This window comes from Mytilus edulis, chromosome 1 (assembly GCF_963676685.1).
Source record: "Mytilus edulis chromosome 1, xbMytEdul2.2, whole genome shotgun sequence".
In the NCBI taxonomy this organism is placed as follows: Eukaryota; Metazoa; Mollusca; class Bivalvia; order Mytilida; family Mytilidae; genus Mytilus; species Mytilus edulis.
In genome coordinates this window covers 61,722,102-61,790,505 of record NC_092344.1, presented here as the reverse complement: position 1 = coordinate 61,790,505, position 68,404 = coordinate 61,722,102, and the positions used below count along the sequence as shown (strand labels likewise).

The following is a 68,404-nucleotide window of genomic DNA, read 5'->3' as shown; positions in this document are numbered from 1 at the left end:
CCCCAAACAGTCACACAAACAAGACCACAAGACAGACACACAAAAAAGACCACCAGACAGACACACAAACAAGACTACCAAACAGGCACAGACACACAAGACAATCAGACAGACAGCAATCCAGACAAGACAAGACAACCAGACAGACAGACAGCCAGACCAGACCACCAGATAGACAGAAAAGACCACCAGACCAGACAGATAGACAGATAAGACCACAAGACAGACATACATACCAGATAAACAGACAGACAGATATACAAGACAACTAGACTAGACTACCAAACAAACAGACAGACAGACAAGACCACCACACAGATATACAGAGAAGACCACCAGACAGACAAGACAAAAAATACCACCAGACAGACAGACAAAAAAGACTACAAGACAAACAGACAAACAAATATAATAAAGTCTCCTACAGCTTCACTTCACAGGTCAGGGACTTATATATCTAGTTAACACTAGATGATTAACGATCTATATCAATCAACAAAATGTTTTATAGTCTAATTAGGCACAAGTCCCATACAAATCAATTTAGTTTAATTACCAATTAAACTTAACCAAACTTAAACTAAATCAGCATATCTTTGCGTCTTGGCTTTAAAAGCCATATATGAATATGTAACATAACGTTGCTATGAAATAAAGAGAAGAGCAAATATATTTGCGGGTTTCTACAATGTACATGAAATACTGTTGAGACCGAATATCTACAGATAAGCCTTTTTCAAATGATTTTTACAGTTCGTTCTTATGTTGTACCATAAAACCACTGTTCCAGGTTAGGGGAGGGTTGGGATTCCGCCACATTACGTACATATGTGCCTGCCCCAAGTCTAGAGTCTGTAATTCAGTGGTTGTCGTTTGGTGCCGTGTTACATATTTGTTTCTCGTTCATTTTTTTTGTACATTAATTAGGACGTTACTTTTTCGTTTGAATTGTAAAACGTTTTACAGTTGTCATTTCGGGGCCTTCTATAGCTGACTATACGGTATGGGCTTTGCTCGTTGATGAAGGCTCTACTGTGACCATTTTTATAAATTTCTGTGTCATTTGGTCTCCTGTGAAGAGTTGTCTCATTGGCAATCACACCTCATCTTTTTTTTTTAAATTATTTTAAACGAGAAAAATTTATCAAACATACCAACAAACGACAAGCACTGTTCCTGACTTAAATTCCTGACTTAGGACAGGTGCATATAATATATGCTGCGGGTTTGAACGTTTTAACAGGCGCCAACCTTCATCCTAAAACTGATACAGCAGTATAACATTACAATTGAAAAGACGCACTATAAAATATTAATTGAAAATGGCTTTACTCTTAGACTATAAAAAAATGAATGTAATATGAAATCGTGTACCAGTGTTTGACTGAAATTTTTGCAAATTTACTTTTCATATAGTTGTAATGGCTCTTGCTCTTTCTGCATGAAAGAGAATAAACTTTCAGAAAGCTAAAAAAAACTTATAATTTTGAAACCATCAGCTACATTTTCTTTTATCTGTTTTGACTCCTTATAACTATTAAATCTTGATTTATTTCCTTGCAAAAACTTCTAAGCTTGTTCGATTTCATGTATTATGTGCTCCAACGCATTTAAAAAGATTGGAATTGATGACAGGGGACTCTACAAAGATCCTTTAGTAATCTAAATAAATGTTCATCGGTTGACAAATGACATTGCACATTAACGGAACAACTGTAAAAATACAAATTTCATCTTCACCGAAAACTTAAATAATCAATTTGGAAAAAAAATGTATAACAGATGTCAACTTAAATTAAAAGATACTGATAAATTTCATTTTATCAATAAAAATCGTATTTTTTTAGCTTACTGTCACATATATATATATATCTGTAAAAACAATTACCGACTTAACATCTTACTTATGCAGTCAGTGATTAAGTTCGTAATACATAAGTTTTCACCTTTTTAACGGTCTAAATATTGATTTTGGGAAAAGAAAGACAATCCAAATTAATAATTTTCACTTTCATACGTACAATGTATGTTACAATGACGCTTGAAAGGTATAAATAACATGAAGTTGACGCTTCATACGTACAAATACCATTGTTAAGTTACATTTAATGTATAAAGTAGATACTTATGTCGCTTGTGTTGTTTTCTCTAGTAAGGGATACTAACCCCCCCTTCCCCCCCCCAAAAAAAAAACACAAAAAACAACCAGTTTGTTAAAAAGTGAAACTGGTTCAAAAAAAGGGGGGAAGCTAGATTATTAGTTATTGGTATTTAAAATATAGGAAACTGGAATAGTTATTGAATGTACGTAAAATTGATCTTGCGAATAAACATATAATAGTAGTTAATCTCCCGCCAGGAATGTAAGTGAGTTAAGATCGGACAAAGAAAAAAATCTTAATTAAAAAAAAGGTGCTGACATTCTAAGTTGATGCAAATAACATTGTGTATTCATTATTTCCTATAGTGCTGTCATTTGTAACATACAATCCATTTTAACCTAAAAAAAATTACGTTTAATTTTTCGGCTATATACAATTACATAATAAAGAGCATATATTGTTATTTTTTGGTGATTGTGTCAAATAATAATGTTATACAAACCACCCTTACCTATCAAAACTACTGAACTATTGGTGCGCGTCATTTCTTATATTAAAAAGAGTACATGCGAGGACTCTAAATTGATGCAGAAACAGTTTTGTAGTTAACGTGTTCCAATATGTTGTAATTTTTATTATACAATCCATTCTGTAATAAATTAAAATACTAATTTATCATGCAACCATATAGGTTTACAAAATAAAGTGGAATTATGGTCAGTTTTGATTGATACGGTCATATAATGTTGTTAAACGTGCCACTATAAGGTTAAAACAACCTGTGGCATCAACACTACTTGATGTTTTATATGCATCGATACTATTAATGAAAGAAGGACATGCTTGCATTCTTAACTGATGCGGACAAATTTGTTTAGACATTGTGTTTCATGATTACTGTCATTTGTACATAACAATCAATCCTGACTTATAAGCAATTAGTGATTTAACATGCGGCTATATATATTTTCACTGAGACTACTACTAGTTTAATTAAGAGATAATTCATGGCAGCCGTATATTTGTTTTCATTTAGCCATGGGTTGGGCATTTATATTCGATTATTTTACTTTAAGCTTAAGCGAGGGGTAAAATACGAATATAAATGCCCAACCCATGGTTAAATAACAACAGATTAAATCGTAAACATTTTTTAAAGAGTACATGTATATAGGACTTAAAGGTCTTATTTTTTTTCGAATTATAAATGTATTCAATGCACGTTAGCACTGTAACACATATCGTTTTCAATTGATGAAATAGGTAGATAATGGAGAAATTGGTATGTTTTTCACTTTTATGTTGTTCTGCTTCTGTATCATTGAAGTATGAACAAACAGAAGATGTGATATGATTGCGAACATGACAGCAATCAAACTGATCCCACATGTTGCTGACGTATAAAGGTTACCATACGGGATTCAACTGGTAGCAAAACACAAACTGGGAGGCTGCTACATTTCAATCCTCCCCTTGTCCCAATTATTTATATACACAATGAACGACGCAGCGTAAAGTAAAAATGATTACACTACAACACTAAAATACTAAAACAACATGTTAAAGTCGTCGCGTATTAAAACCAAATGTACTATTAAAGACATTGTTCTTTGTTTATGCTATATTAATAATTTATTGAACACGTTCAACAAAACCGGAACCAGAAGACAAAAGCCGATCTAACACATTGTTAGTTTGTACGTACTTAACTTTAAACTTCCTTCCCATTAGAATAAACATCTCTTTAATCATTCTCATGAAATACAATTTACAGGCAGATTTAAACTTCGACAAAGTATTTATCATCTGTTTTGATCTATTAAGCCACGACCAAACAATGTTTCTCTCATCACCCATGTCATGATTACAGCTACACAATACAAAATGTAATTCATTTGATTGTTTGAAAATAATATACCCTGTTAACGTGATTTGCAACGCAGTCTACATGATAAATACTAGCATGTAAAAATTAAAATGAATCGAATATGTATCGTCTTATCGGCCATTAATCTAAATTAATAGTATTAACGTAGATTTAACTCAACCACTGTTTTGACGACGTTCACCGGTAATTTTATGTTAAAATATATTAATTGTTATTTAGTGGTGTCAAAAGTATTATTCCGGTTTGATGTTTCTCTGTGTAAGGGAGTATAAATTTGCAAGACATGATGTTTTATGTTAGTTCAGTTCAGTGTTTGAATAATCTGACACAATGGAAAACGTGAACATCTCTCATGACTTTTGAATCCGATGTCAATAGTCGTCTCTTAACTTTAACAAAATTGATTTCATAAATAGCTGAGTAAATTAGAACTATGCGTGACCATAATCATCTTTGAGGCATTTGATTTAGGTAAGGTTAATGATCAAGAGTTACTAATTATTTAAAAGAAAAATGCCTAAACAATCGTTATATAGTCAGTTTGACTGTTTTTATTGTGGGTCCGATATTAGTATACTTAAAGTCAGAGTTCATAAAAATCATACATTAACATGCATCAAGAATTTTATATATTTAAAAATTATTTTCTGAAGACTTAAAGGTTACGAAATTACAGAGTTTGGTTTTCACTAGTAATTATACATAATTACGTTCATTAAAATATTAATATGTCCCTAAAAACACGGGCATAGCGAACAAATTGCAAAACATCTTTTTTCACTTCAATCAAAAATTTCAAAAAAAGGTAAGTTTTTGTTTAAATCCCTCAGATAACTATGATTTATAAGGATCTTGGATATTTGAGATCCATTAATTCTGTTTTTTATTCTTTTAACCATTTTCCCTATTCGTTTAATTTTGCTACCATTATACTTTTTTTATACATTTAACACATTATTATTCTTTATTCTTTATGCATTTGCTTTCTTTTGTTTGACCCATTTTTCTATAGTGTAACATGCATAAGTTCATTGATATTTCCGAAACCCCAAATCAGACGCACATGCATGATCGCAAATAGTGATTTATAACATTAATGCAGATTTAAAGGGGTTTTATTAATGTCATTAAAATTGAGTACAACCTGTTGGAAAATTGGAGTTTACCTTAAATAATCAAATAATCATCCTCTGCAGAGTAATACATATTAATAGCATATGAGTGTCAAATTAAATAGGCTCTTTGGTCGAGTTGATTCGACCTTGACATATCCCCGTTTCTAATTTCATGAAATTATGTGGTCCTGTTTACAAAACTTTTAATTTTTCGAAAAACTAAGGATTTTCGTGTCCCAGGAATAGATTACCTTAGCCGTATTTGGCACAATGTTTTGGAATTTTGGATCCTCAATGCTCTGCAACTTTGTACTTGTTTGGCTTTATAACTATTTTGATATGAGCGTCACTGATGAGTCTTATGTAGACGAAACGCGCGTCTGGCGAACTAAATGATAATCCTGGTACTTTTGATAACTATTTACACCACTGGGTCGATGCCACTGCTGGTGGACGTTTCGTCCCCGAGGGTATCACCAGCCCAGTAGTTAACACTTTAGTGTCCCAGGAATAGATTACCTTAGCCCTATTTGGCACAAATTTTTGGAATTTGGATTCTAAATGCTCTTTAACTTTGTACTTGTTTGGTTTTATAACTATTTTGATATGAGCGTCACTGATGAGTCTTATGTAGACGAAACGCGCGTCTGGCGTACTAAATTATGTTATAGATAATGCATATTTTAAGTTTTTTCTTGTTGTAGAACACAATGAGGGGTGTCAGGATTGATCAAATTCTTAGGGCAATCCAGACACCCTGAGGTGTGTTCTACGACAAGAAAAACCTTAAAATATGCATTATCTGACTTATATACCGTCAAAAATATTATTTTTTATAAAGATTTGCAAAATTTAGTATCCTATTTTACCGATCACACTACATTGGGATATTCCTGTTTAATGCGTTAAGGTTTTAATACGGCCTTCGGCTCATTTAGAATGTGAAATAAAACTTACTAATTAATCTAGATATACACCTTACGATCCCTACACAATAAAAATACTACTGTAACTGCATGAGGAAAGAAAGAAATGAATTGTTACTATCCGATAACGGATATATGACAAAAACAAGACACAGTGTAAGTAATTTGTTGTACCAACTTAGTTTGTAATAACATTTCTAATTTTTCAACAATTTTAATTTAATCAAAGAAATATTCAGAAAGATTGTCTTTTGAATGGCAATACATTTTTTAAACAGATAATCAGGATATAGTCATATACCCTCCCCACCGACACTATTGTGAGTTACGTGAAGGATTTTCAATAGAATATAAGAATTTCTTATTAGTTGATCAATTGATAGAGTAAAAGGTAAACATAAATTTAAAAAAGTTAAGAACTGACACGAAGACGAACATAAATACATGTTAGTCACAGTATGATTTCCTATTCAGTTTGAATCGTCCTGAACACGTATGAAATATTTCCCACTGGACGTAAATCACAAGCAACCAACAATCAATCAACCTATCGAGTGTGACTCAATAAGATTTCAAAATCATGCACACGAATATGTTAAATCTGGCTTTCTTTGATGAAAGTCTACGTTAAAATTCATTCCACTCATATGAAAATGTTTCTGTATTGTAGCGACCAATTATCAAAACTTCACGTAATATTTGTTTTTAAAATCAAAATGCAGGCAAAGACGTTCTTAAAGCGGTAACAACAAATTATCAGACGAAGTAAATTATAGATTGCTTTTTATCAAGGAAATAATGACCTCACACAGGTCCTTATTTTATGCCTTCTGGTTCTGAAAAAAATAAATCCATATAGGTATATAAAATCATGGTACTTTTGATAACTATTCAATTCTATTTTCACCTTTTTAACATGATTTTTGTTAAATTGTTAAGTTGATAAAATGTATTTATAGCATTAATAACAAGTTTTTCATATAGAGAGGTTGATTTTTGATTGATTGTAAGTTTGCATTACGTCATATTTGACAAATGTAGTCGTCATCAATCGTTTGATTGGTATAGTTTGATTGTTTGATTGAATAATACATTTATTAGTTGACAATTTCAAAACTTAAAAAATTATAATTTCTGATTGATTTATTGATTGTTATGTATACTTTGACGTCAAGCAAAAGTATTTCACGTGCATTCTTTACTCACTAATTGATATATATCATCTACTCCAAAGAATAAATATAAACAGGATTTGGTAACTAGCAGCAGGTGAGAGGACCTTGTTCATCTTAAGGGCATTCGATACAGTTTCTCGATATAATGTAATTTTTATAATTTTGAAATATGTTGTTGGCCTTGGCGAGTTATAAAATAAAATATGTACATTGAGGCTGAAAATTAGGGATTTGTGCAATTTTGTAAAAATGTTAGGCAACGTTGAAAAAAATTTGGAGCAAATATTCTTCGCCGTAAATTATCAAGATCGGGTTCAATCTGAAGCTGTGATAAGTGACAATAAGGAAAAAAATATATCCCTACACGAATGACTATACAATTATCCAAGCCTTGCTTGACATTGTGGACCAAATGCTCAAAGTGTTTTTTTTTTATACCTATAAATATTAAAATATTTTTTTTTTGAAAATGTAATTTTTATAATTCTATTGCATAAAAGAGGGACAAAAGATACTGAAGGGACAGTCAAACTCATAAATCTAAGATAAACTGACAACGTCATGGCTAAAAATGAAAAAAGACAAACAGACAAACAGACAAACAACAGTACACATGACGAAACATAGAAAACTAAAGAATAAACAACACGAACTGCATTTTGTCAAGCTTTCTCCAAATCTCAAATAAAAAATATGTGTCACCGTGCGCGATTCTATGATTTATCCTAAAAATTGCGTCCCCTTTTTGAATAAAATTAGGAGGCTCCTAAACAGTTTTTAAAGTTCATAGTTTTATATGCGGTATGGGCTTTGCTCATTGTTGAAGACCGTTTGGTAACCTATAGTTGTTAAGTTCTGTGTTATGTTTGTCTCTTGTGGAGAGTTGTCTCATTGTCAAACATACCACATCTTCTGTTTTATGTTGTCAGAAAACAAAAACAAAATCTTATAAAGGAGACTCTTCAATATGCTAAAGGATGCTTTTGCCTAGACAAAGAAACTATACCATAATTTTGCAGTTTTTGATTTGGCAAGACACTTTTATAATCTTGTACTATTGTACTATTATACTATTATATACTGTCTCCTCAGTTTTCAATGCTGTTTTTTTTTCGGGGGGAGGGTAGAGGCAAACAAGTTGCGATTGAAATCCAAAGCCTTCTCTCAAGACCGCGACAGGGTATATAAAATATCGCACGTTCATTCCTCTGTCTGTCCTTCCGGTCCTTCTGGTTAGTTTTCAAGTTGACAATTCTTGCCAAATTTCTATAAAACTGATATAGTAAGGACACGTTCAAAAATCAGTGCATATCAACTATTCTTTAAAAGGGTTATGCCCTTTGTAAATATTAATTATATTAGAAATTGCATTGTATTGACATTTCTCTAATATTATTGTAAAAAAAAAATAAAGAACAAAATAAACAGCTGCGGTACGAGTGCATGATACGCCCGTCGTCTTATGAAAAAAACATATAATATGTTTTTGAAATAAAACGGGGATTGTACATGAAGTCATGATAAGTATACCCTGACACATTCCTACTTTTTGCTCAAAAAGAAGTTTACATTTCACAGCATGTTTTCGATGATACCAAATTGAAGCTCAATAACAATCAAAGAACTAAAAAATGAATTAAAGAATCATCACGAAAAAGTATACAGATCTTAAGAATAATTTACCTTAAACGTATTTAAAATTTTATGCAATAATTATGAATAGTTTCTGAAAAACGGCGCGACATGTAAACACCCCCTTTTTCCATAAACTCAATAACTTAAAAAATGAAATTTGAATTATCCTCAAAAAGTATACAGATCTTCAGATTAATATAACTGAGAAGTGTGTAACGTTTTAAGCAATAATCATAAATCGTTTTTGAGATACAGCGCGAACTGTTAAAAAAAACCCCGCAGAGTCCTGTAACTCAAGAAGTTCACCAAAAAGTATACAGATCGTTTGACCATCATGAAAAAACAACCATAAAATTAGGATAATATGCTGTACCATATTTACGACGGACAGACGGACGCCCGACAATTGTATACCATAATAGGTCCCGTCAAAAAAATTTCGGGAGTATAAAACTATTGTTGGCTTTTGCCTTTTGTTAGATAAAATACGTGCTACGTAAATTGAATAAATTTTTAGTTAGGAAGTTTACTTTTTCGTGTACTTAAAATTTTGTTATTAGTTTTAAAATATCATTGGTTTTCTGTGCTGTAATAAAATGACAGAAAATCGGACCCAGACCAAATCATGGATGATGCATGATACTACAAATTTAAACGCTTAAGGTCGCGCCTAGAGTTAACTCCATTGAAACTGTATCGGATGCCCTTAAAAGACATGTTTAGTGTGATATTAAGGTATATTTCTAGGAATATAATGATTTGAATATACATGAAAATGTTGTACTGATCTTTATCAGTATAACATTTTTATTTATATACAAATCATTATATTCCAAGAAATACACAATAATATAACACTTCTCTCTATTTTTCTATTAGTCCTTTGGTCATCAATGCCCTTCATCTATGACTTTTTTAACTCTTTTTTTCAGGTCTTCTCTGATAATATGAAAAATGAAAAGGTTTACACTGTCAACAATGGGATATTCATGATTCCTTTGTTCTTCTATTGTTATTTATATGTTAAAAATTGTAGTGTTATCGTTATCAAAGGTACCAAGGTCATACTTTGATACCCCAGACGCGCGTTTCGTCTACATAAAACTCATCAGTGACGCTCATATTAAAATACTTAGAAAGCCAAACAAGTATATAGTTGAAGAGCATTGAGGACCACAATTCAAAAAGTTGAGCCAAATACGGCTGACGTATTCTATGCATCGGATTAGAAAATCCTACGTACTTCGAATAATTCATACTTTTGCAAACAGTAAATCTTTAGAAATGACTATATAATTGATATTCATGTCAACACCAAAGTGCTGACTTATGATTAGATTAATTAGAAAAATTCAAGTGTATGGGAAAATGCAAATTCAATTATATTGTGTTAGTTGTTTTCAGATACTTCTCCCTATATACTCCATCAGGGATGTGAACCTCGTTCTGCATATCTTATAGAGGAGAGGAACGTTGAACCTGTTTTTCTTAGTAAAGAATGCTACTAAAATATTTCTCACTGGAAATCACACTAATAATCCATCAATAAATTAATCATTTTTAAATTTGCGTCTATTTAAGTTATGCTAACTTTCAATACACCTATCATGGAATAACTTCGTCAGTTAATATATCAGTCGATAAATCAACTAAAACATCCATCGATAAACCAACTAATCGATATGACGCATTTGATATTATGTGAACATTATATGAACAAACCAACGAACCATCTAACAAAGCAATCAATCTATTAAAAATCATGTTTCATTAACAATTTGTTGCCAAACAATATTCAATATTAAATGGTTGTCATTTTACAAAAGCTAACCAATCGTCGCATGTAAATGTACTTTTAAGATGATCCCTTTTAAAATGATTTGATCTCTAGATTATCGAGTGTAAACTAGATGTATCGTACATGTTTAAATTTTTCTTGTTATCTTCCATGTCTTAATCATTTTTGAGACATAATAAATGAAGGTAACATGAAGAAGCAGCTATCAAATGCCCTACGTAAATGATGATACATTTTAAATACTTCAAAATGGAATAAAAATTAAAGTCCTGATTTATAACGAAACAATAAACGATACACAAATATAAAAGAAAATAAACAATTTCTTTTTGGTTATGACCTTTAAATCGAGTCATTAAGTATTGTTCTGTTAAAAATAAATAGAAGTCTTACCTTCTATCAATAAGCTAACAATGAAAATTGAACTGTACTGAAAACTGTAAAATGTTAAAACTAATACATCTTAATTTTTAACAGTGCCTGAAACTCTTCTTACATATGTTTTCAAATGTAACAGTAACCAATAACACCTTATTGATTGAAAAATTTACAGGAAGTTTTAAATATATTGACGAACCACTTAATGCTGTTATCTTTCAACATGCTATTTATCTTCCAAGATCAATGAATGTATTTTAATTCATGTTCAAAAACATTTAATATAATTTATAGTGCGAAAAATTATGTCATATATTAAAGGTATATTTGTAGTACCTGTGATATACATGTACAAACCTAGTTATATAACGGATTGTATAAAACAGTTAAGCTTATAAAGAAGCGATAAGATACATATAAAAAAATATGTTTTCAATCATTAATGAAAGTGAAATACTAGTAACTAAATTTATTCCATATTGATAAATATTTAGTAGGATTTTCTATATGAATGTGATTTTGAAAAAATAACCACATTCACCTGCGGAAAAGGTATATCCACCGCGCAAAACGTCGCGTGTATTTACGTGCATAATTTTGATAAGAAAAGTTTGATGTACAATTGGTTTTGGTAAATAATTGCCATTACATACATTTCCCTTGGAATATGGAATCAAAAAATATTGTCTTTTGTTTCGTTAAATATTTGGTTTAATTGACGATAGCCACAGTGCATATCAGTTTTTCAAAAGTCAATAAAACAACGTTTACCTCATCAAAAGACAGAAATTGTATAACATTCGCTTTTACCAGCTAGTGCAGTTAAAAATTGAAAAAAAAGGAACATCGATGAAGAATTCGTATTCATGTCACCCTTCAATGTAACACCTCAGCTAGGAATGGGTCCCCATGAATTATACATGTTCAGCTATTAAAAAGCAAAAGAATGTCAACATTGGATGTGAAACAAGGGTACTGATTCAATCCTAAAAACTCGTTCTTGTTAATGTACATGATGTCAAACAGTTATTAGTATATATATTTATATAAATCAAATTGCATGAGCTTGCTATCTATTAAAATCTAATGTATTTGTTTACATCGGTCGGCAATCGGATGATGTCACATGGGTGGTTAATTACATGACGTTTAGACTAAAATTCTCACGAATTGTTGACACATATTATAGAGCCTATTCATTGCAAATTGTTTATTTTAGAACTTTTGGATACAGCTTTTAGCAGGTTAGAAATAAAATTCCGAATTTTAGTCTTTTCATTGAAAACCAATTTAATTGACAGCTAATGCCCTTTAAACGGTTATTAAAATATATAGTATCTCATTTGTTTTTTCACAAAAAAACGGTAATTTTATCGGTGCAACTTGTTATCTTTTGTTAACGAAAAGAAAAAAAGAGGAACAAAATCGGATTGTTTTTGCGGTGTTCTTGATACTACTCTATTGTCGTTCTTATAACAAATATTTATTGTTGACTCTCAATAAATCTATTTTATGTTTGGTAAAGGTGTTTACATCTAATATTAAAAGCTTGTATTTTAGTACTTGCCAAGGGTCATGTTGCAAACAAGACATACATAGTTTTTGTAATTATCTTTCTGAAGAAAATAAGAGTGAATGGTTACCTCTTTTCAGGAGTCGTTTGAGTAGTGCATTACATTTTGAGTTAAAAATAGTAAACTCCTTATTTTTAGATATCACCATAATATAGTTGATAGAATAACTATTGAATATTTAATGAACTCGTACATTATATGTTTGCCAGAATTATAATAAATAAGAATAGTGTAGAAACATCAATTTAATTGCTAGATATTCTGTAATTATCAGAATTTGTAACTGAGTTTACTATTGTTTTATTATAACGCTATCAAGTGTTTTCTTTTAAAAATAACAGCTTATTCTAATGATTTAATTGCTTTTTATTCGAAATAGCAAATAACAGATCGCCTGGTCTCGATTGTGTACTATAAACTTTACTTATAAGAAAGATTATAATTGAAAGAGTACCTATTTTCTGTAATTCCTAGGAACGAACATTTGACGAAATACAATATTTAGAACTAAAGTCATTTGAGACTTCAACATGTTCAATAGACATGATCTTATAAATAATGCTTGAAGTGGATCTGGGGACTTCCTCAATCTTGGAATTTGAGAAAGCAGATCTTTAATGAAATGTGCAAATTTTGAGAGTAGCATGTAGTTCATTTGTATGACTTTTAATGAAAATATAATGTAAATATAGAAAATTTAGTTCTAAAATCATTATTTCTAAAATACACCATATTTGTGATTGGTTCATTTGTTTTTAACCTTGCCAAATAAGGGGATAACCAATATAATAGGGGAGATAACTCAGATAAAGTAATCTTATTATAAAAAGTTTTTTGTGAATTGACCTATTGTAATATGTAGCAAGAAAACAATATCGGTGACCCCATTTTTTTTTTATCTGAAAGTATGTTGTAAGAGTTTTCTTCTCAAATTTTTTCTTATAATTCTAGGGTGTATTTTTCCTTTTTAAATATATAATGTTCAGTCATAATCTGTCACAAATCTGACAATTTTGTACAATCTGTAGCCTAAAAGAAAATAGTCCGGTGACCATTACTTTTAATTTTATTTTTGAAATAAAGCATGATAAAAACTTTATTTTAACAAGTTATTAAAATTGTATATGAAATTTAAAACATTTGACTTTTCTACTCTGTATACTAGTATTTCACATTCCAAACTAAAAGACAAATTAAAAAAGTTGGTATTGCTTTGCTTCGTAAAAAAGAATGTCCAACGTAGATACAAGTATCTTGTCTTAGGGAGGGATAAATCCTACTTTGTAAAGGATCACTCTGATTCGAACAAAAAATTCTCTGAAACTGATATTATCAAGATGCTTGATTTCTTGATTGACAACATATTTGTTACGTTCGGAGTACGTGTTTTTCAACAAACTGTTGGCATTCAAATGTGAACAAACTGTGCCCCTCTACTTGCCGACTTGTTTCTTTATTATTATGAGACTGACTTCATGCAGGAACTTCTTAGGAAGAAAGATAAGAAGTTAGCACTATCCTTTAACTCTACTTTTCGCTATATAGATGATGTTCTTTCACTAAATAATTCAAAATTTGGGGACTATGTGGAACGCATATATCCAATCGAGCTAGAGATAAAGGATACTACAGATACAGTTACGTCGGTCTCATATCTTGACTTACATCTAGTAATTGACAATGAGGGTCGGTTAAAAACAAAACTTTACGACAAAAGAGATGATTTCAGCTTTCCAATTGTGAACTTTCCATTTCTAAGTAGCAACATTCCAGCAACACCTGCATACGGGGTATATATCTCCCAATTGATACGATATTCCCGTGCTTGCATTTCCTATCATGATTTTCTTGATAGAGGGTTGCTGCTCACATGGAAGCTATTAAACCAAGAGTTCCGAATGGTGAAGTTGAAATCATCCCTTCGTAAATATCACGGACGCCATCACGAGTTGGTTGACCGTTATGGAATAACCGTATCACAAATGATATCAGATATGTTCCTTACGTCGTAACTACAATTCCCTTCCCTTTCCTGAATGTGACCTACCGAATTAGACTTTTTACCGGATTTGTTATCACATAAGCAACACGACGGGTGCCGCATGTGGAGCAGGATCTGCTTACCCTTCCGGAGCACCTGAGATCACCCCTAGTTTTTTGGTGGGGTTCGTGTTGTTTATTCTTTAGTTTTCTATGTTGTGTCGTGTGTGCTGTTGTTTGTTTGTCTTTTTCATTTTTAGCCATGGCGTTGTCAGTTTGTTTTAGATTTATGAGTTTGACTGTCCCTTTGGTATCTTTCGTCCCTCTTTTAATTAAGACCCCCCTGTCCAATTTAACTATTCAGATTGTTATTCACTGATTTGAAAATTTGTATTCGATTTATATTTAATTTTTAAGTTTGATTAAAATAATTAATTGTGCGATTCATCTCTCAAATGGACAGAGGCATATGGAGGTACTTCATGTAGAATAAAGGTACAAAACAGTCCTCTTTTGTACATAAAATGTTACTTTGGATACACCGTTTTCTTAAAAATTGTAATCCATGAGGTCATTTTTATATATGATATGCATTTTTCATCATGATTGGACTAAGACATAAAAATCATAAGAAACAACATTGATTCTTCGAACAGCAACCTTGATCATGTTTACTATTTTAACTTTAAACTATTGATAGTCTTCGTTAAATAAAGATATCGCTAAATCATCCGGGAAAAAATGGGTGTAGCAACAGCTAAACGAACATGGCAACGCATTACATATGTTTAATTTGACCATAAGATTGACAATGAAAATTGAAATGTATTTCTTACATCTTTTATCAAACTTATGCATACGACATACGCTATACACTGGCGTCTAACAATTTATAATGGCCATACCACACCTGTTTTACAATCATATGGTTATAATCATTTTATTGTATCTCAATTTTTTTTTCAGTAGAAAAAAACCCAAACAAATCACAATACGAAAACTTCAAATACACAGAACTTTCAAGTTAGATAAAGAAACAGCATAGACTTTTTTTTTTAAATATGATACTATTATAAGTAATTATTTTTTTCTTTTTGACAGGCTTTGAACAAACCTTTTAAATATTCATGGAAAAAGAAGCTTATCATTTGAAAAAAAAAGAAAGAATTCCTGTTGTGACCTGAACAATCACAACTTTTCATATTTTGATTTTTCGTATATCTTTTTCTTTTATAATATTGAAGATCAAAAAGTTTTCTATATCATATGGAGGTTTTGTACTTGTAAGCATAGATATAAAAATAAAATCAAGATCGAAATTGGGAATAAGTCAAAGAGACAACAATCCGACCATAGAGCAGGCAACAGCGGAAGGCCACCAATAGGTCTTCAACGCAGCGAGAAAATCCCGCACTCGTGGTTGGTCCTCAACAGGGACCTAAATACAATTGTTTCTTAGTGCCGTTTTGTTTTTATTGATATTTATTGACCTAAATTATTGTTTTTCGTTTATGTACGTTATTGTCGAATTTCTTTCATCAGAAACCATTCCTAACAATCCAAACGTCTTTGACATGTAAATAACCTTTGTTGTCTTTTTGACGTTTTTTCATGATTTTTTCATATGAGTTGTCTACCTGTAACAAAATATGAACAATTTACTTTGTTTTCACTTGTTACATTATGTGCGCATAGTATTAGGTTACTAGTTTTGCTGATGTCAACTCTTATGTTTTTAGTTGATTCTTTAAAGTTTACATTGATAAGTCTATGTAATTGCCGTCTTGGAATCTATAATCTTTTTCATTGAATGTTTATGTTATCTTTGTATTTTTACACAGTTTTTTTTAGAATAAAAGCTAATCCTCCTGTACATAAAAGTACAAACATATTGAGCATCTTATGTTCTTGACACATACCAACTTTTTATCAAATTCCTAAAATAAAATTCCTAATGCCCATTCGGATATGTTTTGAATAATAATATATTGCAAAATATAAATGCAACAACACTGTTTGGAACGATTTTGAGAACAATTTAACTCTTAAACGAACGATTACAAGCTAAGTTGATATCAAGAAGCTTTACAAAGGAGCATACAGATCTAACTATGAGTGTTTGAAGAAAATTATAGTGTTAACTATTAATAAATAAAATAAAATATAGGTTTGATAATATTCAATTTCGTGTAAATATTGTGTTTGGTACATTTTATGTAAAGCACATTTAGTGTAGTATCCATATATATATAATAGTCAATTTTAGATGGAATAGTATTTTCAGACATACGGGTAGCATAGAATTTATTTGTCATTCACATTGCATTAATGTAATTCTTAACATTTATTCTAAAATCATTGAGAGCAAGATGAATTCGTTTTACCGTTATCGAGATTTGTCGTGCTATCATTATTGTCAAATCGTTCAACTTGGAGTTGACTATCTGGATCGTTTCGTGATATAGGTTCCTCGTATCCATTATATAATATTAGATAATCATGTCTTTGTATATTGCATTGCAATTCGTCATCTTCATTTGTTTCATTGTATGTCATGTCCTGTCTTTGATTTTCGTTTCTTGCTTGTTGAAGCTGATTATATGGATTTGTTGGTGATCGTTGTCCGAGTTCATCGTATCCGTCATGCACGTCAAGATAACTGTTTTCACGTGTATTGTTTTCCTCATCGATATTTACTTCATTATATATTGACTCATCAGGCTCAGTATATTCATTTTCATCTTCGGACCTTACAAAAGGTAATGATAATGATAGGTTAAAATAATAAAAAATATAAATCAATATTTAATGTTTTTTATCATAAATATAGTCATAATTTTTGTTTCAGGTTCGATTTTGTATTTATTATATGTTTTTGCGTATTGTGCTTTTTTAAATGAACTCGAAGTCAAAATTTTTGTTTTGTGAACGGGTACTTTTTTTTTATTCTTTAAGAATTTGAATTGAACTATCGAAATACAGATTTAAATTACACGAACAACACTATGATGACGAACTGTCAAAACTACATGTTTGGAGACAATCTATTATTTGGTACAGGATATATGCATTTAAGAAAGGATAATTTAATTTAGTGATGAACAATATGTTGGTGTTCTTAGGACAATTAGGACGATATTTCATTGTTAAGATCGTATGCCTTCGCCTCCAACAAACTCAAAATTATATAAAAGCGTGATCAAAGCTTATTAAGAAATATACGGACGCCTTCAAGAGTCAGTTTCACAGATGATATCGGATATATTCCCTATGTCGTAATTGCAATCCCGTCCCCTTTTTCACGAATATGACTTACCGAATTAGACAATTTACCGAGTTTGTAATAACATGAGCAACACTACGGATGATACATGTGTAGCTTACACTTCTGGTGCAAATGAGATCACCCACAGTTTCTTTTAGGGTTCGTGTTGCTTAGTCTTTAGTTTTTTGTGTTGTGTCTTATGTACTTTTATTTATCAGTTTGTCTTTTTCTTTTTTCGCCTTGTCGTTGTCAGTTTGTTATCGATCTATGAGTTTTAATGTCCCGCTGGTAACTTTTGACCCCTTCTCAAACGGTTATACCATCCTTTCCAGTCAACCCGCAAGTTTTTAAATGCTTTTTTGTGTTTGTTTTATTAGTTCGTAAGCGCCAATTAATCTGTGTTATGTAAATTGCAACAATAGATAAACATATACACCACTGAAGTTTAGTATGCATAGTAAGTAAAAAGTCATAAATGAAAATATCAAAACTGAACCTTCAAACTGAGAAATAGAAAACCGACCTAAAAATATATTGCAAATGACACAAACCATTCGTAGGTTGCCACACCTGAATATGGAATACAGGTTTGAAAATATATTACAGGAAAGAAGGGAACTAGAAAGTATGCTGGTAAAAATGTCATCTATCATTGTCACTATGATATGGTGTAATGAATATGACACATGTATGACAAAGTCAATTATGAATGGAATGGAAATAGCAAACTTAAGGCTGAACCAAACACTTTGACTAGAATATATTTGGCTCTTTTTATTTTCATTTAATTTTGACAAAGTATTTACTTTGACCCTATGACAAAAAAATATAAATTTCAAAAACCTTGAACCACACATTTATCTGATAAAAAATCTGATTTTCACAGAGTTATCTCACTGTAGTGTTAGGTAACACCTTGAAGAATTATTTCGTGCTGTTAAAAACACACTTCATAAATTGGTATTTCATTAAGTTCGTTGTAATCATTTTTGTCACATTCATTATAACTGCATATTTCTGATTATGAGTTGCTTTAACTAAGATATACAACAACAAAAAACTAATATGTAATGTTGAGGAATATTATCAACACAAGTTATAATCTGCTTAAATAAAGGCAACAGTAGTATACTGTTGTTCGAATGTTATAAATCGATTGAGGGAAAACAAATCCGGGTTACACACTTCATCCGAGGGAAACACATCAACTATAAGAAGAACACAAGGACGATCAAACACACTGAGGTGAAAAAAAGACCGACAATGCAACATGCACACAAACTTACTGTAAGATAACAACTGCCATTGTTATGACATAAGCATACAAACTAAGTATAAAAATGTTGAAAAATATTTAGTGTCTTTTAAAAAGATCTATATATAGTATTAACAGTTTTAAATTTGAACCAAAATAGTTTGATTCTAAAACGTATAATGAAATAAAAACAATAAAATTGAAAGCCTTTTCATATCAGTTAATACATATTTATCGACTTACTTAAGACATGTCAACTTAGCCTCATAAACATTGTGTATGCCAGTATGTTTTATCCATTAAGGATACAGGAATCATATGATCACATGATAACGAATTTTTATTTCAGGCTTGTCATTTTTTCTTTCTTCATACCATTATGGTGATAATGAAATATATAATAGCTACTCATAGCTACTGTTGTGCCTATTATATGTTATTTGGGGTCGATTTTCCAGTAATTATTATTATTTGGAAGGTTGTTCATACATCACAACCATTTCTTCAATAACACTTTTTTTTCTTGTTTTTGTCTATTGTAGAAAAAATAATCAAGTTTTTGTTATGGAGTTTATCATGAATTATGTCGGGAAAGTTTTATAACACAATTCAGTAAGATGGTTTATCTGATTTGTGGAAATAGCACAATACCTTACCTTACGTTCCGTCGCCTTTCAGGCACACCTGAAACATACATTTTGTGACGGCTTATAGTTATACGATTGTAAATCAACGAATTCATATATCAACAAAAATGTTAGATCACTTTTGAAACTTCTAGGTATGTTTTAGAAAAGCGTGTAAATATTGTTACACATGCAGTGAAATCACTTTCTGTTTACCAATAATTTGAAATTCATTCACATTTAATTAGTTGTGCAAAAAAAATGTTCGTCAACATCGTATTTGCTTTTGTAAAAGGAATGCTAGCTTTGCTTTGTTTCAGTATACTACAATCAACTTCACGCAACAACACTATTCTATCCCCAGTATTGGACATGATAAGATAATTCAAATACTGTATAAAACTGATTACCAATACATGTATTTAACATGTCTAAGTTTGAATTTCAATAAAACAGAAAATGTTTGATTTGAATGTCACTAATGAGTCTTGTAACGACGCACATCTGGTGGACCAAGATATAAACTTTGTAGTTTTTGATGATTTAACTTCACTTTAGGAGCACAGGTTCACATATATCCAGGGCTCCTCAATATTTTAAAATCCAAAATGTTAAAAAAATATCAAAACATTTAAAACTTAACTCCCTCTTCTAATTGATTGAACAACTTCAATACCTGGAGAAGAATAGACATATTTCCTACACTTTTATTGAATGTCTTTCGTTTTTGGTTTTGACATTACCAAACAAAATGTATTAAATGGCTTCAGATAATATGTATGCAACGTCCACTTGTATGTTTGTCCATCTGATGAGTTAAGCCTTTTTCAACTGATTTTTATAGTTCGTTCTTATGTTGTACTGTTATACCAATGTCTCAAGTTAGGGGGAGGGTTGGGATCCCGCTAACATGTTTAACCCCGCCACATTATCTATGTATGTGCCTGTCCCAAGTCAGGAGCCTGTAATTCAGTGGTTGCGTTTGTTTATGTGTTACATATTTGTTTTTCGTTCATTTTTTTTTTACATAAATAAGGCCGTTAGTTTTCTCGTTTGAATTGTTTTACATTGTCTTATCGAGGCCTTTTATAGCTGACTATGCGGTATGGGCTTTGCTCATTGTTGAAGGCCGTACGGTGACCTATAGTTGTTAATGTCTGTGTCATTTTGGTCTTTTGTGGATAGTTGTCTCATTGGCAATCATACCACATCATTTTATCAACTTTTTTATAAGTTCCCTTTTGGTTTTAGTTATAGTTATTCATTTTCATCTTTCTTAATTAAAAACATTTACAAATTGAAATCGACAGAGTCGATCTTTTATAGAAGTTGAACATGTTGAATGAAATAAAAGCTTCCTGGAAGTATATATAACAAAATATAATTTGTCGAAATATAATTTGTTAATATTTTTCCTCTTTAATTCAACTGTAAACATACCCTCTGCTGTTGTTTTTCATTTGGTCGGGTTGTTGTCTCTTTGACACATTCCCCATTTCCATTCTCAATTTTATAGCATTTTACATTAAACGAAATTTTGATTGAAAACGATTTATTAAAAAACAAAATATGTTCCTTAATTAAAATAAATGGTTATAAATCTGAGCTTATTACCTTCCCTCCTATATCTTTGTACTATTTCCTTCTTTGCCTTGATTTCAATTTTAAATTCATTTGCAGCCTTAGTCTTCTTTCTCCGTAAAATTGTCACAGCTGACAAGCATATGATCACAAAACCAACCAATCCGGCACCTAATATCCAAACTACTATAGCTAATGTATTTGTTTCTGTTGTGTACTTTATGTCACCAATATATATGTGTTTACCAATAACGTTAACCTAGTATAAAGAAAAAGACAGTTTTGCGATATAATTTTCATGTAATCGTTTATGCGTTGTGATATCGATTAAAGAAAATCGTGTTTATACCTAGGTAAGTCCTTTTTTCGAGATAAATCACTTGCAAATAAATTTGAAAGTCATGTGTATTCTACTCTCATGTCTGTTTGGCAGAGATATTCAAGAGTAACCTCTCAATACAACAGTGTATCATTGTCATTGTAAAACGATATACGCTTCTGCCATATTCAATACAGTTAATTAGCAGTTGTCTATTATAATTGTTAAGATTGGCCATGGATACTCAAAGACAAATGATATCAATACTCATGCAAGTATGTAAGTTTTTCAATTTTTTATAGCAAATCCAATTTTGATGTCGAGATGATGTTCCTTGTCGCTGTCCAAGGGGTTTATCTTAATTTTCCACTTTCTATATTTATAGATACTAATCTATTGATGACGTATAGATCTATATTGCGGGCGTTTTGTAGTCGATTCCGGTTTCTATAAATGTCAACAACATTCAATAATTAAACTAGTGTTCGTGTCAAAATAGTAACAACTCGCTTTGATGAAAAATTTGCCTGGAATCCGTAATTACTTTTTAAGGGAAGTATTAGGATATGCAATCGAAATGATTAATAAAAAACTTGATCTACATAGTAAGGTAATTAAAAAAGTCAATAAAAACTAACACAATCAAACGTTTTCACCACTCGGCACGAGATAGTTTCTATCTTGATACAGGTACATGAATTGGAACGGATAACCCCGTTAAACGCATCAGAAGCACTACATTTGTAGTCTATGATGATTGCTTAATTGTTTAATATGCTAATTTACATCTTCTCAACAACTTTTTTTTTATATTCAATATAAAAGGCATACATAAACATTTAGAGAATAATTGTAAAGAAAACCTTTTACACATATTTTTGTTTTTTAATTAAAATATGCACAACTTAATATTATTGTCGTCTTAATAAACATTACTATAAATTACTTACAATTACATGAACTGTTGAAACATCAGTATTATTTGTCATAGGTACTGATTTTGGTTGTATGCAAGTTATGAGATGCATACATTTTGTACTTATATCTAATATCAAACACGTTCCATCCAATCCAATATCTATATGATAATCTTCACGAAGTGCCATACTTAATATGTGTCTTCCCTATGAAATTTTTTTTTGTAAATATCACACTTGTATTTGTATTTTACATCAAATTTGAAAAACAATGTCAAAACTTATATATAGTGAATGTATGTTCTTGCAGTTGGTCAAATATTCGATACTCTATTTCCGTAAATTTTAGATTGTTTTAAATTTGTCTTGAATAACATTGCAGTTATGAGTTTTGTCTCATTGACAATTATACCACTTCTTCTTTTTCGTACAGGAAAATACAAAACAATTCAAACGAATATATCAAATACCTTAATATTTATAACAAAAAATCAAACGAAATTCGAAAATGTCACACAAAAACCAATTCATGAGTCTTTAGTTATTTGCAAATATTTTTCTGTTTGACCTTTTTAGAGTTTTTATTATAAAAAGTTTTATTATCTGGAACAAAATTTAACGTAACCATGTTAATTAGTATATACCTTCTGCTATTTAACATGTTTAATTATAAAACAATGTATTTTTTTAATGAATTTAAATACATGTTAATTTAAGATTTGATTATCAGTGATAGTTTAGTAGTAATTTTAGTTATGTCTCACTTTATCGTTCGATGAAATCAAATGGCATTATATAATGAAAACAAACTGTGAAGTTTTTCAGTTCTGCAAACCCTACTTTATTTTCGATCCTTACCTGAATTCTAATAGTAGATTCCACATCATACTGAAAGATGCCTTGAAACTTTTCAAACGTAGGTTCGTTCACATATTCTAATGTAACTTGAATAGTTATTCCATCAAAATGAACGTCAATAGTTTGATTGTTAGGCTGATTCTGTAATCTTGGAGGTGTTTCACATACTGCGAAAGTATCATCTGGTATATCACATGGCTTGTCCTGGAAACAGCATTTGAATTAAAACGCTAGTTAAATACAAAAAAAAGGTATGGGTGCACGGTAAGCAATGAAACATACACGTGATTTTGTCAATTCTAATTGTTTGATGCATTAACGTGACTCTGTCTATCTGATACAGGGGGAAATACTTGGTAGCTAAAAAATGCGAATATCTGAAACATACACAATAATCTACACAACAACCGCTTAATAGGAATATTAACAGCAATTCCATAGGTTATTTCTACCTGTAGATGTCTTTGTTTGTAGATATGTTTGTAGTCCTCGGTATTTATTACAGAGTTATGAAATTTTCTATTCTGGCTTAGTTTGAATAGCAACTAACAATTCATTTTGTCCTTTTCTTCTACTTAAAATCAGGCTGTCCTTTCATAAAACAATCGTTAGCTTGCAATATAATAAAACGTTATTGTCAACATAAAACAATCGTACATTGCGATGGTTGTACAGTGCGTATGAATTGTGAACGATATTTACGTGTAGTTAAACCCAGTGCAAAGCGATCGTTACTTAAAATATCGCTGTCACCTTGCATATTTTAAGAAACAACCGACAAACCTTTAGATTAGAAAGGGTTGTCAAGAAAAGGATTTAGTATCATTGATAAATTAAATGACACATATCATATCTTGCCACCGTCCTAATAGACAGAGCATACTTGAATTTGCAAATAAACTTTTACCATGTTTGAAAAGTTTGCAGAATCTCCTTTCGGCCAAGAATTGATCGACAACCTTATGTAGGAGTGTTTCGTTTTCGAGCTAGGAGATATTCACAGCATCGATCAGTAGTTAAATATCCTCCGTTATAGAGTCAATATTGCATCACTCTCCTGACAAGTATAGAAAATGATAGATTTTCAAGCAACGACGAGGATGATTAAAGAAGATGTGTACAGTGCATATATATATTCGTCGTTTTGAATGAAATTAATTGTATTGACCGCATCTTGCTTGCTATACAACACCAGAAGAGGACGAACAGACTTTTGTTTTTTCAGGATACACTTTATGCCATAAATGTGCAAGGCATATGTGATTTAAATAAAGGCAACAGTAGTACACCGATGTTCAGAATTCATAAATCGATTGAGAGAAAACAAATGCGGGCTACAAACTAAAAATGAGGGAAACATATCAACCATAAGTGGAAAAGAAAGAAATAATACAAACACTGAAGTGCAAAAAAAACCAAAAAAACAAAAAACAAAAAAACAAACGACAAGACAACATACATAGAAACTTACTATTAAAGAACAACTGCTATATTTCTGACTTGGTATAGAATATTTTTTAGAAAATATGGTTGGTACATGTATAACCAGAAATTGAGGCTATCCAAACCTCGCGCTTGATGGCAATATTATTAACCAAATAAAAGCTTTTTCAACATAATACCAAAGAAAACATATATATTTACTAGATGAACACAATACTGAAATATTAAGAGTTTTGTACATGTGTTATTTATGGTCTACCATCTAAATTTACTGATTTTGGAATATTAGCACACATTGTTTTTTTCTCCTGAAAAGGTATTTAGCGTCTATTTACTTACAATGCATATGCATATAAATAAATGAGGTGTATTAACTGTCTTCTGATTGGTTAAAAAGCATTACTTTTATGTTCAATGCTGTCAATTTAAATAACTATTTTTTTTGTAGTCTGCTCGACTGTTCTCTCTTCTATTTGATTGTCTATTATTGTTCTTTGTATTCCAATAAGTTCTTCAGAAATGTATTTACTAACGCTTCGAATACCAGATAATTAGTTAACTCGACTGTATAAACTCGTCAACGGGTTGATAAGTAATTATTATATTATAAATATCCTGGGATTAAATTTTATTTTATATTAAGGGTTTGAGCATAGAACTATTCACCTAATGTCAGATTTAAATAAGCAATCATACGAAGTTCCTTTTCCCTATTATAATTTCTACAGATCTCAGAGATGGCCATGGACCGCAAAAAAATTCCTCTATTAATTTTTTTTTTTTTTTACTTTTTGTCTCATTAAAAAAAATGCACCAAGTCTTTTTGTAAAATATGTTTTGCTAAGTACAGTACTAATCCAAAAATATATCCAAAAATATATCCAAAAGATATAAGTTCAAAGGCACTGAGAACTAATAAAAAAAATAATGCATCTTCGTCTATTTCTAGATGAAAACTCCATATCGATTGAAATTATAATATGTTAGTTCATTATGAAAGTCTGTAGTCTTATATCTTTATGCTAAGGTCATATATAAAATAATTTGAAATTAGCATATTACATAGTTTACTATGTACCCTAACCCGTCCGTCATTCGTTATTGTCGGGATCTTTTTTTTACATACCAGTATTGTAGTATGTATGGTATCTTTCACGGATCAGAAAAACTGTCAGTGTCCTTTCGATTATGGTTTACTTTCATACTTTTATATTTCAGTTAACAACAGTTGCTATTTATAGGGAAGGTGGATTTATTTCTGCGCGAAATTAATTTTCAACTGTTTTACGATTTTGACGTGCAAATATTACTTTTCACTTTTGTACACCTTTATTTTCTACATTGTGTTGGGTAAAACATATATTTTCATTCTGTTTGGGCGTGGTTATTTATTTTTAAGTCTTCACTAGACCAGACTATTAATTTTCACAATTCTGCACCTCTCCTTAGAGTATCAACTGATCGTTCCCAAACATACAGAGTCAAAATAACGGTGGTTACAGCAACTATAAGTAATCATACCATTATTAGCAAACCAGATGTCCTGTAGTCAGTCAGAAAGGACCGGACATGACAAAATATGAAACAATTCAAACGAAAAAATCTTGAACTCGATACAAACTTGCCTTCAGAGTTACACGTTGTCCATTAGCAAACAAGATTGGGCAACAAAGAGTAATCAAGTAATTGATGAGCTATATACAACAAACAAACTAATTTCCCGGTATTCGAAGCGTAACTAAATAGATTTCTTCAGAATTCATTTGGGTAAAAAGGATATTAATAGACAATCATGTAGTAGAGAAGACAGTGGAACAGAGTAGTAGTGAGATTTGTCAAGGTTAATGTAAATTGAGTGTATCTGGTTTTATTTCAATAAATCATATCACACAACAGTATAGAGTGTTTTTTTAATTACATTTTAATTCAGTGTTGCAATACTTGTTTCCAAGTGTATAGCATGTATAGTACGTTGTAAAAATCACTCAGATTCAAAAGCAAATTCTCGTGGGTACCAATTGGGTTCCTCTCCTTGTCGATTTGTTCTTTTATTTATATAAAACATTAAATAACTCATCATTTGGCGACTTTGTTGAGCAAATCTATCACATCGAACTTGAGATAAAGTAAACATCAGATAGAGTTAAAAGATATAGGAAGCTGTGGTATGAGTGCCAAGAACGGTCTTCAACACGTAGCCTTAGACAACACTGAACAGCAAGCTATAATGGGCCCCAAAAGTACTAGTGTACATCTTAAACAGGAAAATCAACAGTCTAATTTACATCAATATAAAAGAGGGACGTAAGATACCAAAGTGACAGTCAAACTCATAAATCTAAAACAAACTGACAACGCCATGGCTAAAAATGAAAAAGACAAACAGAAAAACAATAGTACACATGACACAACATAGAAAACTAAAGAATAAACAACACGAACCCCACAAAAAACTAGGGGTGATCTCAGGTGCTCCGGAAGGGTAAGCAGATCCTGCTCCACATGTGGCACCCGTCGTGTTGCTTATGTGATTACAAATCCGGTAAAGAGTCTAATTCGGTAGGTCACATTCATGAAAGGGAAGGGGATTGTAGTTACGACGTAAGGAACATATCCGATATCATTTGTGAAACGGTTATTCCATAACGGTCAACCAACTCGTGATGGCGTCCGTAAAATTTACGAAGGGATGATTTCAATTTCACCATTTGGAACTCTTGGTTTAATAGCTTCCTTGTGAGCAGTAACCCTCTATCAAGAAAATCATGATAGGAAATGCAAGCACGGGAATATCGTATCAATTGGGAGATATATACCCCGTATGCAGGTGCTGCTGGAATGTTGCTACTTAGAAATGGAAAGTTCACAATTGGAAAGTTGAAATCATCTCTTTTGTCGTAAAGTTTTGTTTTCAAATGACCCTCATTGTCAATTTCAAGATGTAAGTCAAGATATGAAGCCGACTTAACTGTATCTGTAGTATCCTTTATCTCCAATTCGATGGGATAGATGCGTTCCACATAGTCACCAAATTTTGAATTGTTTAGTGAAAGAACGTCATCTATATAGCGGAAAGTAGAGTTAAAGGATATTGCTAACTTCTTATCTTTCTTCCTAAGAAGTTCCTGCATGAAGTCAGCCTCATAATAATAAGGAAACAAGTCGGCAAGTAGAGGGGCACAGTTTGTTCCCATTGGGATACCGACAGTCTGTTGAAAAACACGTCCTCCGAACGTTACAAATATGTTGTCAATCAAGAAATCAAGCAAAATAAAGTTTGCCTCATATCTTGACTACAATCTGGAAATTGACAATACGGGTCGGTTGAAAACAAAACTTGCAGGATTGCTGCTCACAAGTAAGCTAATAAACCGAGATCTAGAATTTCGAGCGGTGAAGTTGAACTTAAAAATCAACAGTTGGGTGACTGTTATGTTTCAGTGATCATAACACACATATTTCAATTGTTCCAATTTTGTCGGTCAATCTTAAATTAAAATCCCGCTCAGATTTCACCGAATGTGACCTACCGAATTTGACTTATAACCGAGTTTGTACTAGCAAATATAACACGACGGGTGCTACATGTGGAGCAAAATCGACTTACCCTTCTTTTAAACATTAGGTCACTTCCAGTTGGGATTCAGTTCATAATGCTCCGAATTCAATTTTCTATGTTTTATTTAGCTACTGTTGTTTTTCTATTTCAGCCATGGCTTAGTCAATTTATTTTTAACTCATGAGTTGTATTGTATCTTTCGCCAATCTAGTACATAATTTCAATGAACAGATACCATAAAGCCATATCATCATCAATAGGCGGTACCAAGGTACAAAATGTACATGACACAAGTACAGAGAATTAGTGTCTATAGATAAATACGTTGAACGAAAATGAAACAAATGTATACCCATGAACAATAAATGAAACCATACACATGTATCCAAATCGTTTCGGAAAAGGTAATCTATTTACTCGTTTACTGTTTATTATTTTTTTTGTGCCGTCATATAACACAAAATATTTCATAAAATATCAAACAATTTTTTGATATGCATTATAACAGGTCAACACACCAATCAACACCATCAGAACCATTCAAAAAATGCATATGGCTATTGAATGGTGTATATGTCCTCATAAAACGTGTATGGGTAATTATAATTGGAAAGGAGAAAGGGGAATAGTGTATGGTATATGTATATGGTGTATTGTGTAGGAAAATGTTTATGGCGAGTGATGTAATGTGGTTAGTTGAATCATTCATGGGTTTAAGATGTATATGTTTAGTGTACGTACAACTTACACTAAATACAATGAACTTTAGTCTCTATTAAATAGTCGTCTCATTGGCGATCATCTTCATCTGTTTTATTCATATATAAAACAAAGACACACAATAGCAGTTAAAACATGACTAAAATAGCCGAGCATTGTCGAAATGTAAAAGTAATTTAAACTGATATTATATACATAATTTGAACAATATATATGAAAACTGAAAATGAAAATGAGAATGTGTATAACCATAATACCAATAAAAAACATTGGGAATCAAGTATCACCTTACAATGTATACATGTATCATTAGGAACTGTGAATGATGATGGAAATGAAATTAAAATTCAACAGTAAACAATTGCAGTAAACAGATTTCGGACTGTTAGTTAACAACTTCTTTATTTACACCTTTTTAAGGCAAAAATAGAATAGCTGTATTTCAATGGGGCTCGTACACTACATTTATATGTTCGTAAAGCATGCTTGAATATCAAAGGGAAGAAATTTAGATTTGATTTTTTGGGGGGAGGGGAGGAGGGATTCATAGACTTTAAGACGATAGAATATATTCAGGAAGCAATAGGTTGCACGTTATATAGAGAAACAAGTATGATGATAATTTGCGTATGGATGACATATGTCTCTTGAATAAACGTCATGTGTTACGCTGGAAACAAAGAGTTTATTTAATCATACAGCATTGATAAAATATATATAATGCATATACAACACTCCCAAACGTGTCCATCTACAAAACGTATGCATCCCTTTTGTTATTCGCCAAATCGTGTCTACTGTACGACACCTGAATTTCTCAAATCTTTTAGCCCCATTATGTCATCAGTGACGTTTACTGCAATTTAATTTTAGACGTTATGATAGAAGATGTCAGCTCTTAAGAATATATACATTATATACTGGTATTAAAGGTTTTTTTTGGTTCGATCACCAATAATAAGACATACACAAGATAAATACATTTGCATGTATAGATTAGCATCCCCGCTACTAACCATATAATTCACAATCGTTAATTAACTTAAAGTATCATTCAAATACGGTAAACACATTTTGCGTAAATTTCAAAATGTAAATATAAGTCGTTTTTAATGTGCTTCATCCTTTCGTCTGCCACATTACGTGAAACCAATTGTGAATGAGGTTATAATCGACTAACATAAAGTAACGGATAAACTAATACTTGTTTGTAGCAACAATTTAATGCATATCTAAGACGATAGATTAATTGAGTTTGGTTGCTTGACGATGGGAGGCATATATTTTATGCATATTCAGGACATTATTACAATAAATACATGAGGAAGATATATTTATCTACATTAGATTTCGGACTTATTATCACCATTCTTACCGGATTTAACAATCGGTCAAAAGAAGAACAAATAATCATATTTCTATTCTTATGACACGCTTAAATGTCGGTCAACAGTAAATTAGACGAATGCAACAATAGAAGAACATTACCGAATTCGATATAAGCAAAATTAAATGGACATATCATTGTTGTTTGAAGGCCACAAGTACTGGCTACTTGAATTAGTTAATGAGATATGCATTAATAAATATTTACACGATTGAGCTTTCATAAAACGAAGCCGCACGTAAATGCGTTATATGGACACGTTTGAACTTTCTTTAAACATTACACGTGTTTGCGTCTGTTAGCACCCTGACATGTTTTGCAGTTCAGTGACGTCATATGAACATGTTTGTAGGAATCATACTTCCTTGAAGGGATAGACACGTTTCTGGGTGTTAGATGTATAGTGATAAACATTAATCAGCATCAAACAAAAAAGTTATCAATAATAACTTTATTAAAATTATTTAATCTGCTTGTAGATTGAGAAAAATATCATACTAGATAATATTCCATTTTCTATACATATATCGGTTACATTAATTTGACAGTTTTGTGAAAAACAGATTAAACATTTGTATTTAGATAATGCATTTAAACAACATTACATGAATCGGTATGTTCATGCATTATGCAGATGACGAGTCGCTTACTCTTTGAGGTTTATATAATGTTTGGGAGATGAATCTTTTGTATTTTAATCAAGATTTGACATGTCATGATGATCATTTCTGTTTTCAGCACTTTTCTTTTGAAACTAATTCTGTGGATCGATTCGTGATATTGGTTTTTCGTATCCGCTAAACAAGCTTAGATAATCATTTCTTCGTTTATTGTTTTGCAATTGGTCATCTGCATTCATGTCATTATTCTTGATGTCCCGTTTTTGAATTTCATCCCTTGTTTGTTGAAGCTGATTATATGGATTTGTTGGTGACCGTTGTCCGAGTTCATCGTATCCTTCATTCGCATCAAGATAACTGTTCCCACGTGTATCTTTTTCTTCATCTGCATTTATTTCATCATATACTGACTCATCAGGCTCAGTATATGCATTTCCATCTTCCCTTCTGACAAAAGATCATAATACTAATCATTGATTATTAATTCATTTGAGTTTTTGTCTGTGTATCAATGGCATTTAATTGTTATTCTATGTTTGAGTTGGTAAGAATATAATGTATATTGTAATAAACTTAACACGACGAATTAATAGAATTAATCATGTACACCTGGTACACGATTTTTTTTATATTTCAAAATAAGAATGTTTGAAATATGAAAAATGTTTCTTCATAACAACACGTACGATCAATTAGGATAAGGGAAACATATATATTTATGAACTGTTGAACAACACCCCTTCAAGATACGTTTCTCCACCCCCCTCAGAAATGTATAAGGAGGAGTCATTGCTTTTTCAGATGAGACATACAGGAAACAGTAGTATAACGTTGTTCAATAGAAAAAAACATGGCTTAAGCTAAAACAAATCCGGGTCACCAACCAAAGCCGAGTAAAACACATCAAGTATGAAAAAGAGAAAAAAAAACGAAAACCACAGAAACACTTATTTGCAAAAAAAAACCAAAACGCTATGATACATAAAAACGGAGTACATGTATTTGATAACAACTGCCATATTCCTAACATTTTAAAAAAGAATGTAAGGTTGAACATAGTGGTATGGCTAGCCAAAGCTCCCATGTATATGGCAATGTTATAAATTTTCTTAGAAAAAACAACATTACGTGACAGAAACACATCACTTACAAACAACGAACGATCAGGACAAAGAAACACGTAAATAAACCACACCATATACATTACAACACACACCTCAGGAAAAAACAACGGATACCAGTAATTAATTTACGGCAGAACACCAGGTAACAACAAAAGAATTATAAACTGTGCGTCTTACGGATGTATCAAAGACACAAAAAGTGTGGTACTTTTTGTGACGTTTGTATCAACCAAATCAGGTAAATTTCTTGAAATAGACCAAATTATGTATTGTAGACATGTACAAGAATAACAAACGAGGATTGAGTCAGTAATGATGCTATTGTATGTATTTTATAGCAATGACAAGTATATTTCAATTGAATTATGGTTGTAATGATGTAGTTGTATATGTTTTTTTGTACCATGTCGGCTTTACTCCTAAATTGACATTGTCTTATAATGTTATATACCAACTCATTCTTTTTATATAATTGCCTTAAACTAAAAATCGTATTTGATGAAATAGTTGATGAATTCTCTGCAATTCTACATACATAGAAAAAAAAACTGTTTTATATATATAAGGCGAGATCATGTAAGACCACTTTGTAAACACATTTGGTGAAAAAATCGTAAAAAATAATCACTGTAGACGAACCACAGGTAAATCGACAATACTGTTAACAAAGACATAATTATGTGAAATGTACCAAAAATAGAGAATGCATTAAAATTTGATGCGTAAGTTTGACTGCAGAAAAGTTATTGCAAACGGGATAGCTACTCCTAAATTTTATGGAAACGTTAATAATAGGGTAATTTTATTGATTCTTTTATCAACTTATTCTAAAAGGTTACCAATTCAACATAATATATTCAAATCTTGTTTTGATTGGTATAAATAAAACCAAATGAAGACATTATTATATACAAAAAGTAAAATCACAAAAATACTGAACTTAGAGGAAAATTAATTCGGAAAGTCCATAATCACATGTCAAAATCAAATAACAAAACACATAAAAAACGAATGGAATAGAACTGTCATATTCCTGATTTGGTACAGGCATTTTCAAATGTAGAAAATGGTGGATTAAACCTGGTTTTATCATGCTTATATCGCTAACACTCTCACTTATATTTCCATGATGCGCTAACTAAACAAACACAATAAATAAAATAGTCAAAATATGGGTACATCAGTCATCATCGTGTAACAATTTTAAAAGGAACAATTTAACAGAACACAAAAACATCTATCTACAAACACATTCATTGATTTGCGTGTCTGACGTCAGAAAATTTTATACGTCACAAATGCATGTACTCGGTTCTACAACCTCTCGATACAATTTCTTTAGCATTGCACTAGCAATGTTTTTCTCCAAATGTCTCTTACACTAGATCCATTGAATGTTAGATATGTACTGATTAGTAATTTAGTCTTAGGTGCACGATTTTTCTATTTGTTGTTACTGGCTCTGAACTATTTGTCAGTAACTGCGAATACTATGTTTACTTTGTGTCTTTGTTATTGATAAGATGGATTTACACCATTATATGTCCGGTCTGTGTGTTTGTTTCTAATTGTTTTGCTTTGTATCGATCTGATGAGTGTTTCAAATAAATTTGATAGTTTGTTATATGTCGTACTGTTACACCAGTATCACAGTTCAGAGGGAGGGTTTGAAGCTCGCTAACATGTTAAACACCTCATATTCTGCATGCAGTTTGTAAGTCAGTGGTTGCCATTTATTGCTGAATATATTATTTGTTTACATTTTTGGGCCTTTTATTTGCTGACTATGAAGTAAGGGTTTTTACAGATTGTTGAACACCGAACGGTGACCCATAGTTTCGAAATGCTTATTTTACCTTAAGTTTGCTATCCTTTCACCTGAAATGAACAGTAACATCTATGTATCAGTATTGCAACACAAATGACATTATTCAAAACAAATGTTTTATCTCTAGAAACTATAATTTTGTTTTGTTTTGGTATAATAAATGTTATCAAATATGACATCGATTATCGATAGTTAAATGATGGAACATCGTATATTCTTAATTTGTGAAAGGTAAAACCATCATAAATTAATCACTAATCTAAGAAATAGACAATTGTTGTCTGCATAGTGACCTTATTTTAAAGAAACGTAAATACCTAAATCACACTTACATGCACTAGTATCCAAAATGTATAAATTTAATACACGTTCTCAAGACGAATATATTATAATGAAAATTGATAACATATTTTCAGTTATCAATGTATAACGTAAAATCGTTTCCATTGTCTGACTAGAGTGTCACTGACGCGTCTTATGTGAACGGAGCACCCATCCAAATTCTATCTCAAAATTGCATCTCATAATTGAATGCATTTTCTTTTCCTTTTTTTCTGTAAGAAATCTGCGTTTTATACCTTCTATTCTAGCTTTTTGTATAATTTCTTCTTTTGCCTTTATTTTCATTTTGAATTCATTGGCAGCCTTAGTCTTCCTTCTCCGTAAAACTAATACAGCCGACATGCCTATGATGATAGATACCACTAGTCCTGCGACTAATATTCCGACTATCATCACAAATGTATTGCCATTTTCTGTAATTGTTTCTGTTCTGTACTGCAAGTCACCAATATACGACTTTATCCGTATGACGTTCACCTAGTTATAGGAACAGAACAATACTGAAATGGTTTTTGGATCAAGAAATCTTAACGCTAGCATGCATACATGTAATACAGTTTTGAGTATATATGAATCTTGGAAAAGGCGGTGTACATTGCATTAGCTCTTATTCCGATTTAAGTAATGCGCAGAGTACTTTGAAGATACTGTTCGTTACACAGCAACCAATGTCGTGATATGTAAAACATGTAACTATGTTACTTTAAAACACTTCGAGTCAAATGCAGCTTTATGCATGTTATATGACGATAAGGGACTTAAAATGTATTATTTATTCATTTTTTTTAAACACGGGAATACAAATTGTGAAATATCGTTATAACATTCATATCGAATTATCACATCACATCACATGTTGTCAAAGACAATTTTCAAAAGAGGAAGTGAGTTTCAAATGGTCTGCATATTGTCTTTACAAAAGTCATACGCTTATAAAACGTAAAAATTCATTAATTTGCAGTTGAGTATTACTATTTTTTATCAGAACACTGGAACCTAAACGAAGGTATAGATTTTGGATGCTTAATCTTTTTAACTTTTGGTGATTTGTTTTCTTTTTCATATTTACATATAACTCATGACTCAAACATTCAATTGATAAGAATTAGAAGCAGTATATGTAATAATATCTGTATTACCGAAGATGATGTCTTGTCATGTCAGTTTTACTGACAAATAAGTATTGCAACTCGGTAATTACGTACAATAACATAAACTGTATTATCATCTGTATTATTAGTCCTAGGGACTGATTTAGGTGGCAAACACGTGATGTTATCCATACTGATATCAGTTATGAGACAAATTCCGTCCAATCCAATATTGATATGGTAATCTTCAAGGCGTGCCACATTCAGTATACTTCTTCCCTATAATCATAAAAATTTTGTAACTTTAATATATTTTTTATATATTATATCATATATGAGGTGCTTGATTAGACTATATCGTTCAAAGGAAATGATATAAATAAAAAAAGCATATTAAGTTCTTAAGTCTTGCAAATTGGCCAACCATTAACAGTTAACGTTTATTTTCATCTTATACACGATCCTCATTTTATACACTTGTTGTTATTCGATATGAACTAAGCACACTATATGCATTAGTGGTACAGTAAGTTTGAGTTTAGTCTTTATTCTCACGATTTGCTTTACTTATGTTTGATAATAACAAGGAAATGTGAAATGATTGCCTATGAATATTATTCTGCATAGTTCATTATCGTTGATGTAAGTAAATAAATGTAAACGTACCACCATAAGCAGAACCCATACCATATTATTAAAGTAAACATACCCAAAGATGAAAACAATGTGCATCAATTCAAACTACACACCTACAAATTAAATGACCTACGCAGTTCAGATTACCTTTTTCTGTCGGATTTTTACAATTGTCATAGCTATCGTTTAGTAAAACATACTTTCATGCTTATTGTTCTCGCTTAAAAATTTCTTTTCTAAAATAGTCTAATTTATTACACATTAAACGTTAAAATATCTTTGACTGTTCATAATTAATTCTCAAACTCAGTTATTGACTTTGTTTTTTATGACAATTTAATTTAGATATATCATTGTTGTCGTAACCTTATATTTCTTAATTATATTTTCAATAATAGCTCAGTCAAAAATTTGAATTAAGTCTCATTTAATCGTTAGCTGAAGTCTAGTGCAATACTTTGATGAAGACATGTTTTATAAGAAAAACCGTCGAACCTTACTTCAATTTCAATAGAAGATTCCTTGTCATACAGAACAATGCCTTGAAACATTTCAAACGTGGGGTCCTCTACATATTCTATTGGAAATTGAATTGTCACTCCATCAAAATGAACGTCAACAGTTTGATTGTTAGGCTGATTCTGTAATCTTGGGGGTGTTTCACATTCAGTAGACGTGTCTTCTGGTACCTCACATGGGTTATCCTAGAGAAAGTATTGTAAAAAAACCTTTAAAAATTATACTTTGCCACGGTTTATACGCATAAAATATACATGGGTTATTTCATGCTCAAGATTATGTTCTGCGATTTCGTGTCTCAGAATTCCAAAATTTGAAATAGGGCCAACTATACATAAACAATAATTTATCCGCCACATGCAAATATATCTATGAGCAAGTCGCAAGATAAGGAACCTCGTTTAAGGTTTCTTGTGTGATTTATTGATGTTTTAGGTTCCTCTATCATTTGAACAAATTAGTTTTACACATTTTCTTCTGATTTGAATATGATATTCAATCTATGCTTATTTATATAGCAATACAGGCTAGTATATTACTTACCCTAACCCTTCCTCTACCCCTAATCTTAACATCAACATAAAACCTAACCAAATTTACCTTCTCTATTTTAGTTAGTTATGTATATTTTCTACTTTCTACATGCATTGTTGGAGGATCGGAAATTTCGCTGACAAGTGTCTTTTAAAGAACAAAACCTTATTAGTTATTCAACATGCTTGTCAGGCTTATTTTGTTATTCAGGGATTGATACATTTGCTGGACTAATTATAATAAATAACTGTTGACATAAATATTGTTAACATGAACCAAGTCACATTCTATGCACACACATAATATAGTTTTATACTTACTACTCTTTCTACTGTTATCGCCCCTACATTATTAAAACCTTCGCCCCGAATTGTAAACAATACGCCGCCACTGAAAAAAAGATTCAAGGTTAACAGAATATCTTGTACACGTTTTTGCAAAAACATGAAGAAATTACATTTTTCACAAATAATGTTTTATTTACATATTTCATTCATACATTAAATCGCATTTTGTATGTCATCGTAACGAATTGAAGTTGGATATGCACTATTGAAACGTCCAATCCTCTATCACTATAATTAAAACCAAAGAAAGTGGCAATATTTCAGAAGCTATTATTTCTCGTGTCTTAAGATGTCTTAAAAATATATTTGGTTATGGTATTTCTTACCTTTGGAAAGCCTTGGGTATTTCAGTCGAAATGTTAAATGATGGATCCGGTAAATATTGAAAAGTTTCGTTGAGTGTCAGTACTGTCAAGTCATCAATAATAACGTTTAATTGGGTCATATTTCGAGGTTCTGTTGAAATACCAGTTTTGCACTTGATGTAGGGATTTTGTAAACTGGTCGTTTGAGTGTCACTGTAATAAAAAATGAAATAATTATAAATTGTTATATATAATTTCCTGAAAAAAATCTGGATATTTCTTCAGTAAAATGATGGTTTGACGACAGATGTTTACTTTGTAGAAACTTTGACTTGGCTTGAGATTTGCCTCATTGGCACTCTTAACCCATTTTCTAATATCTATCTATAAAACAAACTTTGTACCGCAAGGGTTTACAGAAAAGTACGATTGTTATTCGACAAAACAGTGGTTATAAACTAAGATACACTTTTATCTCTACACAATGTCCTCTCGCAAAGTTACAATTAGCAAATTATGTATACTTTCAACTCCGGAGCATTTTATATATCTCCCGGCTTTCAAAATGTTGTATTGCCCAACAATTTAGTTAATTGTTTATAGACTATTATTAGTACAATATATTTCAATTCATAAGATGATTCCATCTTTTTGTATTTCCTAAAACTTTGGGATTTATTAGCCTATGATTTTGTTTCGTTGTCGAATTATACAAGAATGAAGCATAATGTCTGGTTATCATGGCTTAAATGGGATTTTTAAAGGAGTTTTACATTTCTATATATTATATAAATATAAGAATACTGCACGTAGCTTGTTAAGGCAAATACGAATTTGGGATACATATAAACAGATTACCTGCATTCTATGCAAAAAACACCGTCACAAAAGGAAATAGTGTACCGATTGTGACCTTCGAAAACAATATATTGTCCTTTTATTGCCACAGTTGTATTCCCTGATAGAATTCCTTTCTTTGGTGAAAAATTTAAAATTTTCGGTTCCTAGAATAAAACACAACATTAGTTAGATATTGTGATTAATTTACTCAGATTTATATAATTATGCTTTGAGTATTACGTAAAGATGAAAGTATCGACAACATATTACATAAAAGTTAATTATCTTCGTACGCATAAAATCAAGAGGTACATTTTTTAGCATAACATATTTTGGTAAAACAGTAAAATCATAGGTCAAGTTGCATTACCTGTCAAAACAACCAAAGTGACCATAATTTTCAAATTTGATTAATATTGAAACATAGTCTTGCTTTACTGTATTCGTATTTCGTACGTTTTGAGACTACCTTCTAGTCCATTGGGATGACCCGTGAAGTTTTTCAGAAGTCATATAACTTGATATAAACATACAGATACAAGTATTAACAAAGATAGCAAGCACGTATAATGCAATTTTGTTTAAGATCTTTTTGATTTCATTTATAACATGATGGTAAAAAAAAACAACGTTGCAATCATAATTTTATCTTAATAGAATGAATTGTTTTGTGGACCGGATTAATAATGATATGATTACTCCTAGCATCTCCTTGTTTCACTCTTAAATGTTGGGATATTGAATGCCCATGCGGACCAACATTTGAAACCTATCTCTTCGAAAGTTTAGATTGATGGTGATTCAAAGCATTTGTTTTTTTGACTTGCAAGTCAAGAATATATATCAGATTTTTTTTTACCTTAATTAGACGGATCTAAAAAAATGAATTCTGATATTTATTTCACGTTTGTAATTATTCGTAAAAAACAAAGCAAATCCTGTTTCATTCTTTATCAAATTCGTGGCTAATGTCCCTTTCGTACATTAAAAATGAGTGTTATTACTTTTATATCAAATACACATATATTCTAGATACCTTGTAGGTGAAGTAAGTGGCATTTAAATCCCTGAAGCGGTTGTTGTTTACTGTAACGAATATTCCAGTCGTCTGCTTTTTGTTGTATTTTCCAATAACACATGTCAACCTGTTTCAAAAGAAAAAGAAACTGCAGATATGTTGCCACATATGGAGCAGGATCTGCTTATCCTTCTGGAGCTTCTGAGATAACCTCCAGTTTTTTGTGGGGTTCGTTCTGCTTAGTCATTAGTGTTTTATGATGTGTCTTGTGTACTTTTATTTGGTTGTTATTTTTCTTTTTTAGTCATAGCATTGTCTTTTGATTTTCGATCAATGAGTTTTACTATCCCTCTGGTATCTTTTGCCCCTCTTTTATATTTTAATTAATGGATAGTTTTTTTACATTGAAAATCAATTGAACGATTAGACCAGAGTGCATTAATAATATCAATATTATGTCGGGTTTATACCAAATATTACAGTTAACCGAATGCATTATATCCTTATTAGTGTAATAAACAAAATCATCCAATTTTACTTGACCTTTACATCGGTTTAATGATGGTCTGATGTATAATTCCATCGATTATTACATTTAAGCCAAGTATGAATATGCATAAAGAGTGATGCAGATTTATCTCAGATTTCTTTATCTGCATTTGTATCTTCATAATTCATTTAGGAGAGTAGATTATCAGTAGAATAGTTAATGAACCTAAGTCTTAAACGATAACTTTGATAGATGAACATTTGTAACATCACCCGTTGAAACTTCATAAAGGTTATTGTTTAGACCTTTTCTTTTTGTAGGCTCTACAGGTCGGATATTTTTCTAGCTATAGTTCCAGTTCGTTTTAGTAACTTGACATACGGTTCAGTATGTTTTAATTAATCGTATAACAGCTGCTGAACAAACGGAATATAGCCTGAACATATCGTAATTGAATGCAAGCGAATTGTCTGAACAGAACTTAATTTACTGCACCCTGGAAAACTGTGAAATTGATTCAAAAAATGGAACATGACTTAATTATCATTCTTTAGAAGTTTAATACAATGTCTATTTTGATCAAAATTACCGTTTCAGTTGAAATTTGAATTGCACGTGACCATGGTGACATGTACTGCAGCAGAAATTTAATAAACGTATAGTAGTTAATCAGAAAGAAAAAATAAACATCATGTATAGTATGATCCGATCACTTAAGTTTAGAAGGAGGAAGACACTTTGTTACATTCTTAACAAATAATTTTTAATAATGTTTTTTTGTTGGCAATGATAACGTATTGTCTTTCCAGTTGCGTAGGTTGCCTATTTTTCGTTTTTCTTATTAGGTTAAGGTACGGAAATAATCAGTATGCGTCTAATTGAAGACTTTTGATGTCTGTTTCCCTTTGTCTGTTCTGGAAATTTTATAAGTTATAATGGGGCCTCGATGGCCAAGTGGTCTAAGTAATTATACTACTGTAATCACTAGCCAGTCAACACTGAGGCTGTTAGTTCGAACGCTGCTGGTTGCATTTTACTTCAATCTTAATTGACTCGGATTTTCAGTTTTCTTATCGAAGGTCGTTGGTTTTCATTGGCCACTCCGGCTTTCTCCATTCATAAAAAAATAGCCCAAACGTTGCGCTTAGTAGTGGAGTTAAAACACCAACAATCAATCAATCAATACTAGTAATAAATTCAAAAGAAATTAATATTTGAAGTGGCGGCATGGTAATTAACAGTATTATCATTATCATCATTAATGATAGACGATATATTATACCTGATAGGCAAAGTACACCGCTAAACATCATATTAGGTGTAGCAAATCTAGATAAGACTTCGCGGAAAAGTATTACTGGATCAGCGATAGTTATATTTTATATAGCACAAGTGGTTGAAGTGTCTATGGCGCTGGACACGTTGCAAGCGGTACGGGTGTTGCCGCTTGGTACAAAAAGCAAAGATTCGAATCCCGCTGAAAATCTTACAATCTTTGGCTTAATTTGAGACGATTTATATATATAAAATAAAATATATTTACTCGGTATAAGGTGTTGTAACTGTTACATTGTGACATCTCACTCCACTGATATCAATAGAAATATTATCATTATTATTTCCAAGGTGATTGCCAGATATTGTCAACAATGTTCCACCATTAACTGGTCCACTTGTTGGATACACCTATATGACACACGTAACAAATTAGAAAAGCAACAATAAATTACAGTATGAAATCATATTATACAAAACTATAATTATATGGGCATCTCATAGTTATAAGAACCAATGAAATTTGTTCAGTATTCTACTCTATTCTGTTACCCATAAAAATGAAATTAATCTGTCTGCTTGAGGTAAAAGTAGCATATATTGATACTTTGAACATAATGCAGAGACAATTTCTCAAAAATTAAATATAGTTTAACTTTTTTCTAAGAACATGTTGAAATTTTTCTGAATGTAACACAAAATATTCGTAAAAATTCTAAAGAAATCAATCACTTTTATAACAGCAGATCTAGATGATATTTAAAATTTTTAACATGACCAATGTGATTATGTCGCACACAGTTTCAGTTCGTCTTTTTGTAGACTATTGTTAATTTACAACTATAATCATAGTAATGCATAACTGTATACAGTTTCATAAAGTGCCATTAAAAACATTTTGTTTACCAGCTTAATTGATTCATGATATTTTTTATAAAATATGCATATACATCGTACATTTAAAAAATATGAAAGTTTGTTATTTATATTCTGAATATTAAGCCATAATGTTTAATCCCGATTATTTCGGCGCCAGTCCAAACTCGTACACCTCTGTGCTTTGTAAATATTGTTTTTGTTGATTTTGTTGATTTTGGTTGATTTTATGTTCCGTAGATTAGTGTGCAGTTCATCCTTTTCCTCTCAAATAGAACATGTTTTGTGGCCGCTGAAGTCTGCGTCTAGAAGCAACATATTCTCGCTGTGTTGAAGACCCATGGGTTGCATTGAGCTGTTTTATGCTCTTTGGTCAGGTTGTTGTCTCTTTTCCTAGTTTCCATTATCAGTATTATGATGAGGCCAAAAATTAAAAGGAATATTTAAAGAAAAAGATATTCATGCATTCTTTGATTTTGGGTACAGCTATCAGGGTCCAAATCACACACCTTCTTTTAAAAATTGCTAAAATTAAATGATAATAGTATATACGTAGAAGTTGGAAATACGTAACGAAACCTTAATTAGTTTTAACTATTAACCTCAACAAGATTTCGAAATAAAAAAAAAGTTGATAAGCGGGAAGAATATAGGTAATATGTCAAACATCAGGTCTTTCACTCTTATTTGTGTGTTCACATTTTGTGAGCGCTCATAGACATACACTGACTGGTTATCATGTTAATAGTGTTCCCCATATTGTCATTTTGGCAATATTTGACATTGACACATTTTAAAGATTTGTATCTATTATATTTGTATTTTGCATGTTTTTTTCACATCAACGGAGATTTTGTGGTTTCCATTTGACATTAAATATGGGTGAGAAGGCACTTGTTCATATTTGGAAGTTAAATATACATTTTACTTATGATGAAACTGTTATGTAGATCAAATGATACTTTAACTAAACCATTTAAAAATATTTATAATTCAGGTATCTATAATGTGTTTATTCAATATCATTAACATTTACTTTGAAATACCTGATCAATTTCAGGCGAACAGTTCGTTGTTACATTCTCAGAATTAGGATGGTAACACAATGGACCTGAAACACACACAATTTATTTATATACATTGTAAATAATTATCTCCAATGTCTTTCTTGTGACTATCATTCACGATAATCAGTTGAATGAATAAAAAGGAATATATATTATACCCGATTCACAAAAGTTACCTTAATTGTGTTTTCTCTGTTATGTTCGTTTGAATGAATTGCCATATTTTTTTCAATTCTTAGTGCTACCATTAATTATGATGACTAAATTGAGCAAAAGACGACTACATTTCCATTGTAACTCAATCAACATTATCTCCACTTATTAATCTGTAGTTTTTTGTGATACGGCTGTGTGTTTTTCTTTTGATCTCTATGTTTTACTTCTGTATCTTGATTCCTTAACTTCGTTTTAATAGTTGACAATTTAAATATGTAGACTAGCGAATAGTCTTTTGGCAATATTAATCTTTAAACAGTGTTTGTGTTCAGTGTCGAACGTAGTAAAAATACAAGTTAACAAAAAATTAAAAGAGAGACAGATGAAAATACATAAAAAAAAAACTGATGATACGTTTTTCATACCTAATTCACATTTACCACCTATCCATCCGTTTACGCATCCAGATGTACAATTTCCTGTTTCAAGGTCACATGGTCCACTACAGTACACTGGACACAATTTACTACAAACAGGTCCATAGTGTGTAGGGGGACATCCTAAAAAGCAAAAAATTGGTATGTTTAACATAGTAACTTTTCTATTTACACATTAAAGGGTTATTATTCAGCAAATAAAGCGAAGTATGTTAGTCTATTTTGAAAAAAAAAATCATCATTAATACCTTTCCTATGAATGATTATACCAGACTAGCGTTTTTCTGCACTTTATAAACTCATCAACAACATGGTTAAAATCTTTCTAAGGCAGCATTTGCCAATTTGAATTTGAATTTCATGCAGACATTGAGTAAAAGATATAAATTCAGTGTGGCATTTTTATTGATGTTGCATTGTATATTTCATGTATTTCGACTGTAATCGTTACATGACATAACTTGGAATATTTCGAATTTCTTGCTTTATATGTTGTATTCCAAAACGATAAGCAGTGGATCTTTTGAGAAGTCCAAGCTTGGTAGCCAATACATAATACTGTCCCAGCAATTTTTCGAATTATACTCGCAACAGACGAAATTTAAAATAAATAATTACTAAGATTAAAATAATAATCGTTTTGACAACTCATAATTGTATCCTAATACTTTTCAAGTTTTTTTTTGTATTTTAATACTTACCAACAATCCCAATTTCACATACTTCAAGCTCAGAAAACTTGTTCTGATTTCGAGATACATAGGTTAGGTATCTGAAAACGCCACTGACTTTGATCACATTTGGTAATGCTTCACCCATGTACAAAACAGTTTCATTTCCCCATAAATGACTAGCTTTTGATGCGTAAATGGTATGGTTTCCTGAATTTTTAGTCTTCACTAAACAATGAAATTTAAATGTTATCAGTATACAATGATACAGAATGTATATACGTGACCATCAGTGACAAACATGCTACAGATAAATATCACATGTAGCAATTCCTATTTAAGTTGTCATTATCATCGTTATATAACAGGCAAATGAAATCACTGGAACAGTAAATAAAAGCAGTTTACTATCTTACAAATATAGAAAATCTTTATACATAAATCAAAACATATCTCATCCTGTTGTTCTACTCTAACTCGATATTGTTTATAAGACACCCGTTTGGTCCTTTCACGGTCTAGATATATATGCTTAGCATTTGAATGCCTTCAATTAGAGTTTAAGTACTAGTATCATGCTTACAAAAGCAAACATATCAATCATATTCGCATTTTCTTCAAATCTAAAGAACAACCTATATTTATTTTTTGTAAGTTGTAATTGCATATGAATGTTCCATTCTTTCAATCAGATTGCACATTTAAACATCGCAAAGCAACAAAGGATAAAGGATAAACAGACTCTGCCAATATTTGCAAACCATCGTCAAATTTATATACATACTAACTTGAAACAACAAGCCAATCTTCTACAAAATAGAATAATGTAAAAACCTAAAATGCGTCAACATTTACACAATAAATAATCAAATATATCTAAATCTGTATTATATATATATATGTGTATAGCTTGGAAATATTATTATCCGACCTTTCATCTCCTTTCCATTTCATAAACTGCTTAGTTTTATTAGTATATAAAGGTAAAAGGTGTTACTGTGTGTATCTTGTTTGCATATGATATGAAAGACGGAATTATGATAACATACCAATCAAAGTTATATATATTTCCGTCACAATGCTTATTTCTGCAAGGTCAACCTGAATCCATATATATGACACTTGTGTTGTGATACATGATGATAAATTTCCATCCTTAACTAAACTAGCTGGTTCATTGTCAGTTGTATTGATCAGAATTGAACTGTCAAATACAAGGTTATCTGTAAGTAAATCAACATGATCAATGTGTTAAGCTAAATGGCATTGCTTATCATCGATTTTCCAAACTATTGATAGGGAAAATAGATATGTGGCAGTTTGGTAAGAGTATCCATGCATACCAAAACTATATTTAGTAATTCAAAAAGAAGAACTACCGTCGCCAGTAAATGTTAAAGGACAAATCAAGGGCTAAACGATGACAACTCTAAAATTCAACAATGATACACGTTTCATTCCTATTGTTAGGTATGCAAGATTAACACAACCGGGATTTGAAAAGCGTTTGAATCCAACAAGTCCCAAAAATTATCACTGATCTTGCCATGGTAATCTGTCTTGGGTAACAAAACTTTAATATTTTGAATTTAACTTGCTTTTTTTAACACTGTTACAAGTAATGGATGATAATTGAGCAGTTAAAACTATGTTTGAAACTTCAAACATATGTATTTGCCTGTGCAAAGTCATGCGCCTGTTATACAGTGGTTGTTGTTGGATACTGTGTTTATTATTCATTTTTGAATTATTGTTGTGTCATGCATTAGTCTGGTTTTTTTTTTATTGAATAGTATCCCATTTTGTCATACGAAAGTATAACAATTGTGGCAGTTAAGATATCGATACATTGGAGCAAAATTTTGGCTGATAATTAATCTAAATGGTACTTTTTTCGTGATTGTTTTATGTTTTAGTTTTTTCTCGGTGAAATGTAAATGTAGGAAATTTGGAATAAAATACAAATCGTAGTTATCACTTGTACGAATTTATTCATGATTGTTTTAGATATAGAAGTCGGGACATGTAAGATATAAAGCCTTATATATCGCACTATGATTTCAAATGAGACAACTCACCACCAGAGACCAATTGACATACATGTAAACAAACTATAGATAACCGTAATGCCTTTTCTTTTATAAAAAAAATCCTTTTGACAGTATTAAGACCTAATTTCCTATCATGATTTTCTTGATAGAGGGTTGCTGCTCACTAGGAAGCTATTAAACCAAGAGTTCCAAATGGTGAAGTTGAAATCCTCCCTCCGTAAATTTTACGAAGGCCATCACGAGTTGTTTGACCGTTATGGAATAACCGTTTCACAAATGATATCGAATATGTTCCTTACGTCATAACTACAATCCCCTTCCCTTTCATAAATGTGACCTACCTAATTAGACTATTTACCGGATTTGTATTCCCATGAGCAACACGACGGGTGCCACATGTGGAGCAGGATCTGCTTACCCTTCCGGAGTACCTGAGATCACCCCTAGTTTTTAGTGGGTTTCGTGTTGTTTATTCTTTAGTGTTCTATGCTGTGTTATGTGTACTATTGTTTGTCTGTTTGTCTTTTTAATTTTTAGCCATGGCGTTGTCAGTATATTTTAGATTTATGAGTGTGACTGTCCCTTTGGTATCTTTCATCCCTCTTTTTCAGCTTACTCCATACTTCTACATTTGCAACTACTAATATTTAACAGCTTTATACTGTCTTAATCTCTTGAAAAACAGTATAATGCTAAAAACACTTTTGGCAAGCAATTTTATACAAAATAATAAAGATAAAATATATAAATCGCGCATTTTTTTTGGCTTGTTACAACAAGCCATATGAATGCGCGATCTAACAACTATTTTCATTTTATCCTTATATATGCACTATTACTTGATGAAATATGTTGATTTTAGTAATTAGTATTCCAATCTTCTGAATATGTTTAAATTATTACTCACACTTGTTACAGTAGGATCCTGAACGCCGTGTTCTACAACCCTCGGTACAAACTGCAGTTTCTCTATCACAATTACTTTTCAAACAGTTTATATCACTACATCCTCCCAAAATACAGGAACCATTCTCAGGGAAGCAATGCTGCTCTACACAACTCTCGGCACAGGAGATATCACAGCTAGTCCCCCAAAATGTTTTTTGACAACCTGAAGCAATATGAAAGTTCGATAATGTAATCAGCTAAACAAATAACAACACTTTTAAATATAAAGACTTGGATATCGTTCAAACAAATATCATCAGTTATCCATGTTATCATGGATTCGTTTTTTTATTTTAGTTTATAAAAACGTGAATTTTTGGAATATTTTCTTACCTAATTATTTATAAATACTTGTTTTGATAAATTGTGAATGTGAATATAATTTTCGAACTCTTTTATGCGTAATTAAACAGTTAAATATGATGCCTACATATACAAAGATGTCCACGAATCGAAGGAAGTAGTATCGCAGAAACACTTTATACATGTTTCAATTGCATCAACAGTTGAATTAATTTATACAGGAACCAATCTATTTAATTTACAATTGATTTCGTTATTGTCAGTCTGTGGAAGAAGCGAATCGATAAAAAAAACTGTTCTTATATCAACGAGCAATGATGTCTTATTTCAACGAGTTGCATTGTGGGAAATTTCAGAAGAATGTTAGCATTTATACGAAGAAAGGCAAATTTCTCGGCATAAAGTAATGATTCTTTTCTTAAAACAGGGTGACATACGTCTGCTGTATAATTTACATGAATTATTGTACGTAATAACAATTAAGGTGTATTTAAACTAGAAAATTAAATTATTGAATAAATGAAACATAAATGCACGATTTATCATTTGTAGATGTATACATTCAATAAATATCATGTAGCAAATTCAGTGGACTGCAATTGAGATGAATTCAATTGTTTTCTAAGCCAAAATCACCTATAAGTCAAAGATACTGCTATATTTTATTATATCAATGCGATGTTTGTCTTATATCATAGTAATGTTTTTTTCAATATCAAAATTTTATGAATGCAATACTTTTCTAATATAAATGCTATAGTTTTCTAATATAAAATAGATACGATGACACGTCACAATGCATGTCAAGAAAACTGCAAACATAATTTACAAATTAATTCATGACCGGCTTAATGTTTGAGGATTAATATCACTAACAATTCGTATTTGTAAAGAAAATGAACGCTTACATGAACTTATCATTTCGAAAATGTTGCTTGCTTAGCTGAAAGTGTTTTAAAACAACCTGTTCAGTCTATTGTTTTCAAACACATTGTTTAACCGACTTATTCTATTTGAAGTGATGATGCAATGGCAGAATTTAATTTATATGCGGTTGTAAATAGTCTACAGACCAATTAGATTCTGTTATAGGTCCAGTGGCGGATTCGGTAGGGGTAAGGGGGTGGGTCCGGGTGTTAAAAATCCGCCTTTTTTGGCCGATCAATGCATTTGAATGGGGACATATGGTTTGACCCCCCTTATCCTGGGTTTGGAACCCCCTTTTGAAAACGGCTGGATCCGCCCTTGAGGTCACGCTGCTATAGCCTATCTACATGGGTAATATCGAAATAAATAACAAATATCATTACTAATATCAAGAAAATAAAACATTCAATCAAACAATCCAATCCAATACAGCTCCAAATAACAATGAATATTCAAATAGTAAAATAAATATTCCAAACAAATTAAAATGTACAAATGCTGATGCCCGAACTTTGAAGATATAAACTGAATAGCCTCAGACTATAAATTGAACAACTTCAGATACAACGAAAATCAAAAATCTTGTCAAACAGAAAATGTATTTATTATTAGCAAGAAAAAAAACTATTGAGAAGGAAAACAGTTCTTTTTGGATTTCAAAGACTTTTCCCGTTGGTAAATCTCTATGAACATAATCAGCTCGCAGCGTGGACGCTATTTTACATCGCGATGACCACGAGAGGAGTCTGATGTATTGTTGCCACAGCGATTTGACTTTCGTATCGTATAAATACGTGAACATATCTTAGTGCAAAATAACAATCCGTATCGCTTGTTATACATTTTTTTTTCAATGAATGCAAAAAAAAAAAATGTTGCGAAAACAAATAAATAAGATGTAAATGTCTGTTAACGTTAGACATATGTATATATCTGTTCTATATTTATAAATTTAGACCGTTCAGTGCTGTTTATTTTGTATCTTTATTGACGTAATCGGTCTTTTACCATCATAACTGTCGTTAACGTTGAAGCTTTAGAAGTGTGCTAGTTCATATTGCACTTTACAAAAGATTCAGCACCAAAATGACGTTTTTGGGGGACTGGAAAGCAATTATTAATAAGGGGAAATTTTTAAGATTTATAGAGATAAGAAGATGGTGCATGAGTTCGAATGAGACAAATTGCCATCAAAGTAATAATATGTTTCAAGTAAACCATTATAGATCAAAGTAGGGCCTTAAACACGGAGCCTTGGCTCACAGCAAACACCACGTTATATAGGAACCAAACAATTTCTAGTGTTAAACCATTTAAACCGGAAAACCAACGGTCTAATTTATATAAAAAAAAGGAGATTCAAAAGAACAGGTCAGATTTTGTCGAATCAATCTGAAAGAGGACAGTATGATTCATCTTTGTCACAAGTTAGCTTCATTGTTATAAAAAAAAAAGTCTTCCATGCGTGCGTTACGAGCATATCAGATATATATTATTTCGGTGTATTCATTATAAAGTTTGCTAAAAGTTTTATATGTGAACAATAATTTTGATACCTAGCTATTTGATTACGACATTTTTTATTAAACCCCATCGATCGGTCCTGGTATTTTCAAATTTTGAAAATGGTGGTTTGAAACTGGTTTTATAGCTCTAAACCTCTCACGTGTATGACAGTCTCATCAAACTCTGGCATATTTACAAAGATGCGTGAACACAACAGACATAATAGGTAGAATTGTCAAAGTATGGGTACAGCAGTCAAATATTAATACTAATAATTACTAATATTGATATAACAAAAACACCGCTATGATATTTAAAAAGTATGGCATTGATATTTAAACTAATAACAATCGTATATTTATATATATCAGAAAAACACAGCACTTCAAATTTTACACGGACATAAACGTTTGCTTCTAACTAACTTCTGAATGTATATTCAGACTCATTTGTTGTTCATATTTGAACAAAAAGTTTTAAAGTTTGTATTTTCTTAATTTTTCGTTTCCGAAAACAACATTTTCCGCATGGAATGTCTGCATATTTACAATTGATATTATATAATATCGCTATGTGATATAATATCGCTATGTGATATAATATCGCTATGTGATATAATATCGCTATGTGATATAAGAAAAGTTTTTTATCGATTCGCTTTTTCCATAGACTGATTGTCTTGATTCTGTTTGCAAAATGTGCCACAGTACGTTACACAAACTACAATCAATCATAGTTTATTATGTGTATGTTTAGGAGTAAGCGAAGCCATAAGTTTAATAACAGATGTTTATTTCGATTAACAAAAAAATCTTCAACGATTCTTGATGTTACACGAGTTCGAATCTGAAATACAAGAAAAGTTTAACACTGAAAAGATACAAAATAATCAAACTCTAAAAGACTGAGCCAAAGCAACGTAAACGCCTTTGTGTTTAATGAGGAGAGTATTTGATACATAACGATTCAATACTCACCATTAATGGCAACGTAACACAACTCAACAACTGGCTCTAATACATAAGATGGTTCATCAGATCCCCATCTATCGTAATAAATAACATCTTTTCCAAGTTGATAACAAGGAATTGTCTGTGTGACGTCTGGATAAGGACCCCTAGGAGAAAAAGTATCTTCATAGCATAGATAACCGACCGGTGGAATAGTTGATGTATTGGTCACATATAATTGGAATCCATCCATTCGATTAGCAACTGTAATAAAGTCAGCCAATTTTATATAATGTCTGTATACCAATTTAACCTTATGTTATAATGCAAGTCCGTACTTTTGTTTTCTGCAGTATCATATATACGAAAATTTGTGAAGATTGATTTATATCTCAATATAATTTTCATAATACATGTATAATAATAATGTTCATCATAATAAAACTGTATCCTACAACAGATTAATGTTAAAGTCACTATTTCTTATCAATATTAAAAAAAATTCATGCGATTGTCGTACAAGTGAGAGATTAAGCGCTATAAAACCAGGTTCAATGTACTATTTTCTAAATTTGAAAATGCCTGTACCATGTTTGGAATATTACATTTGTTGTCAATTTGTTCGATGTGTTTTATTATTTGATTTTTCCATTTGATTATGGACTTTCCGTTTTGAATTTTTAACGACGTTCAGTATTTTTGTGATTTTACTTTTTTTAGTAGCCGTAGACTTGTTCTAGAATTCTATGCTTTGTTAGACAACTTACAAAACAGTATACATTTTATCCCTATGCTCGTTTTATCGAAAACATGACGAAAATTAAATTAAAAATATTTATTGCACCGTTAATTGGTTTCAAAAGAAGAATTAAGGTTTCGACATATAAAAAAGTAATAAATTAGTAGTATGTTAAATGAATAATTTGTATATCATCATAATTTGCTATTAATATAAAAACCACATTTTGGTACAATAATTTTTTACTATATAAGCATTTAACATTATGAATGTAGAATGAAATATGTCTACAGTATGATTGGTTTTAATCATTTAATTTATAAAATTTAGGAATCAAAATTTGTAATTATTTAAAAACTCAATTTTAAATTGTTTTATATCAACACATCCAAATTTAAATTATTTTAAACATTAGATTTTAACTCAGAACTGTCAAGTAAATTTAAGACACAATTCAAAATGTTCAGAATATGTCAAGACATACTGAGAAAAAATAAGAATGTCGAGAACATGTTGAGAAATTTCAAGACAGTATTTAAATGTCAAGAATTTGTCAAGAAATTTTAAGACCATATTCAGAATGTCAAGAATATGTCAAGTAATTTTCATACAAACTTGATATAAATGAGAATTTGTCAAGAAAAATTAAGACACAAGTCATACTTTTGGAGAATGTCGAGTAAAAGTTCATGCAAATCAAGACAAAAACTGGTCTTTTCAGACTTTTAGACTTTTGTAGTGGAAAGTAGTAAGATCGCGGTATGAACGTAGTATAATAGTGGTAAGAACGTGCTATAATTGCAATAGAAGCGTGGTAAGATCGTGTTGCAATCTGATTCTCGTGGTATGGTCGTAGTGAGAACGTAATATGCGTAGAATGATCTTGATAAGCGTAGTGAGGTCGCAGAATAAGCGCGGTGAGAACGTGGTATAATCGTAGCGGGATCGTTGAAGAAGCGTACTGAGGACGAAGTAGCATCGTGAAAGCAACGAAATTTTTCATTTTCATGCCGCTCATACCGCGACAACACCACGATACATATATTACAGGTTCGTTAATGTTTTCACAATAAAAGACATTTGAACAAGATTACTTTACAACAACAAAAATATTTTTTTTTACATCATTTCTACATTTAATCATCTTTAGATTGATTTTTTTTTTATAGAAAATCCATTGATAAATATTCAATTATAAATATATAAAGATCTATATTAAAATATGTTGTATTGTTATGGAATTATTTTAAAGTTTCTACTAAAAAAATATTTAATATTCAATATTTTAAAGATTTTCTGATGAATTCATGTGAAATTTTAAGTAACTTTAAATTCCATTTATTACATAAGAGTAATGATAGCCTTTTCTAGACTTGTTTTATAACAAGTCAAAATTGTCAAATGTATTGGACTCCTATTTTGTATGTTTTGACTATGGTATGTTAAATTGTTTACAAAGTATTAAAATGATATCCATCTGTACAGATTTTAACATATAGTTATAATGGTAAAAAAAGCAATGCCTTTTGACATTTTAATCAAGGGACTAATTTGTACTTTTAACAGTCAGGGGCGTTACTTGAACAAGTCATTGTTTAAGTTATTTATATAAGTAATTTTTGTTTTTAAAAATAATAAAATTACTTAAAAAGAGTTATTTTAATTTTCAATAGAAACATAGACTTAATGTAGTTTTCTTGAAATTTTACATCATTTTATTTCATAAAATAAAGAATTTTTCAGATTTGAGAGGTGTATAGAGATAAAGGGTTACTTTAAAAATAATGACAAAAATATTACTTGAATAAGTTATTTTATACATTTGTGAAAAAAATAGTAATTACACTTATCTAAGGAACATATGTAATTGATTTTGGTTAGAAATTATAAATTACTGCAAGTCTTAATTAATTCACAAGTATTTATCTATTTATATCAGTCTACCTTCAATATTTTGGAGGAAAATGATAATTTAATTATCTCAAGAGACCAATATTTGACCCAGAAGCGTCGGTATGAACGATAAGTGCGTCAGAAAGTTATTTAGTGTTTCAAAAGAATTAGATTCTATATTTCATGGGAATAATAACCAGATGACTGTGAAAATTAGTTAAAGCTAGTAAAATTTGTATTTTTGGACAACTATAGAAATAATATTCAGAAATGTTACTTATATAAGTAATATTTAAAATAGTCTCGTTTTCAACATTACTTGTATAGGTAATTTTAATTGTTACTCGTTTAAGTAATGCCCCTGACTGTTTAAATAATCAGTTAAGTAAAATGTTAACCTGAGGCTTAGATTATTGTTTATTGTAAGAACAACAAATTTACAAACAGTATTTATTAAATCGGTATTTTTTTTTTATTTTTTTTTATGAATTAAATGCGAATACAGATTAATATACATGCTAAAATGACATGAATGATTAAATATCTTGAGGAATGTTATAGTGTTTTGCAAAATGTTTTAAATTTGCATTTGTTGCAATAATTTAAATGTAATTGAAAGTAATTAAAAAGTTATGCATGGCAAAAACGCAATTTTATTCATTACTTTCAATTACTAGTACGTGTAATTGAAAATATGCTCAATTACATATTACATTGCATTAGGTTCAAAAATATTATTAATTACAGCTCATTGCAACTACATTTTTAATTACCCTAGGTCTGCTTTAATAAGTGTTGATATTATGCCATAACAGGTAAGAAATTCTGTACAGCATTTTGCAAACTGATATAACAAAAACAAATAGTTTTTAATTAATAGCAAGAGTACTCAAGTGTTCAATGAATGGCGAAAGTCATTTATTTGATATTATTGTAATACAAGTATCATATTTTGCTTGGCATTACTTACAGTTTTCTCTGTAGTATATTGTTATATCTGTAATATATGTTTTGTGGAAAGAAAACTCGAACATCCACCATGCTGAATCGGTACCTCTGCCTGTCAATTTCGTATAAGTACAAATATCTAAGCTAAACACATTAGATATTGGTGGATTTACCGCGTTTTCCGATTTGCCTTGACTTTTATATGAAGAACTTTGAGAAGCCGTGCCAAATGGTGTCAGGTTGTCTGTAAAAAAGAAGTACATATCATAAAATAGTCAGATCAAAATATTGTATTTATCTTGTAAACATTGGCAGTTCATGATGCCGACCAGGTACAATATTTCTGTGGAAAATATTTAATCAATACCTTCATAATAGGAAAATGTAATTGAAAGACACTGTAAACTTTATATTTGCATTTAAAATTGCAAACGCACGTGATAAATACTTGTAAGTAATCAAACAGCATGATGTTGTTTATGGTGGTTGTGTGCAGATGTACACATATCGTTTTGCCGGTATACTTACGTTGGTAATTTTGGGCAGCAAAAGTATATTCGAGAGAGTCGTGTGTTGGTCATTATGTAATATTTTTTGTCGAATCCTGGGATTACATTTATTTTCCCCATTCGACATTTTATCCGTTGTCTTTTAATTATCTGCATTTGACACAAAAGCCTTTGAAAAATTCCTAGTCCTTTAGTTCTTTTTGCCATTGATATTTGTTACATTTGATTTTAATATCAGTTTGTGAATAGTAGCTCTTAATCTTAACATATTCAAAATACTGAACATGAAGTTAAAAATGATTTGATTACTGTACTGTTTGGAATATACCAACATTTAGAACCTGCTTACAATGGAAGGTGTTTCAGTTTTAAAGTCCATGCATCTGTCCGACTTTTGTTATTAATTCCAATCGTTGTTCCGTCCGTCCGTCCAGTGTCAAGATAAACATTTTGATTATATCAATTTAAACCTTAGTTTACATTATCATTATGATTTATCAATGTTAACGTGTATATAAATAAAAGTTATGGATAAAGTCAGGAGCCTGTAATTTAGGGGTTGTCGTTTGTTGCTATGTAGACATAAATTGGGCTGTTAGTTTCTTGTTTGAATTAATTTACATTTGTGATTTCGGGGCCTCTTAGACCTGACTATGCGGTATGCGCTTTGTCATCTTTGAAAGCCGTGCGTAACCTATAGATGTTAATTTCCGTGTCTTTTGGTCTCTCGTGGAGAGTTGTCTCGTTGGTAATCATACCACTTCTTCGGGTTTTTTTTTTTTTTTTTTTTTTATAGAAACCGAATATGATAATGATATAGTATTACGATACTGTTGTCAAGTCATTAAAGATTGCATATTTTGGCGTTAATATTGACTCACTGATAAGGTCTTTGCATCGGAACTAAACACATTTATTCTAAAAACAGTTGTTGGCATGACACGGGTTATGTTCTTCTCATATATGTTATGATGGTATGATACTAAACCCCTAACGGGAAGGATTGTGCCTGATGTTCACATGATGAAATCATAATCTTTCAATCAGTTTAATTGAAGTCTGGAGCTGGCATGTCAGTTAACTGCTAGTAGTCTGTTGTTATTTATGTATTATTGTCATTTTGTTATTTTCTTTGGTTACATCTTCTGACATCAGACTCGGACTTCTCTTGAACTGAATTTTAATGTGCGTATTGTTATGCGTTTACTTTTCTACATTGGTTAGAGGTATAGGGGTAGGGTTGAGATCTCACAAACATGTTTAACCCCGCCGCATTTTTGCGCCTGTCCCAAGTCAGGAGCCTCTGGCCTTTGTTAGTCTTGTATTATTTTAATTTTAGTTTCTTGTGTACAATTTGGAAATTAGTATGGCGTTCATTATCACTGGACTAGTATATATTTGTTTAGGGGCCAGCTGAAGGACGCCACCGGGTGCGGGAATTTCTCGCTACATTGAAGACCTGTTGGTGACCCTCTGCTGTTGTTTTTTTATTTGGTCCGGTTGTTGTCTCTTTGACACATTCCCCATTTCCATTCTCAATTTTATTACTTTGACATTCTAAAAGTTCGATCAAGTCAGTTTACTTTGAACTTGTAGACATAACAAGCTGAAACTTAATACCCATTATCCTTATGATGTAAAAAGTAAAATAACAAAGGATCAAACTCTAACATATTCAAAACGGAAAGTCAACTTTATAAACTTATTAAATGATAAATTGATTTGATCCTAATTTCACAGTAGTTCACAGAACACACATTCTTGTAATTGCTAAAATAGCATAGGCATCATTGATGTCTATTGTCTTTGTTCTTAAACTTATTGCGATTTTCAAATCAATTTTGCTAGGTACTTTTATATTTTTTACTGTCGTCTGTAATACTGATTATTTTTCAGTCAATGTCAAACCAATTTTACTTATATATTCCGTCGTTTGGCTTTGACAACCATTTCCCAAGTTCATAAAAAAAAACGTAAACCTCAAGGGAAAATAATCAACCACATGTCCGAATAAAGACAAAACACGTTAGTAAAAAGAAAAAAAATAAAAAAAACAAAAAACAAAAAAAAAAAAACAAAAAAAAAACTTTATAGCAGCTTAAGATTTAGATTCTGTTTCAACAAAAAGAGAACCACATAAACACTTTAAAACAATTTTTTTTTCAACAACTGCCTATCAGAACCGGACCAACAGTGATCATATTTCTAAACACATGTGAGGGGTTGTTTCATCTGAGTTTAAAGGAAACTGTGAATATTTTGACCTTCATTCGGTTATTTTGTTTTGCTTGTCTGCTGACTCATGGAATTATACCCCATATATCGTGTTATTTATGTTTATATCGAAATTAAAAATAGCAGGTAGTAAAGTCAAAAATAATTAGTACAAATTTAAAATATAAAATAAATATACTAAGACTTAACATACATTTGATATGATGTCAATATAAAAAAAGTAATACCATCATCAAATAAATACAAAATATCATTGTAAATCTGTCAGAAATGAAGTTGTATGAAGTTATATAAATAAGAATTAAAGTGTCTGATTAACAAGTTTTTCACAATTCTGGACTACTTTTATTTGGTGTGTACAAAACTTTCAAAAAGTAACCGTATTGAAATTTCGACCTATTTACATGGACAACTAACAATGTTAGAATTGTGAAATATGTAAAAAAAAAAAAAAAAAAAAAAAAAAAAGCACCTGGGGGGTGAAATATCGCGCTAGTTTATATGACTTACGTTGTGCAGTGACTAACAATATAACAGTTGTGATGATAAGGAATACTGATAACATGATAAGCTGTTGTGTCATCTCACATTCCAAATAATGCTAAAATAATAATAATGAAAACGTATTAGAAATACATAGCTATATATGTAAGCTTTAATATACAATAATATGTTATTGTGTAACATTAAAAAAATCCGTATATGGCCCGAGAACACAGTTATTTCGTAGTGCATTTCATTTCGACAATAAATTCAAATTAAAAAAATCGCACCTGCTCTTTCTTAAAAAGATTTTTACAGTGTAGTGTACTACCAGTGAGACAAATAATATCAAAATTATAGAAACTTCTACCAGCTCTAACTCAAAATATTGACAATTCTGTGTTTAGGGGGTGTAAAATTCAGTTTGACAGCTTCAGACGTGCTAAAATTTGATCTTTTTACACTGGACCAAATCACTACTAAACATAAAGATTCAGCACCCAAATTTTTTTAACATGTAACTACATCCTCCTACTTAATATTTCATGCATTTAATATCAAGAAATAAATTGGGAAAGTGTATCAAATAAAACATGCAAGTTATACACTGTTTACACTAGGGACTATATTCGTAGACAACGAAAACCAAAGGACGATAACTGTGTCCTTGGACCATATATGTGACGATGTATTTGCAATATACCATTCACTACTTTGACTAAAAGAGACTTGGCTCGTTGGTTACACGCCATCATTCCGACAACCCATTAGTCCGACAGCCTATTGGTCCGACAACCCATTAGTCCGACAAACCGTTAGTCCGACAACCCTATATTCCGACAACCCGTTGCTCTGACAACCCATTAGTCTGACACTTATAAAGTATTAGGGTATCAAGGTAAAATAAAATTTGTCATATGTCTGTTTTATTACGTAAATATATGTTTTAACATATTTTAGGAAATAACTCCGTATATATTACATAAAGGTAGTTCGAAAACTTTCTATATACTCAATTCGAAATCTGTATATAATATAGAACAGAATAGAATATTTCATTTTCAAAATTACAGGGTCTATAAAGAGCATATCAATCAAGAACAACAAGTGAAAGTGCGAACTACTGCTCACTGGTGATACCTCCGCAAAAAATTTTGGTGTTTACAGAAACTTGTTATGAATCTGAAAAAGCACTATACGGAAAACCTTGAAACCAAATTTGGGAAATCCTTGTTTGGTAGATCAATGAGAAAAATGTGACGAAAAGTTAACTTGGGTATCATTTGAAAAGTGTTCGGTTAACAGGAAATTGTTGAGTGATAAATCTGAAAACACATGACTAGGTATGGATGACTTCAATAAATCCTAAAACCAAATATCAGAAATTCTTGTAATGTAGTTCATGAGAAAAATGCAACGAAAATATTCATGGGATGGACGGACAAACTTACTAACGGACGGACGGATAGATGTAAAATAGTTTACCCCTACTTTTTTAGAAGCGGTGGTATAGTGATTGGGTCAACCTTAAGACTAATTTCAACAAATTTGGCGGGGTCAGCAAATGATTTGCTTTATGAAATACAGAATATATACTGTGTATTGAACATTTGTGCGACACCAATATTAGGGGGTCCAATATGGCCAAATCCGACCGTAACCAATGATTGGTAGACATGGCCAATAGTAAATAAGCAAGGGGAAGGAAATCATTTTACAAAGACACACGCGGGACAAGAATGCCACACATAGTCTTCGATACTGGTGCATGATTTTAATTAGTTTTTATTTCTTTGAACTAGCTGTCAATAATTGCGAATAGTCTCAGGCCTTGAAGTCATCAAACTTTCGAGTCAGCTAGTTTTTTGTTCTCACAATCCAATCAACCATTCAAAATGCTGGATTTCATGTTTGAAGCATGAATTTTGTGCTCTGAGCAATGTTTTATGTCTTCAACCCAAGGTCTGTACTTCGTGTTTTTCTTGTTGTGGGGGATGTATAAATACCCTGTCACGTAAGTGTTAAAAGTTTGTGTACTACGCATCGATCTGATGAGTTAAGCCCTTTTCGAATAATCCTTAACCCCGCCACATTTTAAATGTGCCTGTCCAAAGTGAGTAGCTGGTAGCTAAGTGGTTAATTGTCGTTGATGCGTGTCTGTGATATTTGTTTTACATAAATAGTTTTGTGGTAATTCATCAGTCCTGCCCTTCTTAAACCATCATAAAAGAGGCCTATTTTTCTAGATTTTAAAAGAAGACCCCGTTTACAATGACAAAAAAGATCGATCGACACGATCCTTTTAAGATCGATCTTTGATCCAGTGTAAACGGGTAAGATCGATCTTCAATCAGACTTATACAGTCTACCTCAAGAGATGGTTTTAAAAAGATCGATCTTATTTGAATCGATCTTTTTTTTTTGGTGTAAACGCTTACATCGATCGAGATCGATCTTTTTTCAGGTGAATATTAGATTTAGATATGAAAATAAAGGTCAGACAAGTTTTTTTTGTGTTGTAGTGTAATTGCACTGGATTAAATAAGATCGATCTCGATCGATCTTGCTTGTGCAATGTAAATGAGAACTTGTATTTTTAAGATCGATTCAATTTTGTTACCAGTGTAAACGAGGTCTAAGTTCGCGATATAAAATTGGTACCACTACAAATGAAGTGAGTGTCATCTCTCAGACTATGTCGGATCGATCGTTTTTGGGAGTGCTATGTATTTCTCCGTATTTAGTGGATTCATATTCTCGAACATGAAACAAGATGACAGGAAACCGAACATCTAATAAAGATATAGACAAAAAAACCAGCCAACTAGAACAGCACAGAATGACAGTGGACAGACACCCGCCGAAATATAACGACAAATAAATTACCCAGATTCGTAAAACGAAAGAGGGACGAGGGTAAGGACTGAGCAGTTGCAATAAGTATGTGTATCAACTCTAATATACCGAAACAAATATCTCGCATAAGAGGAATAATCGGAATCAAGAACCATAAATTATAGAGAAAATTTACCCATACACTTAAGACAGATGCATTGTCGGCATAATGAGCTGTCGGAATAATAGGCTGTCGGAATATTGGGCTGTCGGAATAATGGACTGTCGGAGTAATGGGCTGTCGGAAAAGTGGGCTGTCGGAGTAATTTGCTGTCGGAATAATAGTTGTCGGAATAATGGGATGTCACCGGCTCGTTTAATCCTTATAAAGTTTTTTTACAAACTTTTTACTTTGAGCTGTTTGCCAAGATATGAAAATTTCTAGATAAAGACGACTATTTATCTCCATTCTTCCATCTCTCTCTCTTGCACTAAACTACATGACCCTTATTACAAGGGTATTCAATTTAAATAAAAACAAAATTAACCAAGAAATAAATCGGTATATTAATGTTTAGATTTAACTTGCTTGTCACCGTACTAAATAGCCTCTTTGTTGAATAAAAAAAATATTAAAGTATAAAGTGAAAAGTAATGCAGTTGAGAATGAAAATTTGAAATGTATCAAAGAGACAACAACCCGATCATAGAGCACACAGCAGCAGAAGGTCACCAATGGCCTTTCAATTCATTGCCAAAAACGAAATCGTGATACACGGAATGGTAATGTTATGTGTGTCAAATTAGCCCAAAGGCTTAACATTTTAGTTGCGGAAACCAAGGTTTAGATAATTATGGTAAATGTTTCATTAAAAAGGAAATATTTACTATAATTAATTTCAACGTCGTACTGTATTCGGCCTTCTAAACTGTTTTGGATTTGAGCGTCACTAATGAGTCATTTTTAGACGAAACGCCCGTCTGGCGCAAATACAAAATTCAATTTTTGGTATCTATTATGAGTTTATTTGTGTATTGTAATTGATGCATGCGACTTGTTTTTATTAAAGCAATGTTGTTTATAGTGTAATAAAGATTTATTCAGTCAGTTATCCAACTGAAAACATAGGCATTTCTTAATGTAGATAACAGTTACAGAGACATTTGAATATCATTGATCTTGTAGTAGATTTACTATCCCGATGTCTATTTTTTCCAATATGTCCAAAATTCCCCATCGATATTAAACACCTCATACTTAACTTAATTTGTATTCGATTGTTTAGTCAAAGAAACCCCCATCCCTCACTCATACATTATCAATTGGCGAGAAAAAGAGGAACGAAAGATACCAGAGGGACATTCAAACTCATAAATAGATAATAAACTGACTACGCTAAAAGACGCAGTGTCTTTAAAATATGACGAACTTGATGTTAGCTTCTGATTGCAAACTATCTGTAAAACACTGACATGTAAATTTTTAGTCATTGTAGTATTCAAATAGTAACAGCTATACGACTGATGTAAAAAAGTATCTATTCTTCAAAAAATTACACTACACATTTAAATTCCTTTTCTGTACTAGAAGTTATATTTGACGGAATGAATATCAACTGTCGAAAGTTATATGTAGCGTTATATTTCAAGTAGACGAGGACACAATTTAATAAGAAACACTATCCTCTGTCTTTTCTGATATTATGCATAGAAGTTAACTTGATGAATATTACCAAATTTATCACACCAGTGTTCTTTTTCGTTCAATAGCTTATTTTAATAATGAAATAAACATCAATCTTATTTTTTACGACGTATTGAATTATTTTAAGAGCATTGCCTTTTTTGTGAGATAAAAAACGAAGAAGCGTGGGAGGCAGGAAATTTTCATTTCATCCATAATTGGAAACATGATACATGTATAAGATGTGTCATGATAATTTTAATAGGTTATACATTATGTGTAAGGCATATTTACAAAAATACATCTAATCATCATTTGATATTTCAAGTTATTTTTTTTTCTAAATTTGAAGCTGCAATGGCGATCTTCCTCTTGCTGTATTTTTTTTCTGAAAAAGTATTGACGTCGGCAGGTACATGTACTTCGAAAAGAGTACAAAACATCCGATAATAATGCCAATGTTTCTATGAATAAAGGAGTTGGATCACATAAACACAAGGTTGGCCAAAAATATCTTTTTTATTTCAACACGAAAATGGGGTATGTATTTCATGATGACATGTGCAAATGTTTCAGTTAAACTACATGTTTATTAAATTCGTCCACAGTGACGTCCTAATGTAGACGAAAATTATTAAACCTGATTTGTGAAAGAATTTTTGACATTTTTTTTTGCCAACACTTATTATACTGATGTAATCTTTGTATATCATATTTTCACAATAAAGAAATCGACTACTATTTCTAACTTCTAAGTCTATAAGTAATCAGGATATTCTTCTTAATACTAAATTGAGGTTTAGGAATTGATGTCAGATATTCGAACGCCTTTGTTTTTCACTTCTATACAGGGAAACAAGTTTGTCCCTAAGCACCCAATTTTTCTTTTGATATAAGACTTCAATAGCTCATAATAGTTTATTTCCCAAAATTAAAGCAGATTTGTGTTTTTGTCTTTCGATGTCAGAACCAGATAATACCAATGTAAATATAAGGTCTTTCCCCGATTTATTGTAAAAAATCTAATATATGGAAAAGGAGCTCCACAATCTTTCAATATTTTGAGTTTAATTTGTTCCTTGACTGATGTTCTTCCGATTTATAGTATCAATTTTTTAATTCTAGTTTTTTTCTAATTTTATCTCAGTTTACCCTTCAGCACACACACATATTCATGTTTCTGAGTTCACTTTTAATTAGCATAGATTATACAATAACAGGTTTCTATTCAAATTATAATTTGATTGTTGAAGACCGCCGATATCTTGGTAACTTTTCGCTTTTCGGTCTATTTGTTTCTTTGTCATTGACCTTAATAACAAAAGACGATGTGAAACGATTGCCATCCGAGTCTTTATGACGATGATTTTAACAACTATAGATATCCAGACGGCTTACCACTTTTGGCAAAGCCCAACTGATATGGTCAGCTCCCTACATGACATTAATTGAAACTATTCATACAAATATATCAAAAGCTTAATTTTTGACAAAACAATAAGCGAAGACTATATTATTTCACAACAGACAGCAACATATGACAGCACTTTAATTACTAGTGATCAACTTGGGGAACTTTGTATAAAAGTGACACCTAACATCCACGTATTCCAACATCAATCCGAATTCCGTACTTTGTATAAAAGTGACACCTAACACCTAATTTTAATTTTGTCGTGGTCAATAGATCTGCAATATGTTTATGCTTTTTATACGCTAATATTGGTTTGCGTGAAAATATTTCGTTGCAAACTGCATCCTGTTGAGTAGATCCCAATGTTTACTAATGCATTGTATACTTTATGAACTTAAAATACTTATAATGTATATGTATACGGAGTCTTCTGAATAAGATTGTTTGCTATCGGAATTCGGATTGATGTTGGAATACGTGGATGTTAGGTATCACTTTTATACAAAGTCTACTAAAACAGGATGCAGTTTGCAACGAAATATTTTCACGCAAACCAATAATAGCGTATAAAAAGCATAAAAATTATTGCAGATCTATTGACAACGACAAAATTAAAATAAATTGATATAGGTAAATCCCTGTTCTGGTAGGCCTATAATGCTTACAACCTTTCATAAATGTTATACATTTATCATTAGCATATAATAAAAAAACCGTCGAAACATTAAATTAATGTCGGATTGATGTAAAGCAATTGGAAGTCCAGTAATACTAGCATCATGTGATCAATATTTTGTAACATAATTACAATAAAATGTTTATAGTATGTATACGGAGTCTTCCGAATAAGATTGTTTGCTATCGGAATTCGGATTGATGTTGGAATACGTGGATGTTAGGTGTCACTTTTAAACAAAATTTGAAAACTTTGACCTAAAAGCACTTAGTTGTAATATCATAACATATGTCAAAGGCGTGCACACCAAAGGTGTTATAGATTACTCCACATTTAATTACCTTAATAATGGTAATCAAATTGATTATGGGCCTGGGTATATGCATATCTTGCCTAAAATACACCGAGTTAATGAATCGGAATTAGTAAAAATCAATACATATGGGCTTAACATTGATAACATAATACCGCCATGTCAGCCAATCATATCTCCGATTGGTGCTGTCACATAATTTATTGGATGCTTTATCGAATACTTTTAAGTACTTATGGTACACAAACAACACACATATATAAAGGATACGTCTGATCTAATATACAAGTTGGAAAAAATAAGCCTATTGCAGATTGTTGCCTGTGTAGTTTTGATGTAGTATCAATGTACACTAATTGCCCGATTGATGAATTATTATCGGAAGTTAGAATTTCGTTTGATCAGTTTGATTAATCAGATTACAAAATCAAATGCCCACCGACGGATGATTTAATCTATCTCCTTAGATTAATTTTAGAGAACAACATTTTTGATTTTAATGGACAGCTTTATAAGCAAACAATAGGAGTCGCGATAGGAGCAGTGCCAAGCCTGGAAATCTGTGATATACTCATATATAAAATTATGCAAGAAATTCTTTCTAAGTTTGAACATAGAAAAAATATAATTTTCTATGGAAGGTATCGTGATGATAATATATTTATATATCACGGCGATTCGATGGAAATAAAAAATTTGCTAGAGTTTGCAAATAAGCATCATCCGTTCCTGAAATTCACACAAGAATTCTCATCTAAAGAAATAATATTTCTTGAGGTAAATATTTTCAAAGGAACTAGATTTTCTAATGAAAATATTTTGGATGTGAAAACACAGTTTAAACCGACAAATGCCTTTCTTTATCTAGATCGTAAAAGCTGTCACAGTAGACATGTGTTTGCAGGGTTTATCAAGGGCGAAGTAATCAGATACATTAGAACAACACATGATAATGTTGATTTACAATATATTATGTTACAGTTCAGATTGAACTTAACAAAGAGAGGATACTAGGAGATTGAAATCGAAAAGTACATAACTGAGGCATTATCATGAAATAGATCTGATTCAATCAGAAGAAAGGCCACACAAAACACAAAGGAAATTCCTTTAGTATTGGCAACGAAATTTTATCCATGCATTCATAAATTAAAACAATGCATTAGTACACATTTGGATCTACTAAAACAGGATGCAGTTTGCAACGAAATATTTTCACGCAAACCAATAATAGCTTATAAAAAGCATAAAAATATTGCAGATCTATTGACAACGACAAAATTAAAATAAATTGATATAGGTAAATCCCTGATGATGGCGGGCCTATAATGCTTAAACCCTTTCATTCATAAATGTTATACATTTATCATTAGCATATAATACAAAAACCGTCGAAACATTACATGAATGTCGGATTGATGGAAAGTAATTGTAAGTCTAGTAATACTAACATCATGTGTTTAATATTTTGTAATATAATTACAATAAAATACTTATAGTATGTATACTGAGTCTTCCGAATAAGATTGTTTGCTATCGGAATTCGGATTGATGTTGGAATACGTGGATGTTGGGTGTCACTTTTATACAAAGACAGACACATTTATAATTCAGCGTGATTAAACACAATCATAAACGCTCAACCCTCCAAACCCTCACATTTTTTTTATATACAATCAGTGAATGTAAGCAATGAATAAAACGATGTTATGCTCGAGATGTTATGTAAAGTTGTATAGGCGCACACACTGAAATACTAAAACATCGTTTAAAGGTCAGTATGAATAACCTATGACATTACCTATTTAAATATGTCGTATAACAAATATATAACACACATACAGCACCAACTTTTAAATGAAATGCATCAACTGATATATCAATTAATTAATTTGTACTTACTGAAAAGGTACCTCCTATCAGGTGTACTTTGATTTTAAATGCAGTATCAAACAGGAAGTAATTTTGATTTGTCTTATGTTTCATTTCACCGAAAAACACTATTTTAACTAAGATCAGTAAAGCACAAAACATTAGTATTGTGTGTCAACATTTTATCCCAAACTATTACCTGACCTCCACATTTTGTAATGAGAACAAACCGAATTAAGATGCACATGTGTCCCCTCGTCATATAGAAAAATAAAATAAAATAATAAATGAATTAATTCAGAATTACAAAATTCACAAGGAGGCAAATAGAAATTTAGTGGAAAATATCAAAATGTTTACGATATTGAAAGGTGAATTTATAGTGTTAACTAATTATATGTTCAAGAGCAAGCATTGTGAATTTAAATGTTTTATAAATACATGTGTAAAGAAATAGTTTTTCTTCAAAACTCCAAATTATAATTGTATCAATTTAAATGTTTGCCATAAAATCATACAAACTGAATGTGATTTTAGCGAAAATTGTTTCGATGTAAGCTGATCCTAATCTGATAAATAGCATATATCTACAGTAAATATCGGTTAAGGTGAGGTACTATTTCATTAACCTATACAGTTCTTTTTTTCGTCTTAATTCATAAAAAGATTTATTTTGATGATTACTATTTTGTATGACACATTTCCTATCACCTTTTCGATCCTTTTTTCGATCTATCTGATGTTTTTTCCAGGTTTCATTCTTGTATATAGTTTCCAGTTTGAAACTATATATAAAGCAATAGAAAGGAACAGTTGTTAATGTTGTATCATGTTCATTCAGAGTAAGTGTTTAAATAACCACAGTTAAAATCAGTTAAATTTTGTTATCATTTCAATCACAAATATCAAAAGGGTACGTTTTTGTTTAAATTGATCAGATAACTATGAGTAATAAGGATCTTGCAGAAACTAGTGTTTGCGATTTAAGGGGCTTTATTGGTGTCCATAAAATTGCGTACAACCTATTGCAAAAAAGTTGAAAACTACACGTTTAATAATTTCTTGCGTCCGAAGCGCTATTATGGATGTTCCTTCATCAGGAACGATCAAAGCCAAATATTTGAAATCCAAAGATGTATAAGTACCGAAACCGTTGAAGAGCTTTATGTCAAAAATACCTAAAATAAATAGCCAAATTCATCTAAAGCCTACTTTGCAAATTTCGAGTTTGCATTAAATCATCAAACAAATCATCCTCTGCAGGGTAATATATAACAAAGTAAACCATATGAGTGTCAAATTAAAGGGCAATGGGCTTTATTTGGCCTTGATATATTCCCCGTTTCTATTTTCAATTTTATTCTAACCTTTTTAACATGTTTTTTTTGTTTGATTGTTTTATTGATCAATTGTTTTCATAGCATTAATAATAAGTGTTTCA

At 31.1% G+C, this 68,404-nt stretch overlaps 2 protein-coding genes across 2 annotated transcripts; both read right to left on the bottom strand.

The window, feature by feature from the left end:
- Window positions 1–16,713: 16,713 nt before the first annotated feature.
- LOC139525054 (uncharacterized) lies at window positions 16,714–24,302 on the bottom strand. The gene is made up of 5 exons (XM_071320259.1): window positions 24,276–24,302; window positions 23,393–23,596; window positions 21,332–21,557; window positions 19,748–19,775; window positions 16,714–17,320 (listed from the first exon to the last, which is right to left on the bottom strand). Exons 1-5 carry the CDS (start codon window positions 24,300–24,302, stop codon window positions 16,927–16,929), a joined length of 879 nt encoding a protein of 292 aa, XP_071176360.1. The 3' UTR covers window positions 16,714–16,926.
- A 6,673-nt stretch (window positions 24,303–30,975) lies between these two features.
- LOC139514705 (uncharacterized) lies at window positions 30,976–58,287 on the bottom strand. Its single transcript, XM_071304259.1, has 18 exons — window positions 58,197–58,287; window positions 54,965–55,186; window positions 51,390–51,626; window positions 47,636–47,839; window positions 45,727–45,900; window positions 44,708–44,905; window positions 43,995–44,129; window positions 43,393–43,457; window positions 41,739–41,881; window positions 39,724–39,832; window positions 38,706–38,851; window positions 37,869–38,060; window positions 37,516–37,585; window positions 36,643–36,846; window positions 35,621–35,785; window positions 34,652–34,892; window positions 34,102–34,123; window positions 30,976–31,568 (listed from the first exon to the last, which is right to left on the bottom strand). The coding sequence occupies exons 1-18, from the start codon at window positions 58,267–58,269 to the stop codon at window positions 31,256–31,258; spliced, it is 2,913 nt and encodes a 970-aa protein (XP_071160360.1). The 5' UTR covers window positions 58,270–58,287; the 3' UTR covers window positions 30,976–31,255.
- Between the last annotated feature and the right edge of the window lie 10,117 nt (window positions 58,288–68,404).

Coding starts and splice junctions, on each gene's coding strand:
- LOC139525054 (XM_071320259.1), bottom strand. CDS start 24,302: ATGGTAAAAGTTTATTTGCAAATTCAA. Junction 21,558..23,392: donor AATCTACTATTAGAATTCAG/GTAAGGATCGAA, acceptor TCTTTATACTAG/GTTAACGTTATTGGTAAACA. Junction 17,321..19,747: donor GAAAGGCGACGGAACGTAAG/GTAAGGTATTGT, acceptor ACCTTTTGTAAG/GTCCGAAGATGAAAATGAAT.
- LOC139514705 (XM_071304259.1), bottom strand. CDS start 58,269: ATGACACAACAGCTTATCATGTTATCAGTATTCCTTATCATCACAACT. Junction 47,840..51,389: donor GTGTTACGTTGCCATTAATG/GTGAGTATTGAA, acceptor ATATTGCTTCAG/GTTGTCAAAAAACATTTTGG. Junction 38,061..38,705: donor GTTTTTTGCATAGAATGCAG/GTAATCTGTTTA, acceptor TTTTTATTACAG/TGACACTCAAACGACCAGTT.